The sequence below is a fragment of the Nelusetta ayraudi genome, unplaced genomic scaffold (genome assembly GCF_046127955.1).
Source record: "Nelusetta ayraudi isolate G7.1 ecotype Tasmania unplaced genomic scaffold, CSIRO-AGI_Nayr_v1 ptg000135l, whole genome shotgun sequence".
Taxonomy (NCBI): Eukaryota; Metazoa; Chordata; class Actinopteri; order Tetraodontiformes; family Monacanthidae; genus Nelusetta; species Nelusetta ayraudi.
The window spans coordinates 16,003,835-16,074,565 of NW_027466185.1; the positions used below are offsets into that span (position 1 = coordinate 16,003,835).

Below are 70,731 nucleotides of genomic sequence, written 5' to 3' on the forward strand. Positions count from 1 at the left end.
GAATGTGTTGATTTTGAATGAGTTTAATTCAATCACAGTTCCTGAAGGCAGCTCTGTCCTCGGCACCTCTATCTGAATTCTTTAATAGACTCTCTGAACATATGGCATGGCTGTGTGGGCTGAATTTTTATGCTAACAGTTTGGGATGGAAAATTACGTTTAGGGTTGGTATTGCTCGTGAAATTCTACAAATGTTTCTGAGAGGATCCAAAACGAAACCAGGTCACAGCAAACATTCCCATCAATCCAGGCCATTGCCATCTGCCTGCTCACAAGTCACCCTCTCTTCCCCTCTATGTATATGTATATGACCCTCACAATCACAGAGTGCAGAATTATCGTTGCTGCAGCGAAAGTATAGAATTTCCTTTAGAAGCTGGTGTTGCTTCTTGACCTTATGCAACGACAAGCAACAATGAGTAATAACTGGATAAATTCCTTCAACGTGTGCACATACATCTCATTAATACAGTCATGCAAACCACATACTTGTGTAGTCGGTAAGATGTGGAACACCAATAAGACCAGGAGCATTGTATTCTCTCTCTCTCTCTCTGAGGTTCACTGAGAGAAGCACTGCTTATGTATCAGCGTCACCTGACATTTAAGTTGCTCTCCTCAACTCCAGATGATACGGTGAGCTGAATTTTGCTGAGCTGAGCAGCTGCTGATTGAATGCACTGCTGGAAAGATGATGGAACAACCAAGTGTGTGGTTTACACTGGGAGCGTAGGTTGGTGCACAGCATTAACAGCAGAAATATTAATCCATCGAACTCAAACCCCACTTATTGCGGATTCATGCAAGCAACTTTATCCCCTTTCTTCTCCTTCTTGTGCTGCTTTACAGGACGGCTTTGAGCAGCTACAACAGGACATGCCAGGTGTACTATGAACTTTGCTGTCAAGGTCATGAACTCTTTCTCTGCCATAAGACAGAAAAGTTTGTCGCGGCTGTCAAGTGACCTTGAACGCAACGACAGCTGACACCACGAGGTAATGAACAAAGATAGACCTCATACACTACAGAACTGCGCCGTCATGCTAAACTCATGCATACAAAGGTTAATAGTTTGCTTCATTTATGTGTACTAGTTTATATATGTTCATATAAATATATGTATATGTATGTATGTATGTATATATATATATATACATATATATATATATGTATATATATACATATATATATATATATATATATATATATATGTATAAATATATATATATATATATATATATATATATACATATATATATATATATATATATATATATATATATATATATATATATATAAATATATATATACATATATATATATATATATATGTGTGTGTGTGTGTGTGTGTGTGTGTGTGCTTGGCCACACCCTATGAATTGAATGTCTGTTCTTTCATTCTCATGACTATTGACATTGCAGTTTCTCACTGTAGTCATCAAAACTCCATACGAGCACACTTGGAATTATATAGTAAACAATGAAAGTGTCAAATGACTCAAACACATTTAATATTGTAATTCTTCAAAATAGCCACCTTTCATAAAAGGCACATTTTGAGTTCTTGAACGTGCTTTTCTTTGCTGCTTAATTACATATAGAAGAATGACTGCATTCATCCATGTTTGTCAGAGCTCAACATTTGTGCTCCGCTAACTCGGTTTGAAAGCCACAACTGACTGACTTCTGTTCCAGTCACAAACATAAACCCTGAATCTGGACTGAATTATAATAATAATTACTTATATTTATATAGCGCCTTTCAAGAAACCCAAGGTTCCATACTTGGTTGCGCACTTTAAGTTCAGTGTCATGTTTCAAAGATATTTCTGTAGACTTTCTACATGTGAAAAACAAATCACCTAAATCTTGAGTAGCACCCCCAGAATATAATTATATATAGTAGTTGAATTATAAATCCATTTTTCAAATGCTTTAATTTTTTTCTTTGTGGTGCCTTGGCATCAACTCTGTTGTCTTAAGGAGCCAAATCCCCTCAGCTGTTCTACTCTTTTAAAACATTCATAAAAGGTTGATGAGCAAAGCATGAGTCATTGTCCCAGAGTGCAAGGGGCCTAAACCCGCTTCTGTGTCTCAGAGGCTCCGTCACATCATTCCCACTTCCACTGAGAAGCACAAAACAATGACTAATGTCATAGAACTCATACAACTAACCAATCATAAGCTTGTTTCCTGTCTTGGCTAAGTGGTCCGTCTTCCTGTAGCCTGCTGATTAGTATCTGCTGTATATTGAGCCAGATAATAGAAGCCCATAATAAATGCTTAGGAGGCTTTCATCTGCTCAATAAAGGCTTCATTACAGAGCCTTCACCTAATGGGAAGGGTAAACACTGTTGTCCAAATGTCATGACGTTACTCATGCGTTTTGCTTTTCCGATGAAAGACCTGCAGTCTCACACAGGAACACGTAAATAATTGAATATTTTATCCCACTTTTCAGACGGCGTGTTAGCTACGTCTTCATTATCCCCGAATCGTTATTACATTGAATTTACCCCCCTTCCCTCACCTCCCCCTCCCTCCTCTTCTGAACATCTATATGGACATCAAATAGTTTTTATCGATCCGTCAGGCTCTCCACAAAGGTCAGCAGCTGCGATACAACAGGTTACTGCAGTCTGAGTGGTCAATTATTTGCCCTGCGGCGCTGACGTGCGCAACAGATGGGGGAATTATTCCCTCCGCAGCCAATCTGGAAAGATGTGGTTGTTTTGTCCATACAGCTTTTACAGAAAGATGGAGATCAGCAACTTTCACTGGCTGCAATGAATGAATGAATAGTTTATATTAGTTCATATCCCAACGTACAGTACTGATATCGCGTGCAATCAACTGACAATAAAAGAAAAGAAAAAACCTTACGAACAAATTTGCACTATATATTCTCTCACAACAACAAGAAAATAATCCAACTCTGTAAATGGAAAAAGCAGTAGGCTGAAGCCGACTGGATGACAACTGCACAAAAGCAGGAGAAATGAAATGTTAAAAGTAGGGATGCACTGATACCAGTACCAGTATCGGGTATCGTCAGGTATTGCACCAATAAAGATACCAGTATCTGGGATCATCAGGTATTGCACCAATACAGATATCATTATTGGGTATCGTTAGGTATTGCACCAATACAGATACCAGTATCGGGTACTGTAAGGTATCGCACCAATACAGATCCCAGTATCGGGTATCACACCAATCCCAGTATTAGGTATCGTCAGGTATCGCACCGATAGCAGTATCACGGGTATCGCACCCAATACCAGTAGTGGGTATCGGTACCCATAAAAAACATGGCGATACCACGACACGGATACCTGTTGTACCTACATATATATATATGACAATTTTGTTAAATTTAAATTTGTGTTTGTGCAGCAGTGAAACTTGTGAAAGCCACCCCATGTTCTAGACCAGGCATGGGCAAACTACAGCCCTGGGGCCATATGCAGCCCATTAAGCTTTTGTAATCCGCACAACTAGAAGACTTTTGCCTGTCCTGCACCATCCATGTGGTTCCCCAGAATGTCAGTAATACAAAGAACTGCATAAAAGCACAACAAAACACAACAAAACAAAATATGCTTTAAGTGATTCTTCTGCAAAGACAGTTAGACCGATAACTGTTCACTCCATCGCTACTGTATGAGCAGAGCGCTTGCTATTGACAAGGCATGATGGAGTCTGAGCCATGTGGAGCTAATAGTGAAATATCATTAACTTAACGATGCCTAAAAAAAAGAGAGAGCGAGTCTTTGTCTCACACAGCAATTAAATATGGAGAAGACATGATCAGCCAACCATCTCCTCTCAACCTCCCCCAACGGTGGGATTCTCACACTCCTCCTTCGGCTCCCTCTCTCTCTCTCTCTCAGCTCAGAGGGAGAGGAAGGAACACCTTTGTCATTTACAGTTCATTAACACTTCACTGCACTGAAATACAGCCTAATCCACGGGCCACAACTCCATCTGAGAGGATAGATGGGGAGGGAGGAACGAGGGAGGGTTGCTCGGTTTATTTTTAGAAAAGCCCCCAACACTCATCGTTGAGGTCTCAGGGCTAATTGACAATAACTGCAATGAACTAGAAGACAAGGTTCAACTTTTTTTTAATGCATCCTTTAATTGCAAAGTTTAATGTTTTCTGATTAAATAATTACAAAAATAATTATGTTTATGCCAGTTTGATATTCACACGGTAACAAATTGTGTTGAGGAACAGAAGTTCTTCTAAAATGTACTACCATTTATTCTTTTGTGACTTAAAACCCAAAACCACTGTTCCATTACAAGTGTTGAAGAATGTGATTGAAATGAGTATGTTCGTAGATGGATTTCAGTCGTTTCAATGTCACTGAGGGACTATCGAGGCTTCCAGGAGACATTCTATTGCCATCACTAGCTGCGTTTCCATCATCCCTAGAATTGCACAAAACCTAAATATGCACACGTGACCAGTTCACTGACCAGTAAAAATGGCGCGTTATGATTGGACGGAGGAGGAGGTACAGGTAATCAAAGAGAAAAATATGACAACCATTCTTGACAGCAAACAACATGGAAATGCAGATTTATACAAGGAGATTTGACCAGAATCACGGCTTATGTGCTTCACACCATTCAATGGAAACGCCTGCGAATTGCAACTGTACTTTGTCGAAATTTTAGAAATAACGCTTTTAATTTGTGAAAAACTGCAATGGAAACGCAGCTACTGTTGGCTGGTGTTGGGAGTGAGGGGTCAGCACAGAGGATCTACTCATCACCCATTTGTCATTTAAACTAGGGATCTTCTTTCAGGATGCTGAGAATGATTGGTGAACTTGGTCCCAAGTAAACGTTTGGCTGTAACAACTGAAAAGATTGCATGAACACTAGGCGTCTTGATTGGTGTTTGCTAAACTCCCTTGGCAAGAGCTCGATAGTTACAGATGGTAATTCCTATAAACATGATTCAGTGCTCTAGGTCTAGCATTACACAACGCAAACATACTTAATTGTACACTTAGCCTCAGTTCTTTCCGGAATATCTGCGCGGTCCAGTCACAAGGGGGTTGAACTCTCTCCAGCAGAGTCGTGGCTGACAGATTCACACAGAGCAGAGGAGAGCAGACTGTTTCCCCCTGATATTTGGTGTAATAACTTCCACACGGCCGGCCCTGACAGTTGCAGCTAAGGTCTTGGTTCTGCCTCCCCCAGTCCGACATTAATAACACCTGACGTGCTCGCAAAGCCTCGGCAAAAAACTGTCTCTGTCGAGGAGGGAGAAGCCGAGCCTTTAACGGTGTCAAAAGTCAAGTAATGCTGGAAAGCAACCTGACACAACCTGGGTTGTTGTTTCTTTTCTTTTTTGTGAGTGTGAGGATGATGTAAAATCTCTTGTTCCTCCCTAAAATGTTTTGATTTGTCGACCAGTAGGGGGCGCTGTCAGGGCCAGCGAGTCTTCTCTGCTGGCAAAAACATACTTAGAAAAGTACATTTTATTGTTAATTTTATAATAAAGTTATTGTCCATGGTCTGTTCTTTTCACGTCGTGTAAAATACACTTGGTGGCGTTGCTTCCACTGTTGTACATTATGATAGAGTTTTTGTCCAATCATATTTCAGCTAGCTTGTGTTGTCAGGTTCTGTGAAATCTGCCTGAGGTTTTCAGAACCGACATAGTGGACTGCTTTTGGCTGTCAGTGAATGGACCACTGTCAGTTGTGATAGCCAATCAAATCTGGAGTCTGTGATGCCAAGTCCAGCTAGCTGCTTTACACTGAACTATACACATACGCTGTCCTGTTATTGCATAAGAAGCCCTGAGAAGCTCTAAGACTGAACTCAGCCTGGAGATCCAGTTGCCACCACCACGACTGAAGGAGAAGATGAAGAGTTAGTAGCTGAAGCATCTGCAATTTAAAATGTCAATACTGTGCCTCATTGGAGCAGCAGCTGCAGCAACATGTTCAATTGTTTAATGAGTTAATAGTTCAATAGTTTGTTTCGTTATCGTCTCGTTGGTCTCAAATGAATCGGCGATGATGTGCAGTTTATTGGACCAGTCTGGGCCAGAGTTGAAGCTCACAGAGTTCAGTGTTTGTGAACTCATTAAAACTTTGTTGAAGAATCTCTTTAAATCAAATTTCATTTTTAAGTTTTTGACAGTATCAGTGGCCTTAGTTACTTAAGTCTCAATTGTGATTTAAAGGCTCTGATTCTCTTTGGATTCCAAACCGTAGTGTCATTCTGAAGGTATTATGAGGTGTATTCAGTTAGGGTGCACTAAATATGACGTCACTGATGGCCTAGGCCTGATATGCACGGCCCGCCACTGCTGTCTACAATAATGTATGTCCTGAAAGAGTCAGTGAACACTGTGTTTTCTCTGTCACGTTCATATGACTAAATAGACTAAATTGTGAAAAAATGTTACGCTGAGTGAACCTTGAAAAGCGAACAAACACATCAGCTAAGACACAAAGAAAAGAAACTTAGCAAACCTTGACGAACCTGGTTGAAAACACTGTTCTAATAGTTCAGCTGGGACACTTTGAGAGATGCAAGCCAGCATCACGTCCTCAGTATGACTCACAATTCCAAATCAAACACATTTAACAGGGCCGATGTTGCTTTCAAGGTGATCGTAACGTTCGGTAATCAGAGATGTTATAATGCATTTCACAGTGATGGCTGTCTAGGCTCGCAGCAAATACACTGTGTTGTTTTACAACAACAACAGTGGAAGACAATTAATCAGCAAAACAACATCAACCTTCAGATCATCATCAGAATATCTCATGATTAGCAAATTTTGTAGTTCCACATGGTCGCCGGGGAAATGTGGAAGGACGCGCACACACACACACTCACACAATATGAAAAACATCCGTTTCCATTTCATTCTTTTGTGCACTCGTACTGATTACTCACTGGACACAAATTGGATTTCCAGCTCACGATTGCACCAGTCAACTTTCATTATCACACACTCTGTAGAGAACTGTACAAACTCTGTCTCAGTCTTTGTTAGTATGCAACTGAGCTTGATAAAAAGCAATGTGGATATACTGCAGAGACTTCAAGTCATCAACCTTGTGCATCCGTGTTCAAATCCCAGCGTCACGACTCTAGCTGCGTTTCCATGACCCCTAGAATTGTGCAAACCTTAAATATGGCAATAAAAAACTGGTGATGGAAACGGCTAAACTTGGAAAACCTCTCAAATATGGCTAAAAGGTTTTGACGCTCTCATGAGGTGGTTTTTCACACGTAACCATATCGCAAGTGTCATGGAAACACTTTTTTCAGATGCATCCATATAGAGGTATATCACAAGGGTATCATGGAAATACTTTTTTCACATTGAGACGTCAGTGGACGTGACGTGCGGGGTCACATGACCAGTTCACTGACCAGTGAAAAGGCAAAATGTTTTGTACCTACATCCTCCCCAAAGAGGGGTCTGGTGGGACAAGATTTGATGAGAATTAGGGCTTCTGTGCTTCACAGCATTCAATGGAAACACCTGCAAGTCACAATTGGACTTTGTCAAAATTTTAGAAATATTGCTTTTATTTTAAGTACTTTAACTGCAATGGAAACGCAGCTACTGTTGGGAGTGTTGGGAAGTGTGGCAGACAGTCGTTTTTCAGGCTTCAAAACTCAACAATCCTTTCGTGGGCGACACGGTGGTGCAATGGTTAGTAGGAAGGTTGTGGGTTTCCATGAGGAGTTTGCATGTTCTCTCTGTGTGTGTCTGCTGGGTTCTCTGCGGGTTTTCCGGCTTCCTCCCACACTCCGAAAACATGCATGTGAGACAAATTGGGAACTCTAAATTGTCCGAAGGTGTGTGTGTGAGTGTGAATGGATGGTTGTGTCTACCCTGTGATGAACTGGCCACTGGTCCAGGTTGTCAGCTTGCCTTCGCCCTATGGCAGCTTGGAGAGGCTCCAGCAGACCTGAGTGCAGGAGGAAGCTGGTATAGAAGATGAAAGATTCATTTTCATACAATTGCAAATCATCAATAAATAATAGCAGTCCTTGTTGTTATTGCCAATATTGGGCCGTAAAGGTCCAGTGTGTAAGCTTTGGCTTGATTTATGATTTTCATATTGGTAACAGCTTAGCATAGTGCCTATAAATGCATTAATAGAAGCACTTGCGGTACAATTAAAAGTGATTTGTTTTTCCTACCCGGAAACGGTTCTCATATATGCAATGTACATCGAGCAATCCAAGCAGCACTGTCAGGTGGACTTCCTTAAATACCACTTCATAATTTTACACTCTGTACCTTTGGGGACAAAGCATTGAAATCCCACAATGTGTCAACATTTTATTTACAGTAAATATTTTGAGTTGGGTATAATTTGCCCCTTATTGTTGCTCCTGTTTCTGCTCTTTTGAATTTAGACAAAGATATATAGCGCCAACCATCTTCACATCATGTCCTAGAATTCACTATAATCGCAGCAAATAACAGCACAGGCCTATGATGACAATCGGTTGTCGTCTTTGCAAATCATTTGTATTGATATTTCAACCACAGATCAAGCAGTCGCTCTGCTTCCAATCTGGGCAAAATGTCAATATCAGAAAAGTATTGACAGTGAAATGTAAATGTAAGGTAATGAGAAACATTTGTCTAGCTGTGCAGTTTGTAAGGTGCAGTGGTGTCTACTTTATGGTACAATACATCTAGCCAACATAAGTAACGGCACATCTTGAGAGAGGAAATGTAAGAAGTGGACAAGCCCATAAAATGACTGATTAACATCTTTCCAATGACTGAGTTTGTTCACTTGTTTCACATGTAGCGTTAAAGTCTGAAGTACCAACACCCAACTGCCATTGTAGGTGCTGTAGTTGTTGTATTGTTGCTGCTTTTACATTCTCAGTTTTCAAATGTAGCCTCTCTTTCACCTTTGAACCGTCTACGTTCTGGTTTATTGTGAAAAGAAGAACACAACGGAGAGCAAAATAAATTCTACTCTTGAAGAAAAACAATATCATTCAATATCTAAAACACTCTCATCAGATATATGTAATATACACTGCTGTGATCATTACATCGAAAAAATAAAATAGAGTACAGAATTTTGATAGAAATTATGTTTTTTTTCTACGAAACATTTCCAAGTCAGTATTTCCATAATAGCTGCATCAGCTTTGTCTTTAAACAAACTTCATTTCCTATCATCAAGTTGCAGTGAGCTTCAAATGGGCCCCTCCTGTTGCTGTTAAACATGGAAAACCACCATTATTTGTGTTTTCAAGTTCAGCATCAACTAAATTGTGGATTGTAGAAAACCTAATTAATGTTTTCTGCCAGCTGGGGGACAATGAGTCAAGAATATTTGTTTTTTCTCATCTCATGTGGCACCATTAATATCTATATCCCTATTCAGGGGCTGTGGCTTTTGAGGGATCTGACTAATGCTGGGCCAGGGCAGGTTGAGCCCAGCACGATAAAATATGACCATCTAGCCGAGGGAAGAGGTGGAAAGATGTAAATAACTGGCCCGGCCTCAACCTGCATCTCCAGGGTAGCAGCCTGTCACATCCACTGTCCATCCATCCTCTCTTCCAGCGGGGAAAAGAAGAGTGAGAGCAGGACACGGGATTCCATTTCAGGATATGCTGGAGCCAGAACGATCCATCTGATCTGGTGAGGCCAGTTCAATGAATTTATTGATAAAGACGTCTTTTAACCGGAACAGCCTTTGGACCAGGAGTGGGCAAAACTTTCTGACTGGTGAGGCCACAGTGAGTTCTAAAATATGACAGAGGAGCCGGAGCAGCTGCAGATGGATGGAGTGTTTTGGTGAGCCACCTCATAGGAGGATTAACCTCTTAAAAGATGTGGAAAAAAGGTGCATTTTTTGAAAAAATATATCTGTATTTTAAAAAAAGAATCATACAACATGCAATATTACATTTAGGTATTTATGCGAGAAAACTTCATTCATTATTTTACTTTTGTGTCCTACAGGTACTACCCAGAAAATTAGAATATCCTTAAAAGGTTGTTGTATTTCTGCAATTCAAGGTGAATTTGATAGGGGTTTGTGGTTTTAATAAGCTGAAAATCTTAATCAGCAAAGTTACAACAAGGAACTGCTTGAGATGTCAATTTGCGTGTAATGGCTCAATACAATTTGTTGGTTTTATCTTTTATGTTAAATTATGTTAAACTTTTACTTGATATTCTATCGTAATCTCTTCTTTGTTAAAAACAGCCACATTGCGTCTCTGTGTGTTGACTGTTTGGGCGCTCCCTGTGTCACTCTGCTGTGCATTCACGTTCACTACTCACTACTGTCACGGTGCAGTTCACACCTCCTGTCATCACCGTTTCAAATCGGCTTGGATGTGAAACCAGACTCACGGTGGGTCAACAACGCTGCGAAGAGGCCACGTAGGAGGTTCCGCTCAAGCGAAAAAGCTTTGACTTAAGACAAACTTTATTGATCCACAAGGGAAATTGCATGGTCACAGTCGCTCAGTTGCACCACAGAACATGCTGGAAAAATCACTGGTGGGGAGGAACAAGAAAAAAACCAAAAACGAAAACAGTAATGAAATGATAAAATAACAGGAATCAGAAAGTAAGAAAAGAACAAAATACAATAATAGTAACAACATGTGCAGTACAAAATATGTGCATGTGTAATAAAACAGACAGAATAGACAATGTCTTGCAAAGTGACGGCGTCATCTGCAGCAGGAAGCGGAGCTGATGTACAGCTGGACAGAGGAAGGGAAGAGTGAGGTCCTGTGATGTTCACTGTGAGGTGGCGGCTGGACCGGTCTGATGGAATGAGCTCCACCGCTGCTCCAAAGTTCCGGTGAAGTCGGTGGGAAGGATTGCCCATGGAGAGCAGTTAGAGTCCTCCTGCCCCCCGCTGACATAAAAATACCTGCAACTCACTGTTGTCCAGCTGTTATGGCTGCAGACTGCACCTACTCCATCTTATTCTGCCTAAGATGTTATGTTAGGTTCACTAGGTTCAGGTAGTATTAAAATAGCCTTAAAACATTAAGCTAAGGGAATCATCATTTCGGCCAGTTTTACTAGTATGTTTTCTTGAATGATTCTGTTGATCAATCAATGTTTGAATTTCATCAGTTACTTTTCAGTAAATATTTATTTCTACTTTTGTCTGTTTCAACTTATTTCAGTGTTCGTTTTGTGTTTCTCGTTCTTCTACAAACAATTTTGTCCATGTCTGTCAATGTCTTTGGATCTTCCTCACTTCTCTTCTCTCTTCCAAAAGTTGGCTTGTGACAGAACCTTTAGGATCAGTTTGCCGATCGTACTGTCCATGTAGCTGGTGCTGCTCCCCAAACTGACCAGTGCAGAGTGCAGGCTGCACTGGCAACCACAGACTGCTGGAGCATCTCCAGCAACCTGCTGCTGCTGCACACATCGAAGAACCCAGGCCTCCTCATGATTCAAAGTCTACTCGTTATCTGCTAGTACACAACATTGCAGTTGCCCTTCCAGTCTGGTCTGCTGTTGACGAGGACTCCCAAGCAGCAGTGGCAACACTGGACATTCAATGGACTTCATAGAAAAAGTCTGAGAGATGGATGAGACAAACGACAAAGATCCACTGAGGGAATAAAAAGTTTACAAAAGCAGGGCTTGACTTGGTGAGTCTGCACAGGAATGGACCCTGGTTCTCTGGTTGCCCTTCACATGAGGAAATCACCAGTTTCCCCCATGAATACACTTTTTTCCCCACGACTTTGACCCAGTGTGTTCAGACGTTCTTGGCCGTCAACTTGTACAGCTGCTGGCGCTCAAACAGCAACTTGTAGACGTCGAACATGGCCTGCGGCCTGTGCTCCTCCGGGACCCTGCGCAGCATGTCGGCCACAGTCTGCCCAAACCTGGTCGACTCCTCGTCGCTGGTGAAGAGGTTTTGCTCCAGCAGGACCTTCCTCTTCTCCAGTTGGCTGATCTGGTTCTGGACACCGTCGTCTGAGCCCCATCGCTTCCTCTTGGCCGCTTTCCTCAGGCTGGAGGTTTGCTGAGACGGCTGTGGGGACGTGTGTGGGAGCATCGAGGGACTCTCGTATCCTGCCGAGAACAGCTGCTGCGACTCCTGGTTCTCCAGAAGGCCTCTGGTGGGTGCGCCCTCTGCTGCTGAACTGGACACTATACTCTCCTGGAAGAACACCATACACACCAAACAGTTAAAAGGTGCATTTTTAAAAGTAATATACAAAAAAAATCTCTCATTTTATGTCTTGTGTTATAATACATTGCCATACTAGATCATTGGTTCCCAACTGGTGGAGTCTCCAGACCCACATTTTGTTCCTTATCATGAAGTTGCAACAAATTTATTCCACGGAAATAAAAATGCAAGCTCACTTTCTACCATTTTTTGTAAATAAATTATTAAAATTAGTTAATTGAGTTGCAAAGCCAGCAAAGTAAATGGCCAACATTTACTCTCTCTAAATATAGGTATATATGTATGTATGTATTATGCATAGATAGATTTTGCAGACAATCAAAACAGCTTTGGGTCGCGACCCACCGGTTGAGAAACACTGCACGAAAGGACTGGGGAAACAAAATGTGCAACACAAATTGTACAACACTTACATTGAGACACACATTAAGTTTGCATTTAATCTTTTCGCGAAAACGTCACTCATCACGAACGATTGCTTTGCTTCGCAAGCGCGCAGCTGCATTTCACAATAAATGGCTCATCTCGTTTTAAAAATCCAAATAAACGTGTGCACCTTGTCAGCGGAGTTGGCTGTGATCTCTCGGTGCTTGACGTGAGGTGCCAGCCACGACAGGAAGAGGTAAAACGCCGGTACTATTTTAGCGCCCGCTTTGCCGCTCCTGGCCTCCATCTTCTTGTGAAAGCGGACGTACTTGTCGCGCAACATTTTCCACCGCCTGGCGCACTCGACCACGTCCATGCCGACCGCCGTGGAGATTTCCCTCCACGAGTCACTGGCCATCTGGGTGTCTTTGTAGTGCGGCGACAAGGCGTCGTACAGGTGGACATGTTTGCGAACTTCCTCGGTCAGACGCTCCCCGATTTTTTCCATGTTGCTATCCGTGGAAGGATCCGGAAATAGCGTCATGATAGAGCGGACCAATCACAGCCGTGTTCATGTCTGCGCCGCGCCGATCATGTAGTTATTTTTTTTTGCGGGGGAGTCGGTTCTTTTTTTTTTTTCTTTCTTGATTGTTGTAGGGAATGGAAGTGTTCCAGGGAAGGTGTTGTTCAACAGTAATATAATGCGTGAAACATGCACGCTTAAAGTGGGGGATCTTTACATTGAAGATAGTGACACACTGCGACTGTCATTTTCTAGAATATAATAGTTATTACCAGTGTGCGAAATACAGCAGGAGAAAGACAGATAGATAGATAGATAGATAGATAGATAGATAGATGTACTTTATTGATCCCAAATTGGGAAACTATACTCTTGCAGCACTAATAAGCTGTATGAAAATTAAACTACACACTAGTTACGAAAAAACTCAAATCAAATCAATCTATGTTCAACAAACAACCAAAGCAGATGTGCAAAAGAGTCAAATTGTGCAGATGCAGGGATGAGCAAGTTTACACGTTGCAGAAGAATGAATAAAAGGTCACGTTACCAGCTCTGATGCAAAGAAGCTACGAAGTTGCATTCATGAAATATTGTCATGTTATTAAAGGCCTCTAATTGATGGCTATTTCACACACTGGTTATTCCCCTTGCCTTCAGCCCATTGACAGCTGGGAGAGGAGACCCTCGCAACCCTGAGTGCTGCGGGAAGAGGGCATAGAAAATTGATGGATAATGGTTAGATCATCAACATTAAACCCACCAACATCATCCCAATTAATGGGAACACACACACACACACACACACACACACACACACCTGCACTGTGATACAGTACTGTATTATCTTGTAATCTGGTATTTCTCTGACTGCACTCCACTTTGAAGCATCTGCTGAATCTATTAAAAAAAGCTCAGTAAAGTGACTATAACGGTGCTACACACTAGTTATTTCCTCTGGCATTTGTGGTTTAAGCTTGTTCAGACTTTTGAAAAGGAAGGAGAAGAAGAAAGTTTGAAATGACTGTGACACAGACGGCCGCAGCAGCCAGATGGTTGGCACCGTTCAAGTCGGCTTCGTCGCACAAAACCTTGTTATTCCAAAAAGGAAGACGAGCAGATGGTTGAAGCCTCTAATCTTTCCATCCACTCATCGCAATTAATGATGCACGGAAAAAGATGAGAATGTTTGTCGTGCGGTATCAAAAAATGAAGTGGGCCATGGAAAGCAACTGGCTCTTTTAGTTTCTGGGACGGATTAATTAGACAGTGTTTACAATGCTGTAATGCTGGTGAGGGAGTGATCATCTCCTGCCGTTTGGCCTTTTATTAGTGCTCTAAAATGACTAGACAAATATACCCCCTGTTTAGAAGGCTGAATATAATAGGCACAGTCATCAGTGATAGGCTCGTCCATATCTGCTTTCAGTGTATAATATTTACCCTGAGAGTGGCTAAGCATTATTATCATTGTTATCAACATTATTTGTCAAAGCCCTTGTTTTAACCAAGGGAGTTTGCGAGAAGGGTCAAGTTATCTAGATGACAACAGCTGCATCCATTCTCTCATCTGGAAGCTGCCTGGAACCACCGCAAACTTGACTGCAGCTGCTGACTGACTCTGTAAACGTTAAAATATAAATATCCTACAATGGTTGTAGTGTTCTGGCTTTGTCCTCCTTAAAGCCAGAAATACTGGAAACCCCATGACTTCCTCAGTTACAGATGCTTGTGAAACACATTATACAAATTTTCTCTCGCTCATGGACATAAAGTAATCAGATTAGAATAGACAGATTTCAGATTGGAATCTTTTTCATAACTTTCAAAGTGAAAATTTTGTGTACTCAGGAAAATTAATTAGATGTGTCTCTGTAAATAAAGAAGATTATAATTGAGAGCTTCAGCCGTGTGGCCTTGAATACAGCAAATCACTCAGAGTCACAAAGTGTAAATTCTGTCTTTTGAGTTTTAGGCCCTGAGTGTTCACAAATTTCTAAAGTCAACTTTTCTTTTTAGCGCAACTATAGAAATGATGTATTGTGCATACACACGTTGCATATACAGCTACTCTTAGCTAAACTGATCAATTCTGTTGGACAACTTTCCAAAGGATCAAAAACTACAGTCACAGAGAGGCTACGTAAGCGAAAACTTTTACCTGCCATATGCGCTGGTTGTTGATGAGTCGTGGCTCCAAAAAGAAAGTGCTTTTGTGGATTTATTGCAGCACAAACACAAACAATGGGACGATTTCATCATCTTGAATATTTCCATGCATCTTGTTTGAGTATCAAAGGTAGTTAAAGCAAAATGAAGCCAAGCAAGGCAAAAGCAGTCAGCAAAGTGGGACGTTCCCCCCCGACCCTCTGAGGTCATTCAAAAACGCCGGGTGAAGAACAGCTGATATAGTGCTGACGTACCACCTTGACCGTGTGACGCATATCCCCATATGATAAATTCATAATAAAAAAAATCCAAAGAAACACCACAAACAATACAAATAACATCAGCTGGCACATAAAAATTCTATTGTCAAATATTATCAAAATATGGCTGAAGATAGAGTGACAGTTTCAAAAGGGTTCAAGCACGAGTTGATGCTTTTGATGGTATTTTGGTGTTGTTTGTCTGTAGTTGTGTCATTTAAGACCTTCCTAAATGTTTTAGGGTTATCTTACCAGACTGAGTTCTGGTAGAAACCAGTCAAAGTTTGAATTGAATCAATTACCAGTAACTATTGCACTAGTCCAGAGGTGTCTACAGTGGGTTCCTTTTATTGGGTGTTGTCCTAAAATGAATTCAGAAGTTGAAAAAAAAGAAATAACTAATAAAATGAACAGATTGAAAGAGTTTGTGTAAAAACTTTGAATCCTGCACTTGAGGTATAGATACTGGTATATATTAAGGACTCATATGCCAATTAGGGCCAGAAATATGAATGTGAATATGGCACTCTGGCACAGATTGGCAGCGGCTGTGGCCTCAGTCTGGCCCGGAGCAGCTGTGGCCACAGATGTAGTTTATCACCATCAGTATCAATATGGTGTGGATGCAAAATGGTTTCTGTGTGAGCACCTTGAAAACTCAGAAATCCCCACCATAACCATTAACGCTTAGAAAACTGGCATTTATGTTTTCATTTTCATTTTAAAGCTTAAAAGCTGCAGACGGCAGTCACTGCGTTAAACTTCTAAAAAGTTGGGAATTATTTCTAAGCTTTATCAAAATATCATAAAACTGTGTGTTTAAAAAGAGGATAGAGACGTTGAAGAGCCTGAAGCGTAAAGGCTATAATGCTTGTATGATGACATCATCAGAGCTGCCCAATGGTTGAACACCGCTGATGTAAAGAGGCCATCTGTCTGGGACTTGATGCAGCATCTGTGGCAGCATGTGTGGTACATGGTCTCCATCCTTGACCCTTCCTCTCTGCACCGACCCTTTGTTGTCTGTTATTGTACTGGATGCTAAAGGACCAACCCTGGCATTGAATTATTACATCATCTGCTCTGCAGTGTGCCACATGGAGACATGACATCACTGTTTGCTGACTACAGGATGTGAGTCAACAGGCAGACAGATCCAATGTCATTACTTTTAATTGAAAGTAGAATCCATTAGACACCACTAAATATTACACAGTATGTGATCCTGTACATTTTTGTATTTCAAACTCCAGGGTGGAAAACATGTTTTATGCATTCAGCATCCAGTAATGATAGTTGCATTTGTATATTTATAATAACCATTTTATCAGAAAATTTGCATGACCATATCAGAATGCCATTAAGTAAAGTTGAGGTCTAATTTTAGATCCTGGTGATGATAAGCAGTGCTCCATGTGGGACAGGATGATATCAAAGGGAATACATGCTCACTCTGTTGCCATGGTGATAATAATTCAGCCTGCAAATCAGCTTGGAAATCTCCCATTTAAGTGGTAGGGCTTGTCAAAATAGGAAATGGAGAAGGGATAGCATGGAATAAAACATTATTATCATAACTGAAACAATGAAAATCAGCAATTTTTGCAACAAAGAGGCTGCTGGTGCGGCGAGGGGGGTTTTGTCTGAGAACAGAGAGCAAGAATCATAATGAAGTATTGCAACAGCTCAAAGCCATATCGGGAAACTCAGTATGCCTATTGATGCCTAACAGTGTCAATATAATTTATATCCTCATATACAGGGCTGTGCTGTAATGACTTAAAAAAACCCAAAAAAACAAAAAGCACGATCAGGGTGGCCCCTCCACTCCTTAATGTATAATCTCTAATGCCAAAGTATGCTGGGCTTTCCTGTCTGACCTTAACTCATTTATCTGTGTCATATGATTTCAAATTAAAAAAATGGATGAATAATTAATCTATTCATTAGCCAGATGTGACATCCAGAAGACTTAACAAAATGTAATCTCTAAAAATGGGTCTCAAAAGACATTCCCTTGTACAGTCATTCATCACCAATGTCCAGCTTTACATTATGCTATTAAATTAAAATCTGTGTGGTATAATTATTCACCAAGGGGAAGAAATCCAACATCTCCACTGAGAACGTAAAACAAGACTTGGCATGGAAACAGAAAATAAATCAAAATATGCTTGGAATAATGTATATACTTCATAATATGACACATATATGTATATATATGTCATATATATGTGTCATATTATGAAGATGTACATATATCTTAAGTGACAACAAAAGGCACCACCATGAAATCATACTTCCATTCCATCCCTTCCACCGAATCAATTATTTCCTGGGTTTGGATTAAATGGTTCCTGATTAAATGCAAGATTATTAACAGCCTGTATAAAAAGGCTGACAGACAACAAATAGGGATCATTGCCTTTTTAAAAGTTGTTAATCTGCAATTATTTCAGTTCCACGATTTCACTCACTCATCTTTGATCAAACTGAGTCTTCCATCACGTGTCTGCCGGCAGTTTCTCCACTAAAAACAGATGTAATAAATGTACAAATCCACTGGTTGGAAAAAGAAATAAGTGTGATCTCGAGATCACAAAAACGATCCCTGTCAATTACTTCATTTATCACTGGGACTGAATGAGAAAACAATACATGATTTGTTTGGAACTACAGCCATCTGCTGGATGTAGGGAGAATCGTTTACAATCATGTTGCGTGTTTATTTTTGATAAGCCCTGAAGTGCGTGTTCATCAGATGTAGATATCTTGTTTTCTTTCCTTTTGTACCCTAAAATATTTGATTTTTATTGTCTTATTTCTTTTAAATAATATAATTTTCCATTCCTTTTGCACTAGACAGTTATAAAGACAAGATTACCCAGGACACAGAGGCTTTTCCTGCTTCTTTAGCGATCAACTCTGTTTATTGGTACACTTTTCTTATTCATGAAGATGTTGAATATGATGTGCATACACGATAAATATATATTCCAAATGTGTAATTAAGAAATGTTGCAATTTCGAGGTGTGTATACACGCACACACACACACACACACACACACACACACACACACACACACACACACACACACAGACACACACACACACACTTTCTGTATGAGAAATATGAAAGAAATATATCAACAGGTTTTAGTTTCTTTGTCAGTTTATATCCTATAATCACATTTTCTGTCTTTGTAACAACATTACCACTGATTCAGCCTACAGTGCCAAATCAAAAGTTAAAAGAAAAAAAAATGTTCATCAGACGCTGCCGAGGCAGAGCGAGGCGTTGGTGCCACCAAATCCAAAGGAATTTGTGAGAGCAACTCGTCGCCTGTGTGTCCTCCACATCTGCGCTACACAGGGAACGTAGTTGAGGTTGAACTCTGGCTCAGTGCGGTCCAGGTTGAGGGTCGGTGGCAGCACTGCGTGGTAGCAGGCCAAAGCCGTAAACGCTGCTTCTAGGGCTCCTGCCGCACCCAGTAGATGTCCCGTGGCTCCCTTGGTGGAGGACACTGCCAGGTTCTCATGGCTGGGCTGGAAGAGCCTCTTTATGGCGGCATTTTCTGCGGCATCCCCCAAAGGTGTGGATGTGGCGTGAGCGTTCACATACGTCACATCCGCTGGCGAGATGCCGGCGTCTCGGACAGCTGCGGCCATGCACCTGTGAAGACAATTTAGGGATTAATGCCACTTTAATTCAGTTTTAATTGGAAACTGTGCCACTGAGCAAACAGTTGCATTGTTCCTGCAAGTCAGACATGAAGAGCTCATCCAATATACAATATGACAGAAGGGGGTAACCTGTGAGTAAAAGGTGAAATTGCCAAATAAAAAGACGGAATGGGAGAATACTTTCCAATGAGTGCTTTGGAATTGATTTCCAATTACACGCAGAAGGGCAGACAAGTGACAGCAAGCTTGTGAGTGACAATTACTTTTCACCATGTCAACTAGGTTGTCAGTAGAGAACCACAATCTCTGTGTTTTCCGTGAGGCAATGAGTGATGCCATGACTTTGGTCTTGCTTAAAACATCAATATCTAAAAACGATTTTACAAACTTTAACCATCTTGGAACCTATATGGCTATGTTGGAACACTGACCAGATGAGGGGTTTGGAACACTACAATAATTGCTACTCAGGGAACCTGACTCCCATGTTTGCCTTTATATATACGATACCTAAATGCTCCATCTCCATCTGCTGTGGGTGCAGTGATGTGGCTGGCATCCCCTGAGAGTCCATAGCCCAGGACTTCAGCATAAATCCTGGCTCCTCGCTTCACCGCATGCTCCAGCTCTTCCAGGAGAAGCACTGCGGCCCCTTCGCCCATCACGAAGCCCTCTCGCTCCGGGTGAAAAGGCCTCGACGCCTGGGTGGGGTTGTCATTCCACCTGGTGGCAAGTGCACGTGCCCTGGCAAAGCCGGCTACGGACAGAGGCCCCACGCACGACTCTGTCCCCCCTGCGAGCATCGCAACCGCGTCCCCGTGGGCGATGAACCTGCTGGCGTCGCCGATGGCGTGCGCGCCCGTGGTGCACGCAGTGGACACGGCGTGGTTGGGACCCTTCAACCCATGTTTGATGCTTATGTGTCCTGCAGCCATGTTGACCAGGATGCGAGGGACGAAGAAGGGGCTGACTCTGTTGTAGCCCCTCTCACGGAAGGCAGCAGAGGTGCGGGCAATTTCATCCAGGGACACCATGCCCATCCCTACAGCCACCCCAGTGCTGAGCTGCTCTTCCAGGCTTTGGGGGCGCCACCCCGAGTCCTCCAGAGCCAGCTGGGCAGCTCCAATGGCCAGCACGGTAGCTGGTGACATGCTGTTTATTTCCCCACGAGAAGCAAACGTTTCCTCTTTGAACTGGCCCTGTTCATTGCCCCTGGGAACCAGTGCTGCCACCTTACAGGGAACTGTCTTGTAGTCGTCCGAGTCAAGGGCAACGATCCCACTCTGGCCTTTGACTAGGCGCTCCCACGTCAGTGCGGTGCCCGCGCCCAGAGGACTCACTAACCCTATGCCAGTGATGACAACCCTCCTTGTGTGTTTGTCAGTGCTGTAATGCCTGCGGTATACGGCCATGCTCTTTCGAAGGAGAGCCTTTACGTTGAGTGGTTTCAGCTGAAGTTGGGTCCAACAGAGGAGCGGAAGGGGAGTCATGCTGAAGTATGGCCAGCTGCCCTCGTAAACCCTGGTCAAATGACAGGGAAGAATAAGGAAATAAATAATGGGGAGGGTTTCTTCAAATATAACTAACTTCAATTTTATGACATATCCTGATGATTGCGACGTCTGACCTGGCGATCTATTCCGTGAAAAGAAAAACGAGAACAACAAACTAACTAACCGGTGGAGAGAATGTCTTGTGTTTACAGACTGAGGTCCTTAGGGCTGAGCTTACCGTTAATAATTGCCAGAAGTTTAACTTACAGTAATAAAATACTAATCTTATTTTGAAACTAACTAATGGGTATATGAACGAAACCGTACTATGAGGAGCAAAATTATTATTTTCCCCGGTGACAAAAACTATATTTTGTTTTTCTTTTGGCTTTACTTCATTGACAATGCTATTCAGGCGCTGACAAGTCGCCTATAACCAGGACCCGATGTGTCTGTTAGCCAGAACTGCGATATTAGCACTAACTATCCAGCTTAAAATTTGCAAGGACAGTCAGCGATCATATATATGAAAGTATGGCTGTGTCACCAGCGGTTACAACACTGTGTGAGAATTCAAACGAAGTCTTCCTAGACGTATCAAAGTTGTTGCTTACCTACGCGGACAACATTTTAAGGTAAGGTAGGGTTAAGGACCCGATAAGGCAACTGCACACATACCTGAAAGAAACAAACTGCTTCGTTTCTCCCTCAACATGCTTCCGTATGGCCTTCTGTAACGGTTGAGCCTTACAAACTACAGCATTAAACTAAAAATAATCTGATTTTTACGTCTGTATCACTCGAGTACAGCAGTCAGCTATTTTATCGTTTGACTTCCTTAAATGAGGCGCCTCTTAACTCGTTGATTAGAATGTATTGTGTTACTCAACTTTACATCAAACTAGGTAACATATGATGTCATGAAGTGAGTAAATGTCTCAAGATATACTTATCTTAAAGTCTATGTGCAACAACCATTATCCCAGATCCCCCGCACTCAAGTCATGTTACCTCCTTACAGGAATCCAAATGAGGAAAAATACAGATCGATCCGCATAGGCAATCCAACGTTTTCTACCAAGCTTTTGCCTATCAAAGGCGCAGTGGAATGCCTCTTTGAGATGGGGTTTGAAGAGGTAATCAGTACATCTTGATGACCAAAATTTATAATTTTTATGATTATCTTTTTATGTTTTTTTAATTGTATGTGTATCATTTTTTTCAAATCTGTTTTGAGCATTATATCACTCTGCAATGCTTTTCAGGCTGATACTCACCTGGTGTTTCCGAAGTCTGCGTCTGTGGAGCAGCTGAAGCTCATCAGGGAATCCATAGCAACAGAAAGGGATCAGAGACTGAGTCGGGGGCAAATGGTGCCACCAACCTCTCAGACTGCTGTCGCTTCAGTCTCATCACAAGGAAGTTCTGCTGCCGCTGCTGCTGCTGCTGCTGTCAACACCTCGAGACCGGGTGTTACGCCAGCTCCATCACAGCCACCATCCTTGGTAAGAAAAAATTCTTCAAGTAATAATTTATATGAGTATCCTTGCTCTGGTTTTTGTGTGTTGTTTGTGCTAAATTAAAATAAAAAGTACATTATTATTATTATTATTACTATTATTGTTATTGTTATTATTATTATTATTATTATTATTATTATTATTATTATTATTGCTTATGTAAACCTTGTTTGGTTAATGCTTCATTTAAACATACAAGACAGGACACCCTATGGCAAGATTTGTGTGCCTTTTAGTCTCTCATTTCACTCCCTCTCTCCACACCCAGTTAGGGTGTGTCCTTATTCAAGCATATTTTCACAGCTGAATGTGCTGTGATTGTATGTGAGAATTAATAAGGCCTCTTCAAAATCCATCTTTGGAAGTCTAAACACGAAATGTGATTTTCCGATTAAGTGAAAAAAAAAAAAAATGCAAATGATATAAAAATAAGAATGTCAGGGATTGCATGTTTTTCATTGCAATCTCGTTTAACATTTGATCTCAAACCTGTCAATATGAGTTTTCACTCTTTCATTTGTCGTCTTCTATGTGTTATTTTTTTTAATGTCTTTTCTTAGGAGGACAGTATGAGCTTCTTTGTAACTCTGCAATCAAACTTTCAACATGTGATGCTGTATGAAAGCCATGAGCTACAGCAGAAAGCCAGGGATGTCATTCCTCACGAGCGACTGTCCTCTGCTGCCAAAAACAAACTGAAAGAAGCAAAAGAAGCTGATCCAGGTGAGGTGGTTATACGGTTTGATGTTTTCTCTAAGCAGTAGATACGGTTTCACATATAAATGACAAATAATCAGTATTGATTGTAAATAATGCTGTGCTCCGATAAATAGAGGGACCAATGTATTTCTTTTACTCTTGATAGAATGTAAACTTGGAATTGAAGACTTTATGGTGCTGGAGTTGCTGAGGTGGTTCAAACAGGACTTCTTCTCCTGGGTGGACTGTTTGCAGTGCAGCCACTGCGCCGGTCCAACCCAGAATACCGGCTCCCACAGTCCCTCCGCAGATGACCTTCGCTGGGGGGCGCAGCGAGTTGAAAATCACCTCTGTCAAAGCTGCAAACTCTCCACCCGTTTCCCAAGGTTCATTCATTCATTCATTCATTCAAAAAAAAAAGTCTCAAAGTTTGTAGCCCAAAGGTTAAAGAACATAACCACAAAAACACAAGGGTGATATATTGCTTCCCTAACGTGCACACCTGCTTCTTCTCCTTATTGTGACAACTAGGTACAACAATCCTGAGAAGCTTCTGGAGAGCAGGAGGGGGCGCTGTGGGGAGTGGGCCAACTGTTTCACATTGTGCTGCAGGGCAGTGGGCCTCGAGGCCAGATACATCTGGGACAGCACAGGTATTTGCATATCTGAAACTGTTGCTCCTCCATGCATTATTGATCAAGCAGATGCTGTTTTTGAAGGAAATTTCGGTGGTGACCTCTGAACAGAAGTCATGGTTTTCATTTTTAAACATCACATTTCATAGACTTTCATAGAAATTGATGAGGCTTCGTGATTTGCTTAAATTAGAATGTAAAAAAATTAATAAAATACACATATTAATAAGAAATGTTTAATTGCTGTCTTTTGCATGCTTAGTATACCATCAAATGGCATTTGCAAATGTACGGCTGATCAAGTGGAAAATGTGTTTTACTATTGTTACAGACCACGTATGGACAGAGGTTTACTCTGTCTCTCAGCGTCGCTGGCTGCACTGTGACTCGTGTGAGAACGTGTGCGATAAGCCTTTGCTCTATGAAGTGGGCTGGGGAAAGAAACTCTCCTATGTCCTGGCATTCTCCAGTGAACAGGTCAGACGCCGCATGTTATTTCCTTTTAAATGAATGGTTTGAAATGTTGTTTCTTGTCTGGTGCTTTTTGCATCTATTGTATCTATCAGTGTTGGCATTTTAATCCCACACGAGCTAAAAAAAAAAAAAAGAAGCTTATTCTAAATCCTTTGCCTGTACACTAATGTATTTTTAATTGTGAGGCAACTGGTGTGGGTTTTGATTTATTTTTTCCATTTTGTTATGCCCACTTCTTGCCTAAAGATGATATATTGATCATTTATGTATTTATGCAATGGAGGATCTCTTCTTGATGTATAATTCCCTTGGATGTGTTTGTATGCTGCAGGTGGTGGATGTGACGTGGAGGTATTCGTGCAAACATCCAGAGGTTTTGACAAGGAGAACCAGAGTGCAGGAGGCCTGGCTGCGGCACACCATAAACGGACTTAATGCCTCAGTAAGTCTCAACAACTCTGTGAGTGGTGTACATTATAGTCAATTTAATCATAGCTTTAATGTGACCCACCTTCCAACCTGACTTGCGCCATAGAGACAACAGACCTTGAGTCCAGAGAGGAAGAAGGACCACACAGAGAGGTTGCTTGTCGAGCTGGTGGAATTTATTTCCCCCAAGAAACCCAAACCAGGAGAGCTGGGAGGACGCAACTCTGGTTCTCTGGCCTGGAGGATAGCACGTGGGGAAACCGGAGCCACTGCTGAACCTTCTGCTAAACAGGTATAGTGTGTAATGTCTTGAATGAGTGATGATCCATTTGCATTCATTGCTTTTTATTCCATTGTATCTCGTGTTTTTGTGACTTCAAACAAAAAAAAAGAGTCACCTTTTAATGTTGAATTTAACCAGCTTCCTCAAACATTGGGGCCAGGTTGGGTTTGAAGTAAGTGTATTTGGAATGTGCAAGAAAGATGACTGCAAGAATTTTCATCCAATTACCATCACAATCATTTTTTTTGTGAAGACCCGTCGGATTCAGAGCAGGTGTTTTTGCTGCTTTTACCAGCGGAACAACCACAAAACCTTTTTATCACAGCTTTATAAATGAAAATTAACAAAACAGTATGGAGGAAAAGACAACAAACAGTGCTGCAGTTTTTGGTCAGAAGGTGCTCTGTGGAAAGTTTGTTTAAAAGGGTTTTTTGTACATTATTTACTGTGTCATTTAGCCAGATGACTGCTGAGATGATGACATAGACACACTTGTTTTCTTTTTTTGCCAGTTGTCTTCTTTTGCGTCATTACAAAATGTTCTGTTTAAAGTAACAATTATCATCAGAATGCTTTCTGTAATTCTCCAATCCTTGAGCAGAGGGTTGGTCAGTTTTAGACACAGTCATACAGAGTAGCCTCTTTTATGGGTGTGTGACTGTTCTGTCCCTGTGACCCCCCTGCGAACCTCAGTGCAGGAAAGTGGTAGTAGAAAATGAATGCATTTTTTTTGTGTATATGTTGTGTTATTATTACTATTATTGTTAGAAAATGTAACTTTTTTTGTCTCTACCAGACTTCAGGTTTTGTGTTCACTCCCACTGACAAAGAGAAGAGCAGTAAAGTGTTGCATTTGCGCTACAACTCCACCAAGGACCAGTACTGTCGAGTGTCCAACAACTCGGAGGTGATTAAAGGTTGGGATCAGTGTGTGTGGACCAAGGAGTCGGTCTTCAGAAAGGTGGAGAGCGACTGGGAGATGGTATGTTTAATTTTGCCCTGTTATGTTCTGCCAGTGAAGTTTTATGCAGTTATCCGTATGAACTATGACTCTCAAGACATTTGAATTAAGATAATGCAGTTCAGGGTAATTGACCTGCTGGACCATTTAATTGCTGGTCTTTACTGTGAATCACAGTGCTTCACTTCATTGATTTTTTACAGATGTAATCCGTTATTCAAAAGGAAATGCGTTGCTTGGGCTCAGATATCATGGTTTATGCAAAGAATTAAAAAAAATGCTTCTCTAAGTTCTCATCTCTGAACTCAATGTAGAATGGTGAAATGGTAATATTTGCCAATTCAAACCAATGCAGTGAAACCAAAAGTGAAACTAGCTGTACAGAGATTTATAAATGAACAGTTTAGCGCACAAAAGTGTAGCTTCATAAAAGTTTAATCTTTATTCATAAGGTTTTTTCACAAACTATATTGACAGAACTTTATTTGTCATTTATTCCATGGTTCAGATGTTTCAATTGAAAGATGTGGTGAAGCTATGAGAACACTTTTAAAACAAAGATGAGCAATCTGTTGAAATATTTTTGGACCTAAGATTTTTTCCCCCTCTAAATAATATTCTATGAACCTCTATGAAGCTTGAGGATAAATATATGTGATCATTAAGGTGTCTCTCCCCACTTCAGGTGTATTTAGCTCGAACTGAAGGCTCATCAATGGGGAGGATCAGCTGGAAGTTGGACTTTGCTCCAGCTGGACTGAAGATAAAGTCTGTCTCAATCATGGCCAGTAGCCAGACCTTCCAGTCTGGGACAGTCTGCTGGCACTCTCAAGCAGACCAGGTTATGGCAGAGTTCACTGGAGGTATCATCATGAAATGCATCACCAGACTGAACATCTCAACTGTAACGTGTCTCTCTATCTGTTCCTTTACATTTTGTCACTCTGTTTGAACCCACAGATGGGAAGATGCAGTCTATTCCCAGTCTGTCTGGCTCCTCGGAACTGATTGTAGCAGCGACACTTGAAGGTGGAGACGGGGAATCATCGTGGCAGCACTCGCAGCTCTTCAGACAAAGCTTGAAACAGAGCGACGAGTCTTCATTTGAAATGCTCATCCACTTGGAGGACGCTTAGCAGTTGCTTTACAAGCAGATCTCAGACTAATTCCTGACCTTAATACTTTGTCAACTTCAGAATTTCTTACTTGGACTTTATTGGCAAATCAGTGCAATAATAATGTTTTTCCTCCATGTTCTGTCATATAATTAATTATGCATGACCGAATGACCAGTTGGTCAATAATGAATCCTGTAAATACACCTGTGACCTGATGTCAGTCGGATTTTAGGGCCGAATACATTTTCCAATCTTCCGCCTAACACTGAAAATCGCCATGGTAATTGAAACGTCCGTCTTCAGTGCAATTGTAAATCGTGAAAAATGGGACTCTACAGTGTAAAAAGCAGAAAGATGCAGCCGCGACATCGGGTTGCTTCAGATTCTCTTAGATGAAATAAAATGTCACTTTTGGTGAGCGTCATTCGATGATGTAATTCGCTTTTTACTGACTGAATCCGAGACGATAGTTGCCGGTGGTCTGGGAAAACGAACCGTGTGTGGTGGCTTTGCCGCCATCTTGCGTTGAAAAAAAAGAACACGCTACGCTTCTTTGTCATCACCTCTGATTGGCTGTCGTGCCGGTCGCTTTGAAACGCGGCCTCTTGATTGGCCGCTTCAACCTGCGAGACGATTCGCCGTCTGTGTTGCAGATGGAGGAGCCGGAGAGCGGTTGCTGCTAGCGCTAGCAAATATTCCTTTTTAATTTGTAAATGAAAAAGTATTTTGCTAAATCGTTCCCGTGGCGTTTCTTTTACGTATTTGTGATGCTCCGTTGATTATTATTTTTTTTGCCTTGCACAAAATTGTACCTCCGTTCAATGCAGCCTTTTTGTACAGTATTTATTGTGTAGCCCCGTTTAGCATCTTTGTTGGAAGTTTCGGCCTACTGTGCCACCGCTCGTCCATTTGAACAATAGCTGCGGTGCACTCCCCTCATCCGTTCCTGATGCCCCTTTAAAAAAAAAAAAAAAAAAAAAAACTTGTTTTTTTTTTATTAAGCCAATGGATGAGCAACATGAAAAATAAACAGGTTTGCTTCCCGTGCAGCAACTGAAGCGTTTTTGTTATGCGGACGAACTCTTCATTGTGACAACAATCGGACATAGTATTGTAACACATTGGGATAACACACAAAAATCGGAGGGGACCACAAAGAAAGATGTCTAACGGCGCAGCAGGAAGCGGGGGGCTCGCCTGGATGGTAAGATATGTTTTTTAACACAACTCAATTTTGTGATGCGCTGTGTTTTGTGTGAGTCCCAAGTGTTGTGTTGTGTTGCCCAAGTTGCTAGAAGCTGGAGCTAGCATTTAAATCTCCCTGCAAGTCTTCCGTGTCTGCACTTCCCCTCTGTGTGTGTTAAAGAGCAGCTAGTGGTTACTACGGCATTGGTCTAGTTTGTGATGAGGTCGCTAAAGTGTTATAAATGCCAATTGCAACGGGATATTCCACATTGTGTCGGGTTTAAAATTGCTTTTTGAGGTTTTTCAAGTTGCACTTTCAAATATTGGGTCGGGCTTTGGGCGGACCGAGATCTCCCGATGAACGCACAGACGAAATTTGGAGTCCAAGTAAACATCGTTTTTGGTTGAGATGTGTTTTCAATATAAATGTCGAGATTTCTTAATATTTTCAGCACCATACTAACTCGCAGCGCTAGAACTTTACGGGCTCGCTCAGAACAGTAAGTAGTTTAGTTGCGTTTATTTATTCATCAATTACTACATCAATACAAACAAGTTATGTCGTTATGCCTCCGAATAATCAAACGGTATTGATTTACTCCGATCAAAAATGGATTTGAAGTCAACAATGCTTATTAACTGAAACTTCAAATTAATGTTGTCAATTGTATGACGGTGGCAGACGCTGTTTCTAGTTTCTCATATGACAAACCAAACAAAAGTGTGGCCAAGTCTTAAGTAGGTAGTTTAGTTGTGCTTATTTATCAATCAATTACTACATCCATACAAACAAGTTACTTCGTTATGCCTCTGAATAATCAAACCGTGGTGATTCCATCTGATCATTGTCCAACAAGTGAGGGGGATCTCGCGCTCTAAACCAACACTTCAAAACGAGGTGGTTTCTTCACTGTGAGTGAATCAGTTTAAAAGAGAAGCATCTACTCGCTGGAGTTATTTGTCTTCTATAAGTCTTCAAGGGGGGATGTTGTATCTTCTACTGAAGCCATCCACAGTCTGCAAACACATCAGTTGGTCTCGAGCCACCAAGGTGACCCAGATGCTGTCTGCTGTGTGTGTGCAGCGGGTGAATCTGCTCCACGTTAAAAGCACAAATTCTGTGGAATTTTCAGCTCAGCTGAAGCCTAAACGGCAAAACGCACAGATGAGACGATGCGCAACGAGCAAAAACACGAGGCGCTTAAAGCAGCTGGGGAGGGGGGAAGGGGATGGGGGCAAACTGTTTGACTGCTGGGGCCACAGTGGCTTCTAAAATGTGTCAGAGGGAGGTGACAGAGCAGCAGCAGATGGACGGAGGGGGAACAAATATATCATAGGTAGGAAATATACGTACGTAGAAAATATGTGCCTTAATGTCAGTTGGAAATGAACACAAGCGTTGCAGCAGAATGTGTTTGTGGAGCCTCACGGTATTTAGCTCTTTATTGAAGTGACTCTTAAAATACTGAAACATGGAGGAAACACAGCTATTTTGTGGCTTACTTATGATTAAGATAATCCCTTCAAGTTCAGAGGGCTGGATTAGAAAATTTAACGGGCTGCATATGGCCCCTGGACCATAGTTTGATCGCGCCTGGCTTAAAGTGTCCATATGAAAGGATTTGGCATTTGTTTATAAAGTGGGTTCACCCATTTAACATATGGTTTATTAAACACGTTATTATACAATCTATATGAGCTCTTACAGAGAGAGATAAGCAGTCTGATTACATTAAAAGTGACTATACAGTATATATGATATTTTCATTTTGTTATATTTAATGAGTTTCTTGTCCTTCCACTACCTTGCATTGTTGTTATGTCACCAAACTGATGGGGCCACCAACAGGACCAGGGCCCAGTTCTGCTTTGTGCGACACAGCCGATCATTTGTCATCACCTGTCAACACAGCTTTTTGTTGATTTATCTATTTTTTGGTAACAACAAAAACCATTTTTCTGCCCGCAGGAGGCTGCAAACGGCAGGGGTGACGCTGGCAAGATGGAAGTGGCCAAGAAGGGGGGCAGCAAGTTGTCCGTGGAGCGGGTTTACCAAAAGAAAACCCAACTTGAGCACATTCTCCTCCGTCCGGACACCTACATCGGCTCCGTGGAGCCCATCACCCAGGTGAGTGAGTGCCACAGTGAGCCGCTGCTAGTGATGGGGGGAAGTGAGCGCCATCATTCCTGATTATTGCTGGTGCTGTATCATATACACTCCTGATCAAAATCTTAAGACCAGTTTAGAAATTGCAAGAATTTGCATTTTGCACGTCTGGGTGTAAAGAAAGTTCTCAGTTGAGCTTCAAAATTGCAAAAAGAAGAAATGGAAGCAAGAGACCAAAAATCTTGAGCAGCCAATTTGTTGAAAACAACAATTGAACTGAAGTAGGCTGTTCATCAGATGATCAAAAGTTAATGACCACAGCCTTTAAAAGCCAAAATCTGTGCAAAAATTTGAATTCCATGTTATTTTCTGTCAAGTCGGCTGTCTGCCAGTAAGACTAACATTTAGTGCAGACTGCAGATGTAGTTGTTTGCTTTAGTCGGTGTACTTGTACTACTACTACTACTGCTACTACTACGACTTCTACCGCTACTACTACTACTGCTACTACTACTAATGCTACTACTACTACTGCTACTACTACTACTGCTACTACTAGTTCTAATAATCTTTATTATGATGGTATAGAGCTGCAGAAAGTGAATCCTCCTGTCTGCCTAGTGTGATGCTGTTGCTGCCCCTGTTTTCAGAACTGTGCCATTACAGATGATGTTTTTTTTGTGTGTGATGGGTACATGCCATCTTGAAAGTTCATGCCAGAGTCCATAGTGTAGAAGCCCTGTATGAGTGATGATGGACTGTTTTCTAGTTTCTCTTATGACAAACCAAATAAAAGTGTGTCCAAGTCTTACAGTTGAATTCAGCCTCATCACTGTGACTTCTCCCACCGTGACCTCTGACACACTCCAGCCCCTACTGCACACGACTGCGTTAATCAGTCTTTGTATTTCTATTGTTGTTTTGTCCACTTCTACTCTCCTTTCACTTTAGCAAATGTGGGTGTTTGACGAAGAGGTGGGGATGAACCAGAGAGAAGTCACCTATGTTCCAGGACTGTACAAAATCTTTGATGAAATTCTAGGTGAGTAACTCCACCAGTTGGCACCACCCGTGTTAACGGCAGCTTAATAAGCCCTTGACTGGGTTCATTAATGGACTGTGCGGAGGTTAGTTTCCCTCTGGGTGAGTCTCAGTCCCTGCAGCCTGGATGGAGTCATTGAAAAGCAGAGAAGTCATTCATTTCATGGTTGTGTCGTGTCGGCCGTCTCCATGTTTCTTTGGCTCGTTCACACTGCAGGTCCTACAATGGTAGGGAGGTACTTTATTGATCCCCAGAGGGGAAATTTCAGTGTCGCAGCAGCCATGATACAACAGTGAGCAAGACGGTTAAAAATACACAAACACAATGCAACACTAATGGTGGGGAAAACTCTCCTGACTAAAAACAGTCACAGTTCCGTACAGTAAAATGGCCCGTTCATACTGCAGGTTCTAAAGTAGTAGGACTCAATTCACTTCTTCTTCTTTTTTCAACCATTGTCTCTTTCTATTAAGTTTTTCTCGGAAATAGCGCAGACAAGGGAGACCAAACATCCTTTTGATCCCAGGACAGATCCTGGATCTGGGCATCCTGGTGGTTTTTTTTGATGATATAATGAGTAATATATTTTCTATACATTACAGAGGAGGCATACTATAGAAATATTGAAATCTTTAAGTGACCTTTGAGTGACCTTTGAGTATCATTTGAGGCGGGTCAAGCATCCTGGTTCTCTGTAATTTGAATAGGGTCACACTAGTGCAGACAATATTGCAAATGAATAATACACAACTGCATGCATTGTTGAAAAGAAAAACAAGCACAAGCGTTAAAGAATCACCCCAAAAAAATGACAATAAACACCTTCAACGGAATTCCATTTATCCCCACAGGGTCACTGTCACAAGCCCATCAGAGTCGTTCACCTGTCGTGACGTAGCTGCGCTTATTGTAGAATAGCTGCGTGGTTCATATTACTGTAAAGATTCTGCAGTGTATCTGGGACAAGGCCCCAGATATTATAACAGACATTGTAGCTATACGCTGAAGGGAGTTTCTGATTTTCTCCAGTTTCAAAGCACACATGAGGAGTTGCAGTGAGGAGTCTGTGCGTGCGAGTGTCAGGGGCAAAGTCTCTCCATTGGAGCAATTCACATTTATTTTGCTGAAAAATTCATGTGTGGTTGTTCACATTAAATTTTAAATGTGACTGCCATTAGACTTGCGTGTGTCTGTGTGTTTGTCCGTGCATCAATGACAACATGGCAAAAAAGTGAGGATAAATGTATCATTATTATTATTATTATTATTATAAGAACATTTTCACTCATTTTAAAGTGAATGACTCTGAAAACACTGGAAACATGGAGGAAACGCAGCTGTTTTTATGACTTTACTTACCGTTAATATCATTTCTTCAAGTTTTGTCGGGCCGGATTAAAAAGTTTAGTGGCCCACACATGGCCCCCGGGCTGTAGTTTGCCAACACCTGGGGCTAAAGTCACTTTACAAAACAAGTGGCAGGTGTCCGAAGTAAAATCCCACAAGTCTGATTAGTAAAAAAAAAAAAAAAATCACATTTGTCAATTCAAGCCTGTGAAAGACAAAACGAATCCTCCTGCCGTTGGCCGTACCGCTGGCTTTCATAAGCACACACACTGGTGTGTGTTTATGAAGGTGTTTGATTAATGACTCTGTTTCCCTGCGCGGATGAATATTAATGACCCCGCACAGAGCAGCGGTGGATGCCGCGAGGCAGAATCCCCATCAGCAAAATAGAAAGCACCCTCTCTTTGTGCCTGTTTGGACCCCAGAGGTGAGCGGAGACTTCTGGGCCACGCAGTCGTTTGGCTTAGTCGGTATTCACGCACTGTCAACTAGCAGGTCCACAGCAAGCATTAAGTAAAGACAATGAAGTGAACGCACGTCTTTCCAGGGATGATGTTTAAGATTTTGTTCATTTAGATTTGTCTGAAGACCTCCATGTGCAGCAGCCGGTGGCGGGAATGTTTGATTTTTGCAGAAAATGAGACGTGTGATTCTCCTTTACTGGTATTTGATTACTCACCCAGTTTTTTACTGCATTGATATTTCCTCCCCTGCAGTTAACGCCGCAGACAACAAACAGCGAGACAAGAACATGAATACCATAAAGATCACCCTGGACGCGTGAGTACACACACTGTTCCTTGTGATTGAATACCAGTCAATCCTGGAGTCTCAGCACCCACGTGGTTTTCCTTATCATGAAGTCGCAGCCCAAATTCATTCCACAGCACTCAGACTTGTTTCAATAGTCTAACAATACAGAATGCCTTCTTACAGTCATAATCATCACATGAACAAAATGTGATATGTAATATTAAAGTATATAAATGTAGATATATTGAAATCTCTTTTTTTTTAGAAATGAAAATGGGCCACAAAGTCATGACCCACTGGTGGGTCGCGACCCACCAGTTGAGAAACGCTGTTTTATTGTTTTAAACCTAACCCTAGCAGTGTTCAGGAAGCTATTAGCGTTTTTTTTTTCTTCTTACGTTTCAGGCTTGGTTTGTTCACTGATTCGGGTATCAGTGCACAAACATTATCTTTCAATGTCACTGGATTCATGCCAAATTTCTGTACTCCTCCAGTCAGAAGTGGCTCAAACATCTGGCCAGACTTGTAGTGTCATGTGTTGAAAGGCACAGAGCTGTTTTGTGTGCAGCTCACCTCCAGTCGGCATTAGACAGCAGCAGCAGCAGCAGCAGCAGCAGTGTGTCCTTCAGCGCTGCTGCTGCTGCTGCTGCTCTCACTAATGTCAGCCAAATGATGCCATTATCCTTGCACCACTCAGGTCTATGCGTCGGCTCTCATGGACTAAATGTGAACGCTCAATTCCCTGAGCCTGCCTGCAGGGGGCGGGTGCTCATTAAGCAGTTATTTTGAGTCAACGCAAAATGCATTGTGTGATCAGATCTAGAGGGGAAAAAGATGAACAGCTACTGTGAATATTATGATGATTTTCTCCTCCTTTTCCAACTGCAATGTCATCGCACATCCCTGTGTCTGGGTGTCTGTGTGATTGCTGTAAACATTGTCCAATGACTTTGATTTTATTGCTTTGATTAGATTTTCCCACAGATGTTCTGTTATTTGAACAAAATTCCTCAGCATGTTTTTCTAGAACAGGGCGACTGTCACAAGTTTCACTGCAGTACAAACACAAATTTACCAAACTGTCATATACACACACATACAACTGGAATCGGTGCATCCCTAATTTTAGAAATCATTCATCATTTAATTTTTTTACGGTACTGTATTTTATAAAAACCACTCTGAACCAAATTCTGACACGTGCGGGGTCACATGACCAGTTCACTGACCAGTGAAAATGGCGCCTTTTGATTGGACGGAGGAGGAGACGGAATGGTTTTTACAAGTCATTAAGGAGAAAAATGTAACAACCATTCTTGACAGCCAATAAACGTTAACAAAAACTGCCGTGGAAATGCAGCTACTGTGTCAGAACAGTCTCCTCACACTCTGCCCCCCCCCCCCCCCCCCCCATCAGAGAATCCAACACCATCTCCGTGTGGAACAACGGCAAGGGGATCCCGGTTGTGGAGCACAAGGACGAGAAGATGTACGTCCCAGCTCTCATCTTCGGCCACCTGCTCACCTCCAGCAACTACGACGACGAGGAGAAAAAAGTCACAGGTGAGCGCCGCTCCGTGAAGGAAGCTCGTCGGGTTGTCGGCTCCGCTTGTCGTTGCAGCGCTGACTGTTGTCTGTCTGTCTGCCCGGACTCAGGCGGAAGGAATGGATACGGCGCCAAACTCTGCAACATCTTCAGCACCAAGTTCACCGTGGAGACGGCCTGTAAAGAGTACAGACACAGCTTCAAGCAGGTGGGGAGAAGTTCCATCTGAACACCGCCTCCCTCGCTGGGGTTCGGTTTGGCTTCATGTTGCGCTACACAGCTCGGAGGATGAGGAAAAACTCGATTTAGATGTTGCAAGACGACACATTTATCACCAAAGAGTTACAATTTGTGTAAATGTGTAAGCGAGGTGAGGCGCAGTGGTGATTCATATCTGTCAGTGGAGCTCAGGTATTGATTCAAATGACTTCATGAAACAGATTTTTCTTACATGCGATAAAACAAAATATCTTTGCGTCAAAGCTCTGTTGCGTTAGGTTATTCACTGGACATTAATGCAGTTTACATTCCTTAAATTGATGCTTTTGTTTCCTGACACTGGCACTGACTGATTTAATCCCTTAATGCAAAGTTCAGTTATTATATAATAAGTCATTTCTATTATATAGAGTTTTAATGTATGGTATGGTCAATGTATGGTCGTGAGCAATGTTGCTCTTATTAATACCCTGAAGGGTTGTTTCACATTACTGGGTGTTGCCACCTTTTCTTCAAGTTCATCACTTCTGTTCAGGTCTATTGAATTTACAGGGTTGTAGATCCCAACCATCCAATTTCTAAACCTGCTTCTTCTGCACTGTGTCTTTGGTTAAACCTTGGACAAGCCCTTCACACTCACACTAACACACAGGAACAATTTAAAGTTCCCACTTGGCCTTACGTGCATGTTTTTGAACTGTGGGGATGAAGCTGCAGTTCCCAGTGGACTCACACAGACACAGGGAGAACACAGAAACTCCAACACGGTGACACCACCGTGTCGCCCATTAGAAATATTTCTCTATGAAATAAAACATGAATGGACATGTTTTTACATCATCTTGTGTTTTGCATTGTCAGACGTGGCAGAACAACATGGGGAAGACGTCGGAGCCCAGGGTCAAGTTCTTCGACGGCGACGACTTCACCTGCGTGACCTTCCAGCCAGACCTGGCAAAGTTCAAGATGGAGAAGCTGGACAAGGACATCATGGCGCTGCTCACCCGCAGAGCGTACGACGTGGCCGGTTCCTGCAAGGGGGTGAAGGTCCTGCTCAATGGCAAGAAGTTGCCCGTAAGTCCTGCCTGACAGCGTTGATGAACTGCACTCACAAAATGTCCTTCTAATGTTGAAACTTCAATGTAGTTTATTCAAATTTGTATATGTATATGAATATATATGTGTGTGTGTGTGTATATCTATCTATCTATCTATGTATATATATGTATATATGTGTATATATATGTGTATATATATATGTATAAATAAATGTACATATATATATGACTATTTGTTTATATGTTAAAACTGGCTAACACATGCAAGTGTTAGCCAGTGCAACAAACCTTCTTTTTTCCAATATACTGCCTTTGTTATATGTATTTTTTTTAAACAAAACTCTGCAACATTAATCTAGAATTAATGGCAGGTTTGATTGATTTTTGCAAATTCATTAAAAATACAAATTGGAGAAAACACACGAAGGAAAATATTTTCAGCCTCTGCTGTGTTTTAGTGACCAACATTACCCGTTAAATGAACCTGCGCCTTCTCCTTCTCCACCCACAAGGTCACCAGCTTCCGCAGCTACGTGGATCTGTACGTGAAGGACAAGCTGGACGAGACCGGGGTGGCGCTCAAGGTGGTGAATGAGACGGTGAACGATCGCTGGGAGGTTTGTCTCACCATGAGCGAGAAGGGATTCCAGCAGATCAGCTTCGTCAACAGCATCGCCACCACCAAGGTCTGCAGCCGTGTCACCACGAGGCCTCCGACGCTCTGCGTCTGCGTCTCACACTGCTGGTTGACGCTGAGCATGCGTGTGTTTCAGGGGGGCAGACACATCGACTACGTGGTGGACCAGATCGTGGCCAAACTCATCGAGGTGGTGAAGAAGAAGAACAAGGCAGGAGTTTCAGTCAAACCCTTCCAGGTGAGCCGAAGTTAAAAAACAAAAAACAAACAAGATGCTTCCACTGCAGCCATTTGTTGAACTCATGGAAATTCTAACCTTTATTAAAAAAAGTGAAAAAAGTATTTATCTACTTTCCATGAAAGAGGATTTGGGCCACAAGAAGCGAAAAAAAAAATATTGCAGGAAAGAGATTATTTAAGTTTTCATTTCGAGGTTTTAAATTGAAATTTCCTGAATAGAGTCAACATAAAAAAAGGTTTTTATTTTGTAGTGCAGGGCTCACCAACCTTTTTTGAACCAGGGAGCTACTTCATGGGTACCAAGTCATACGAAGGGCAACCAGTTTGCTACACTCTTCTGAAATAACACGTCTCAGTTAACCTATAGTTGTATATCATTATTATTAATGATACTCTGAGACACTGATCACGTTAATGAGTTCTCAATAATTATCAACAATAAATTACCAAGGTTGGATTCAGATAATATCAATATTCAACACCTTATTTCTATTAAACTGAGTTCACAGAGTTCACTTAAACCTCTCTAGAGTTAATAAATTCATAAAAATTGCAGCATATTAAAATGATCTAAAATTAAATTTATCTAATTATATTAATCTAGACCGAGTTGCAATTTTTGGAACAGGTCTGCGGGCAACTCGTGTGGTTCTTCAGGGAAACCTGGAAGGGATGAAGAAAGTACTTATCTATCTATCTATCTATCTATCTATCTATCTATCTATCTATCTATCTATCTCCAGGTGAAGAACCACATCTGGGTGTTTGTGAACGCGTTGATTGAGAACCCGTCCTTCGACTCCCAGACCAAGGAGAACATGACCCTCCAGACCAAAAGCTTCGGGTCCAAGTGTCCTTTGTCGGAGAAGTTCATCCGGGCTGTAAGGACACATCTTCCCCTCTCGTTTCCCTTGTTCTCTTCGTTTTCTTGGCTTGCGTCTTTTCTTTACTCTTTGCATTTCGCCGTCAGGCCACCAACTGTGGAATCGTGGAGAGCATCCTCAACTGGGTGAAGTTCAAAGCTCAGACACAGCTGAACAAAAAGTGCTCGTCTGTGAAGCACAGCAAGATCAAAGGCATCCCCAAGCTGGACGACGCCAACGACGCTGGTGTGTGAACCCCCACATCCTTCACATCCTTCACATCCTCCACATCCTTCAGTCACTCACATGGAGACGAGTGTCCATCGCTGATTAGATGGCTTCTCTGTCTGCAAACACACTTTGTTATCTGGAAATGAGGGCTTCTTCAAAGATAGCATCAAGGCTTTTAGACGTAAATTCGTAAATCAGAATCATTCTGATGAAAGGTACTGTGTATTTTATTATTTTTTTTCTTATTATTTCTACTTTTGATTCATCGGTTTTGACTCTTAATTGAGTTCTAAACTGTGGAAGGGGAAACATGTCAGAGGTTTTGTTCTAATTTTTCAGTTTGGCTCTAAACGTCTTACAATAAGGTCAGAACTTGGCAACTGGGCCTCAGAGGTTCAGAACACACAGAAACAGCCAGTCCAAACCTGCAAGCTCACACGGTTCTGGTTCTCTTGGTCCTGAGACCATCACGCACTGGTCCTGATGGGCAGAGTGTCTCATGTGCCGAGGCTCCAGCAAAGAAACCAAACAGAGTGGATCAGTGCTGACCCACAGATTCATACAGTCCAAGTCAAAGTGATCCCATAAGTTCAGGTTCTTCAGGTTTTCATATGTTGTGCGTCTATAAAATGTGTCTCTCAGGCGGCAGGCACTCGTCAGAATGCACACTGATCCTCACTGAGGGCGACTCCGCCAAGTCTCTGGCCGTCTCTGGACTCGGCGTGATCGGACGCGACCGCTACGGCGTCTTCCCGCTCAGGGGAAAGATCCTGAACGTGCGAGAGGCCACGCATAAACAGGTAAGACACAGATTGATGACCAGGTCCGGCTGACTGTTCTGATGTTGCAAGTCATGGTTGCGTACTGTGTTTTTAGTGGCATCTTAGTGGCGTCAGTGAAGTGAACGCTTCCAAATCTGACCCAGTCGAGCTTTAATTAGTCAACAAACACACCACACTACACTGTGAGCTCAAACTCTTGTCCAAACTGGTCCAATTCTGAAGGCCTCAGGCAGATTTCATAGAACCTGACAACACAAGCGAGCTGGAATATGATTGGATAAAAACTCTACCGTAATATACAGTAATGGAAACAGTGAGACGAAGTGGGTATTATATAATGTGAAAAGAACATATAGACAAGAGGAGCATAACTTTATTATCATATTTATGGGAAGGTTTATTTTTCAATGTATATTAAGGCTAACAGAGAAAGCCTAGCTGGCCATGAGTGCACACATCTGCACAGAATTAGTTGTTAATATGTTTGATCAGCTTTTTATTCACTCTCACATCGTATATATATATTTTTTTTACAGATCATGGAAAACGCTGAGATCAACAACATCATCAAAATTGTCGGCCTTCAGTACAAAAAGAGCTACGACGACCCCGAGTCGCTGAGGTCCCTCCGTTACGGCAGGATCATGATCATGACTGATCAGGTGACCTCACTCACTCACTCACTCACTCACTCACTCACTCACTCACTCACTCACTCGCGGCCTTCTGGGTGAATGAATGCCCATCCAGCTAACAGCTCCAACGTCTCTGTGTCGTCCCAGGATCAAGACGGCTCCCACATCAAAGGACTTCTCATCAACTTCTTCCACCACAACTGGCCGTCCCTGCTGAAACACACATTCCTGGAGGAGTTCATCACACCGATTGTCAAAGTAATGGACGCTTTTCTGCAACGGCCTTCATGTTGCACTTTAGCAACAGGAAGATGACAACTATGAAATCATCCCTTGCCTTTTACATTCAGTGGAGGACATTCGTTCAAATTATATTTTATTATTTTTTGACCCTTTTAAAAACTTCCAAACTTGCAAATGTTATAAGACCAGTGGCCTCAGCACTCACATTTTTTTCCTTACAATAAAGACCCAAATTTATTTCACAAAAATAAAAACGCTGCCCCACTTTCTATCATGTCTTGTGAATAAATTATAGAAAAATTAATGAATTGAATTGTGTGGCCTGCAAAATAAATGGCCAACATTTTCTGTATAAGTATATATATTTTAAAATCCTTTTTCAATAAAAGGGAACCTGCCCACAAGGTCGCGACCCAATCAAAACAGCTCTGCCACCCACTTTTGGATCGCGAGCCAGTGAAGAAACTGAGATATAGTGATCATAGAATCTTCATGCACTTCATACTAAACATCTTTCTTTGTAAATGTACATCTAATCGAACCTAATCAGTCAAATCGTATATGAAATTGTTGCTTGCAGGCGACCAAGAACAAGCAGGAGTTGTCCTTCTACAGCATTCCAGAGTTTGACGAGTGGAAGAAGCAAACGGAAAACTACAAAACGTGGCACATAAAGTACTACAAAGGTTTGCGCCTCATTTTTTAAAGATCCGTCCAGTTTGCATCTCTCAATTTGTGGCGACCAGCAAAAAAAAAAAATCTCCCATCGCTTTTCCTGAATTTTTTTATTTTTTTATTCATTCCTCAGGTTTGGGTACAAGTACAAGCAAAGAGGCGAAAGAATACTTTGCCGAAATGGAGAGGCATCGAATTACGTTCAAATACGGCGGAGCGGAGGACGATGCAGCCATCACTTTGGTGAGTGTCAGTCAGGAACTGCAGGGCTGCTTGCTGTCTGTAGTCATGTTAGGAGCTGATCACTAAATGATCTAAGATACAGATATCCAGTAGGTTGCTGCACAGGGTCAAAAAAGCATCATAAACCCTGAATTTTTTTTAACAACTTGAGAAGTTGATTGGACAAAACTCTCGTGTGCCACATTTGAAGGTCCAGTGTGTAAAATTTGGTTTGATTAATGACTTTTATATTGGTGAAAGCTTAACATTCTGCCCTTAAATACGTTAATAAAAGTGCACTCGATGTGTGCAACTGTCCTCTGTCCAGATGTGATCAAATAAAATGCCAGCGTTGCAACAATTCATACAGCAGCTAACATCGTTTACGAGCTGGAGGATCGCTTCCAATTTGTCTCGTTGAAGCCCTGGCAGTAGCCGTCACTGCTGAGTATCAGTCACGCACTTAAAAAATGATACATGTTGGACCTTTGGAAGAGAGATGGACAGCAGTTCAGGCTTGTCTCGCAGCGACCGAACCGCCCAGCGCGGTAAACAGTCTCTTAAATCACAGCCAATGAAAAAGCACACACGACATCTGAACGTTAACGTTCTCTCAACCCTCGCGTTGGTACGAAACGTTAATTACGCCGCGATGCGTGATTGTTTTTCCCCTTTAGGCCTTCAGTAAGAAGAAGACGGACGACAGGAAGGAATGGCTCACCAACTTCATGGAGGACAGGCGCCAGAGGAGAATGCACGGCCTGCCCGAGGTTTGGAAGCTCGCCTGGTTTTCAAAGATATTTCAATGACAAATCAGCCACCAGATGCAGCTGATTTGCTCAATGAGTCTCAATAATTCCTCTTTGTGAGACTTTCAAGTCATCTTGACGAAACATCACACACATGATGAGAGGCTTGTGCGTATAATATGATGTTCAAATCTCTTTTTTTCTTTTTCTTTTATAGCAATATCTGTATGGAAGCCAAACTAAATACCTCTCCTACAACGACTTCATCAACAAAGAGCTGATTCTCTTCTCCAATTCTGACAACGAGAGGTCGATCCCATCCTTGGTCGATGGTTCGTCTTCTCCTTCTTCATTTCAACTGGTATTCTGAGTTTGTTAAAGGTCCAGTGTGTAATATTTTGAGTTTTTTTTAAGAAGAAACAGTGACATCAAGTTTTACAATTTAGATTGCAGCGCTCTTTCACTCTCCCTTCCTCTCCTGACCTTGCCAGTGAGCTACGCTGGGCTGCACACCCAAACCTGGATACCTTGCCCACGTTCTTCTTCGTTGGTTTATTTTTGAGGATATGAGCGTTCGCCCTAAATATGAAACACACAGTCAGGTGACCTGGATTGTCCACACCAGGCTTCCTTAGAAATGTTGTGGTGCACATGGCAGCAAACTGGGAGCAAGACCCTTATGTATTGGCAGCATATTAAGCTTTTACCAATATAAAAATCGTAAATCAAGCCAGATATTACACACTGGACATTTAACTGTGTTTCTTAGTTTGTTAGCTACTCACACAGTCATTAAACCCTCTTAAACTAATTTGCACCGCAACCTTTAACATGTTGACTCTGAATAGGAATTGTGCAGCAATAGCGTTTTAGGGGAACTGATGGATTCTTTTTGCCAAACTTGCCGAATCATCCCGGCTCCACAGCCGTTGGCCTAGAAGGGAGAGTGTAGTAGTGATGCCTTCATGTGTGCGTTGTTGCCCAGGTTTGAAACCGGGCCAGAGGAAGGTGCTGTACACCTGCTTGAAGAGAAACGACAAGAGGGAAGTGAAGGTGGCGCAACTGGCCGGCTCGGTGGCAGAGATGTCTGCGTACCATCACGGAGAGGTACGGAGCACCTGATGGCAAAAGTATTCACATTCTGTACTTAAGTAAAAGTACAGATACTTGTGTAAAAAATGTTCTAGTTGAAGTACTGATTTAACTCTTTCACTCAAATCAAAGTTTGCAAGTTCTGAAATGCTGTTTTTTGCCATTAACTATTAACTGTTTTGTCAAAAAAAAAAGAAAAGTTGTGAGTGACAATCTGGACTGAACATACCTGAGGTCTTGATGAACATCTGGATCACTTTAGCAACTTCACTGCTTTCAGTACTATAGTTCACTAATGTTTATTTTCTTTTACAAAGACAGCACAACCAAAATGCAATCAGCAATACTTATTACCAGTGAGCCATTATTGGATGTTTCAATAACTTTACAATACAATAACAATGGCTAATGTTATTTTCTACATGTTTTCTTTTGTCCTGAAAACTACTGAACAGAGCCTCCGAACCCGAGATACTCTAAAATAATCTTCCTCTAAAAAATGATCCACTTTGTGCTAAACTGCACAGCAGGATAGTTCAAATAGCCCCAATTCACTTACTTTTAACAGAATTTGTCTGTTTATTATTTATTAGTATTATTTATTATTCCTAGTTCATTTATTTTTTTAATCTTATGAAGCAAAGTTTTGTTTTTTTAAAAATGGTTCAAAATAGTTGGGAATGATTCAAAGACACCTTGCTGGAAAGAGATTTTGCTGTTCCATTTAGAAGCAAACTGGAATTTAAAAAAAAGATACTGCTAATTTTTTTCTGTTTTGTTGTTATTTTTCTTCGATATATAAAGTCTTGGTCTGGTCTTGATCTCGATGCTCTCTAGTCTGGATAATGTCCTGATCTCAAAGCGACTCACGACTCACTAGTTGTTTTGTGTGTTGGCCCGCAGCAAGCGCTCATGATGACCATCGTGAACTTGGCTCAGAACTTTGTGGGCAGCAACAACGCGAACATCCTGCAGCCGTTGGGTCAGTTCGGCACTCGCATCAACGGGGGCAAAGATGCCGCCAGCCCTCGTTACATCTTCACCATGCTCAGGTGAGGCCGCCGGGGACGCAGCGGATCGTCCCGACGCTCTTCTTCACTCCTGTGCGCCACCAAAATGTGTGTTTTGAGCAGCGAGTTCTGACGCGGCGCCTCTCATTCCCAACTCAGTCCTCTTGCCAAGACCTTGTTCCCGGCCGTCGACTCCAACCTGCTCAAGTTCCTGTTTGACGACAACCAGAAGGTGGAGCCCGAGTGGTACATTCCCATCATCCCCATGGTGTTGGTGAACGGCGCCGAGGGCATCGGGACCGGCTGGGCCTGCAAGATCCCCAATTACAACCCGCGGGAGATCGTCAACAACATCAACCGCATGCTGAAGCATCAGGACCCACTGCCGCTGGTAAGCAACATGTTCACAGCAACAGCACCAGCCCTGCATTCACTGGCTGTTAGTCAAGCAGGATGCAGTGAAGACAAGTCACCTCTCAACAATCAACATTAAAGGCAAAGCAGGGGTTTGTTTGACAGTGATTGCACAACAGCGCCGTTCCGTCAAATCCTTTTGTTTCTTTGTGGATACGCACAACTATTTTGTTCATCTTTCCCTTTAAGTCCAGTGTGTAGATGTAACGATCCTCTCTTAACATGATACACAGATTCACAGTGTAACTATCCTGTGAACTATTAGAACTTTATATTATGAAGGTTGTCCAAAAAAGGTACACAGTGAAACCTGTGTGTTTCTAGTTGTTGAAGAGCCATTTACATCAACCTGAAAACCACATAAAATGAGTTTTTGGTCCTGTCATCAATTGTGATGCACTGTAACGATCTTAAGTCTCAAAGTGCAGCTTATATTAGTGCCGTCACCAACACGTGTACTCAGAACACACAGAGTACAAGAATTACAAGAATTCAGTTTCCTTATTTTGTCTTTTTAACAATAAACCTCAAAATAATTCCCATTTGTTAGTGTGCCTCGGTTGCAGCCTTTGAAACGCACAAAAAATATCTGGCAAATATTTAAACATAATTATTATAATAATAATTGGGATGGAATAAGATGTGTCCAAAAACTTTTTTCCACTTCTGTATTCCATTGCAAACTCCCTGATATGAGGCGTGTGCTGTAGACTTGCATACTCAAACACTTATTAAGTACACGAGCAATGACTGGAGTAAAGTTTGGGCAGGTTGACCTCAGTGTGGATGCAGAGTTGCAGCCTCAGAGCTTCTCGTCCACCTGATCAGATGAAAAGTCAGTCTCCGCTCTCTCCCCATCGTCCCCAAACAGCTTCCCAGCTACAAAAACTTCAGAGGAGTGATCCACGAACTGGGCCAGAACCAGTACCTGGTCAGCGGGGAGATCTCGGTCATCGACAGGAACACCATCGAGATCACCGAGCTTCCCGTTCGAACCTGGACGCAGGTGAGCTTCAGTCCTCCGTGGTGCCGGGCGTCTCGGTGTGGATGTTTGCCACCTCCACTAAACCCCCGACTGTTTGTTCCCTCGGCTCCTGTGTGCAGGCCTACAAGGAGTCCGTGCTGGAGCCCATGCTGCAGGGCACTGACAAGACCCCCGCCCTCATCAACGACTACAAGGAGTACCACACCGACTCCACCGTCAAATTTGTGGTTCGCATGTCTGAGGAGAAGCTCACCCAGGCCGAGTCGGTCGGCCTGCACAAAGTCTTCAAGCTGCAGTCCAGCCTCACCTGCAACTCCATGGTACAGTCACAGTCCAGTTCACTGCTCAAGGCACCTTGCTGACGTTAAACGTCATATACATGCATATACAACTGGTGTCAGTGTCGTGGTATTGGCACATGTTTAATAGTGACCTTTGACCTGACCATTCAATGGCGCGTTTGGCCTCAGGTGCTGTTTGACCACATGGGCTGCCTGAAGAGGTATGACTCGGTGCTGGACATCCTCAAGGAGTTCTTCGAGCTCCGCCTGCACTACTACAAGCTGAGGAAGGACTGGCTGGTGGGCAGCCTGGGCGCCTCCGCTGCAAAGCTCTCCAATCAGGCTCGCTTCGTGCTGGAGAAGATCGACGGCAAGATCTCCATCGGTAAGAAGAAGGCTCAACGCGGGCACGGACGCTCGGGCAAAATGGATCGGCTGGGTGGAATTTTCCTCCCTCACGCAGTTTCGTTTTTTTACTCCGTCAACAGAGAACAAGTCCAAGCGCGACCTGATCCGCATGCTGGTGCAGAAAGGATACGAGTCGGACCCAGTGGCTGCCTGGAACAGCGCGCAGGAGAAGGTTTGGAATCACACTTCATCTCAAACTGCAGCAGATTGATTGATAGATTGATTGATTGGCTGATTCATTGATTGATTGATCAGTTTATTCAAGTGTCAAACACCATGGTGCCCAGCCCTCGTGGGCTTACTAGAAACTGATCAATACATCTGTCCAGTAATATTCCTGCCTCCTCGATAAAATGCTTTGCCATGTGGGATGCTTTCACTAACAGGCGCTGTGATCGGGTAACATTTTATTTCCTGTTTCTTACCGGTGGGTCGTGACCCAAAAGAGGGTCACGGAGCTGTTTTGGTCGGGTCACGGGATTTTCAAATACACATAAGAAAAAATGTTGGGACATTTGTTTAGCAGGACACACACATTCAATAATTTCAATAATTTATTTACTAGACATGAAAGTGGGCCAGCATTTTTATTTTTGTTAAATTAAATTTGAGTGCTGCGGACTGTGGAATGAAACGTGGGCCCTGAGGCTCCAGCAGTTGAGAACCACTGCTGTATATACATCCTGTATATAATGGATTTTATTTTCCAACTGTAGCAAGCCGCTGAGGAAGATGACGGGAACGTGAGCGACAGCTCGATGGACTCCGGCTCCACGTCAGGACCAAACTTCAACTACATCCTCAACATGCCCCTGTGGTGCCTGACCAAAGAGAAGGTGGAGGAGCTGCTCAAGCAGAGGGACCAGAAGGTTGTTATTATTATTATTATTATTATTATTATTATTATTATTATTATTGTTATTATCATTAATAATCAAAGATTAATCTTTTCTGCCAATGTCCAGGTGGCAGAGCTGAACGATCTGCAGAAGAAATCACCTGATGACCTGTGGAAGGAGGACCTGGCCGTGTTCATCGAGGAGCTGGATGTGAGTTTGCAAAAGCTGCCCAGATGCCTCAACTGTTATTCCCTCGGAACAGTAGAGTCACACTCACCCCAGCAAGTGTATATGCAGAATAATGTCTTGATATTAATCTGGCTAAGGTCATATTTTAATCACATTTTGCCTTGGAAACAGCAGTTCAGCCGCACCGTATACAGAATTAACTTCATGTTCACAGTGAGTGTTAGCTCTGTGAGGACAGTGTAATTTAGACACGCAAACAACTCAGTTAGGACAACAATTTTCATCATTTTCATCCAGGCAGCTAAAGAGAGACGTAATTAATAAAAATATATAAATATATGAAAAAAATAACAATTAATATGAAATAACATTTTGACATCATGATGATGTTTCTACCATATGGTTTATTACATATACACTACAAGTCAATAGTTTGGACTCACCCTATGAATTGAATGTCTGTCCTTTTTCTATATTAAATAATACACCAATGACTTCCACTTTTTCTCTTAGCAAGCAGCTTCTGGCCTTGTTAGAACACAACGAACTGCAACTACCAACGTAGGGTTGAATGACAGGATTTGTCGCTCCATTGTAAAACTACATCATGCGTCTGACTGCTTTGTCTTGAAGAAAGTGGAGGCCCAGGAGAAAGAGGACATGAGCCTGGGCAAGGCCATCAAGCTGGTGAAGGGCAAGGTGGGCAAGCCCAAGGCCAAGAAGATGAACCTGGAGGAGACGCTGCCGTCGCCGTTCGGCCGCAGGGTGGAGCCTCCCATACAACAATTCAAAGCCGACGCCGCCAAGAAACTCATCAAGAAGAAGAAGGTAGTGCACGTGGACCGCACCACGCACCACGGCGGGCCTCTGATGACTGTGAGAATACTGTGAGCTCTGGGCTTCACGTGGTTCACTTCTGTCTTTACATCAGAGCGAAGCAGATCCAGCCGCAAAGCTGGACTTTGATGATGACGGAGAGGGAGGAGCAGCAGGAGGAGCAGCAGGAGGAGCAGCAGGAGCAACAGCAGCAGGAGGAGCAGCAGGAGGAGCAGCAGGAGGAGAGAACGCAGCAGCCAAACCAAAGGCCCCACGAGCCAAGAGAGAAAAGAAAGAGCCTGGTCAGTTCCACACTACTAGTACTGCTACTGCTACTATTGCTAGTACTGCTACTGCTACTATTGCTAGTACTGCTACTGCTAGTACTGATACTGCTGCTACTACTACTGCTAGTACTGCTACTGCTGGTACTGATACTGCTACTACTACTATTGCTGCTACTGCGACTACTACGAATACTACCACTACTATTACTACTAGCACTACTACTACTACTACGACTACTTCTACTACTACTGCTACTCACTGTTTGTCAGACTCTAGAAATGGCTCATCAGTCATTGTCCAGAGTCGACCTCTCTCAGTGAACAATATTGAAATAGTGTTGATGGTGGTGATGGTGTTCAGGGTGTTGATGGTGTTGATGGTGTTGTTGCAGGAGCGCCGAGGGTGAGGAAGACTCCAGCACCGAAGGGCACTCCCTCTAAGAAGGTGAAGAAGAGGAACCCGTGGTCTGATATTGAGTCCAAGTCTGACAGTGAGCTGGAGGACAGCCAGCCAGTCATCCCCAGAGAGAACAAGTCCCAGAGGGCCTCAGGTCAGTCCAACAGCGCCTCCAGCAGGCTAAACTCCATGTCGTCGCTCAGTCGTTCAAGTCCACATTCTAAATGCACTGCATCAACCTTCCCCACGTCATGTTGGACACTAACAGTGGTCCCAAATTTCAAACTTGGACAAAGTCTTGGTCCAACATTGATATTTATTGAAAGAAATTGAAAGAAATCTTCCCCCAAATAGAACAGCGAACCTTTTATATGGAGCCAAACAGGTTGTGCTTCAATATGAACATGGAAGAAGCAAAGCTTAGTACTATACAATAAATAACTTCATACTGCACACATGCAAAATCAAATTTCAAATTAAAAAACTAGAAATAAGTCAAATGTAAATGAAAATCATATGGCTCTTTTTTATTTGCAGTCTTCTCATTGAAATTTCAACAGTAACATTTTTACACGGGCTGATAATACATTGAATAAAAAATTAACAATAAAGCAATGAAGTAATAATAATATCCTTCAATGAACGTCCGGTCCTGATTTGAGCAGAGCATTCTGGGATTTGTAGTATTAGCGCTAGACGTGCCGTATAATAGCAGCAGGCCAGCAGCTCTACAGTGATTGTGTATTGGCCTTGGGAGCCAAATATAATGCCTGCGGGCCACACTTAGGCCAGAGTTTGATACCTATGACATAAACTCACTTACTGGGCTTAAAGACATTAAATACTCAGACACTTTAACGCCCATGCCGTTAAATTGTATTAGGTAACAAAAACAAAGACACGTTAGTTAACAAATCTGGGCGAATCTCCCTGAACAAAACTCCTTCAGTTCCTCCACTGGCCGCTGCTGCTCCTGTTTCTGTGAGCAGCCTGAGGTCTGAAATCAGTCAGAGTGTGACGTGACGCCGTCTGCAGTCTGATGCAACACGGCCGCAACACCACAGTATCCGCGGAGCCACGATTTCTTCCAACATCAACTCCCTCCGCTTCCATCTCTCAGCCTCCAAGCCAAAGTACACGTTCGATTTCTCCGAGGAGGAGGGTGAGGAGGAGGAGGAGGGTGAGGAGGAGGAGAACGGCGAGGACGACGCCATGGCCTCGTCTCCGGTCGGGTCCTCACTCAAAGGCGACTCGGCCTCGGCGGCGGCCAAGAGCCGCTACAACGACCACCAGGACGAGGACGAGGACGAGCAAGACTCCTACTCAGCCCTCAAACACAAACCCAGGTGAGAGTCCAAACCAGTCTGAACAACCAGCAGCAGCAGCAGCGCTGGCAGTGGAGGGACGGCCACTTCACACCCAGGACATCAGTGACGTCATACTGAGTCTACCAGTAATTAATACACCTCATGAGATCCTCCATATGGTTCCAGAATCCAGTGAGAACCACACTGACACATTACATCACCTTCATATAGAGACCTAGTCCAGCGATATAGATAGATAAATGGATGGATAGATATAGATAGATAGATAGATAGATAGATGGATAGACTGAAAAATTGATTCATTGCTTGATTGATTTCCAGATTTAAAATCACAGTTACGACACAGTTACGACACAGTTACGACAACTGTATTGTCATACCAGTTCACATTTGCACGTTAGTGGTACGAAATTAGGACTCAGTTCCTGGTATGTACATTATAGGTATGAACAGTGTCTATAGTATGAAGCCACTGACACTGTCAAAACTTAGATAAAAATAAAAACTTAGATTTAAAGAAAAGGTGATTTTAAGAGATTCCTCCACAAAGTTTTAATAAGTCCACCAAAACTTCACTCTGTGAGCTTCAACTCTGGTCCAAATTTGTCGCAATTCTCACATAGTGAACCATGTAAAACTGTCTGACCCCTCTTCTGCTTTTGCTTTTCTTCAAGCTCCACACCTGCAGCTACAAAGAAGGAGACGAGCAGCATCTTCTTGTCCAAGTCAGCCTTGTCTGACAAGAGCAATGACAGTGGTGAGTTCCAGCTCAGTCTCAACCTTCTCAAGGGCTGATGGCAAAGAATCAAACTGCTTTGCAGCAGAGGCCAGTGCCGCTCCTGTGAAGGGATGCCATCGTGTATGATGGACTTAAGCTCATCTACAGTTAGTTTAGGATCAAAGTAGACAGACACCGGACCTTGCTCAGTGCCGCAGTCTCTTTCCGCCACTAGATGGCACTCTAAGGCCCACAAACAGGCCTCAACCCAAACGATTTTAATGTGTAATTCATGGTAGTTCGTTTGTACTTTTAAAACTTGAAATAGGAAACATTCAATGGCAGTTTTTTTTTGCAGGAATTGTTTCATGATTAAATACATATTAACAGCAACTTAAAAACAAAGAATTTTTGTATTTGTTTTTTTCTTTGATCTTTGATGAGTGTCTTTCCAAGTGCTCGTGTTTATCATTAATATCTTTATTTATTCATGAAAGCCAGTTCTTTGTGCTTCGTGCAAAGACAAAAGACAATTCTTGACAATAATGATCCAACTGCAGACCTCCCCTGTAGATGATGTTTGATCAGGAGGAGTTCGGTAATGCGACTCACTCAGCAGTGCATCGGTTGATGAGTGAGCAGAGTCAGCAGCAGCTTATTTTCCCTCCTTGCAGATGGATCCAAGTCAGACAGCGACAACGACCGCGGCATCTTCTCCACGTACTCCAGCAGCTCATTGTTTGACCGAGTGTCTTCAGCGTCGAAAGGTAAGTGCTTGCTCTGTCCACCAGAGGGAGCTGTAACACAGCCTGGTGCATAACTGTGCCAACCCCACGATGTTAACGCAAACTGTTAATCTTCAGAGTTCCAAAAAGTCTAATCCAGTTTTTAAATCTGACAAATAGGTCACAGCATCCTGTCTTTCATGGACCAGTTTCCAAATTGCATTTGACTAATCAAAACTTTTGTTTGAAATTTTTGTATGAATTTATTTGATTCTTATCAAGCCGTTAGTCCAGCTATTTGTTCTAACATCAAGCCAGAAAAAGGGTCCATTAATTCCCCTGTTCAATATGAGAATTCAGTATTGGTCAGCACTCTAGAACCGATTGTCTTGGCCGTGTTTAGCCCGAGTGGAATCAAACTCTCAACTCTTTCCTCTTTGTGATGTCCAGCTGCCAAGAAGCCCTCTGATGCAGCTCCAACTGCAGCCAAAAAGCCACCAGCGCCTAAAGCAAAGAAACCTGATAAGTCCATCTGGGACTCTGACTCAGACACAGCGTCCAAGAACCCAGCACCAGCTCTCAAAGGTACCCAGCAGAGCCGCTGCCTCTCACATTTGTGCCCTCGATGGACTGGGATTATATCTGCGAGGAGGGAGCACTTCAGTCAGCTGCTCTCTGTTTTACGCAGGTAAAGGACGGGGGAGGAAGAGGAAGGCCTCTGGCTCGGAAGAAGACTACAGTCCAGCCAAGAAAATGGCAAAATCTCATGGAAAAGTGAGTGTCCTTCGAGGTTCACTAGTTGACCTTGAAGATTAAAGGTCCAGTGTGTAACATTTGGCCTGATTTATAATTTTTATGTTGGTGACAGCTTAACGTACTGCTCATAAATACATTAATGAATGTGTATAATCGCAGAACAATAAAAATAATTTGGTTTTCCTCATTATAAAATGATTCTCATATATAAAATAATCTCCATAGATCAATAAGGGTCCCAGTGCTCCCAGTTAGCTGCCATCTCCAACGACCATATTTCTAAGGAAGCCTGGTGTGGACAATCCAGCTGCCTGACAGCACGTTTTGTTATTAGGGTGAACGCTTGCATCTGCAAGTAAACCAACAAAGAAGAAGGTGAATGAGGTATCCAGGTTTGGATGCGCAGGCCACCGTAGTTAACTGGCAGCTCAGGAGGGGGAGTGAAAGATGCTGCAGTCTAAAATGTAACCACTTGATGTCGCTGTTTCTTCTTCAAATATTACACAGCTGAAGGTTAAGTGTGTAATATTTAGAGATTTTGAAGAAGAAACAGCGACATCAAGTGGTTCGATTTTGCATTTTGCCATATCTTCCACTCTCCCTCCCTCTCCTGAGCTCGCCAGTGAACTACAGTGGCCAGTGCACCCACACCTGGATACTTCATCCATCTTCTTCTTCGCTGGTTTATTTCACATCGTTCACACTCATGATGAAACACACTGTCAGGCAGCTGGATTGTCCACACCAGGCTTCCTTAGAATATTGTGGTGCAAAATGACAGCAATATCCTCGATCTATGGATATTCATATAGATATGAGGACCATTCTTAGGGTAGGAAAACTAAATTGCTTTTTTTCTATTGCAATTATACACTTTTATTAATGTATTTATGAGCAGTATATTAAGGTTTTACCTATTTATAAAGATAAATCAAGCCAAATGTGACACACTGGACCTTTAACATTTGTTAAACAGCAACCTTAAAAATGAAAGCACACCCTAATTTGGTTTTAGTCACCATACTCTACTTTTTACTTTTTCGCAACAGCTGTAGTTTCTCATGAGCTGGAAGGAGTTTTTCTTGTCATATATATGCATGATTAAACTTGAACTGATTTTCAGAAACCTCAGAAGCCTGCGTCAGATGAAGAGGACGAGGACAGCAGCAGCCTGAGCACAGCCAAAGCTCGGTCCCGAGATCGACCGGGCCGGGCCAAGAAGGAAGTCAAGTACTTTGCGGAGTCGGACGACAACGACAACGACGACGACGACGACGACATGTTTGATTAACGAAGGCGTCCGAAGGCATCCAGCAGCACTCCAGCCCTGACCCAAGTTCTTCCCCTCCAACCGTCTCCCCTCAGACTTTTGTACATTTGCCCTTTTGATTTTCATTAATGGTGGTGTTCAATGACTCTTTTTTTTTTTTAATGTGTAGGTGTTTTACACTTTTTATTATACATATACAGGTTTCTTTTTTTAAATGCTCATTCAAGATGTTCTGTATTTGTCCGAAGCAGCTTTTAGAAGTTTAGAATGCTGTGCTTTAGCACATTTTAATTGTTAAAAAACAACAACAAATGAACTATGTAACTTTTTGAACATGAAGTTGAAAGTAAACAATGAAATGACCACACTTTACCAGCATGAGTTTTGTCTTGACTGAGTGACAGCACACAAGATCACCTGGCTCTGCAACGTAAACACACGGTATTGACCCACAACACACCACTGCTTGTTGCAGTGAAATAAAAGCAAGTTAAAAAGAAGATATATGATATGATATATGCTTTTATGATTTCAAATATGGCTAAATAAAAAGCACCCCGGGCATGGTACCGGCAACATTGTTGCTGTGTGTTGACAGTGCGGACCACTACACCACTGCATCGCCCTTTACAATAGTGTCACATTTAGTCTTATACAATTCATTTTTGTTACTTTATTGTCCTCAGTTATTCCTGATGCTGTGATTTAATCATAAAACACATACTGTTTCTGTGTTATCAGGTTAATTTGCATGAGATAACAGAGCCACTTGCCAATCAGATTTTAAAATAATACGTCTTGGGGCTAAATGATAAAATAAGTTGAAACGATTAAAAATTTCAAAAACAGATGAGGAAATATTTTCCCTCCTGGCCAAACCGCTGTAATTTGTTTAGAAACCAACCAAACTTTGGCCGCTGCTTTACTGGGATAATAACTTTCAGGTCCTTCATTAAAAATCACATTTCTGGTCTTATTTTTCATTGCCGACTATAGTGGAGCAGCAATTGACATATTCAGATCTCCTGCAAAATGTGATTTTTATCATCCTGCTCAAACTGATGCTTGACATGTTTGGAATGGGGGGAAATGAGCGTCCAATCGGGGGAGATCGAGCTAAGCTGGGATAGGTAGCGACACCTTTGTGATGTCACAAAGGGTACATTTTCAGAACTGCGTGCTTTAGCACATGTTTCATGAAAAGCAAAGCGAGTCAAGGGAGTGAAAGGTGAACTCAGGGTGGAGGTGGGATGCAGTAAAGTCACTTCAGCGCCATTCAGGGCCTTTAGCAATAGCAATTACTACTTTTCGATCAACGTTGCACTACCGCCCACATTAGGCTGCGTCACAAGCGTGGACGTGTCGTGTGAAAGGATGGCACAGGACTAAGTTAAAATAAATATATTTTTATTACTTTGCCAGGACAGTTCATGGTAAAGTTAAACAGTATATGGACATAAAAAGCAATATGTTAATGTACAAACAGAGACGATATTTCAAACAAGAGCTGGAACAGACTGAAGGCCAAACCTGGAAGCAGCTGCTGAGGTGGAGCATCGTCTCGCCCACTGCCACTGCTGTTTACATGACTGTACAACACTGCATGTGACTAATGTCAGAGAGAGAGAGGGTGTCTGACGGTGATGGGAAGGAAGAGAAAGTGAGAGTGACATCTCCCAAGAACACTGTCGTCCAGGACGGACAAACAGAGCTGCTGCTGCTGTTGGTGGTGGATGATACTGAGGTTCGCAGATTCTGTTTCCATCTACCATTAGACTGATGCGTAGAGAGAATACTCATCATCATCATCATCATCATCATCATCATCATTTCTTTCCTCAGACATTTTCCACAACTGAATTTGCAATTCAATATATTCTGACAACAGATAACACAAAGTTTGGATTAAACCTGATTCAGTTTGAAGGGTTTTAGGTGTAAATATATCAAAGGAAACTCTCACTGGGCTTACTGTTGCACAAGCAAGTCATTCAATTCAATCGAATGACTTTTTTGACGTTTGAACTTCGTGATGCGAAAGAGGAACCTTTTCTTTGACGCACAGATTCAAGTTCAAAAATTCGATTTCTCCCCCACCCCCATTTTGATGATTGTGTATTGTCATTGTGCTGTATTGTAATATGACTGTCTTATTACTGTTGCTCTTTACTGCGGTTGTTGGCCCCTTTTAAAGATACTGTGTTTATAACAACTGGCAGGGGGAGCACCAATGTAAACCAGCCCCTGGCTGAAATTGGCTACAATCACATACCTGCAAAATGGGCTGCTGTGCACTGTACACTGTCCTCTTGAAAAATAAATACATTGAAAAACTGAAATTGATTGAAAAAGATTTTCTAGAAGATCAGTCAGACCATTCATGATGACAAAGCTCAACTCTTGTTTGTCTGAGCCGTTTGCTGTGACAATATAGAGAAGAATTACTGAGCGTCGTCCTTTGACATATTTCCACATTCTACATTTATGAAGGCTGAGGGGGAGTGTGTGTTTGTGTGTTTGCTGATGCATGGCATCTCAACTGCACAATGTCTTCATGACTGATGCTGTTATTGGTCATGGACACACATGCATCAAGACAAGTCCGTGTCTGTCTGCTGCTACTGGCTACAAGATGCACTCAAAGCAGCTTAAACCCTCAACTCTGACAGCGAGACAACTTTGACATTGAAGGTCAATCCTTCTTAGAAGATAAGATTTCAAGGGGGAATTGTGTGTCGTTATGAGGTACGGAAGCGCATTGTTGCCACACTAGAAAAAAACAGGGCTCAGTATCATGTTATAATGTGAAAATTGTCACGTTTTTGACGTGATCATTTTCACGATAGAACGTACAAATTATAACGAAATCACGGGATTGTTTCACGTTATAACGTGAAAATTATCCCGTTAAAACGTGAAACTGTCGCGTTATTTCGTGATAATGTTACGTCAAAACTTGAAACTTTGACGTTTTTCTGGATAATTTTCACCTTATAACGTGATATGGAGCGGTGTTAGTTTTCTAGTGTGGCAGCAACGCGCTTCCGTTATGAGGCTTTCTGGGAGACAGACAGACCAACAGACAGTCAAGTCAGACAGACAGACAAGGTTAGAAGATGATGATCCCTCCTCAAGCTCATAACAAACTGTTTCACCAAAATGAATTTTTCCAAAAAATTGTTGATAGGTTTTTCTAAAAATCCAGCATGGGTCCAGTCCAAGTCCATTGGTTGTTGTCTTGCCAAATAGCTGTCAATTGATTGGGTTTGATTGATTGGTGACAGCATATATTGGCTTCCTGGCTGAGGCAGAGGGGGCGCTGCAGCTCTGTCGTCTTGACACGGAACAGGGAACAGAAGATATTGACGACAGATCAGGTCCTGAGGTGACTCGCTTCATCCGTCTATTATCGTTTTTCACCGCAAATCGCAAATCAGATCCGCTAGCGACAAGGTTCCTTCCCTCCTTCGACTCTGAATGCAGGTTGAATGAAGTTCCCAAGGACGAAAAAAACAAACACAAAAAAAGAAACAAAGCGTCTTTTTTTCCCCGCACAGAGCTGCCCATTGGAATGCAAAGCACACAGCATTTATATAACATCTCCGCAGTGAGCTAGATAGTAGAGTATTACAGTTACGTCGGTACAACATTCAACGGAAAAGGAACTCAAGTTAATTCAGTATTGTGAAGGTGTTGTCCTGGGAGGAACATAAAGAGCGGTCCCTGCTGCTGCTGCTGTGCTGTCAGGGAGTTGGATTGTGGACATTCTTCAGCTGTGAAGCTTTTCCAGCTTGAAAAAGAGAAAAAAAAATCCAACAAACAAACAAACAAACAAACAAACAAAAACTTCACCACGATGCCTCCCGTTGTCTCTCACCAGGAGAGCAAGACAAGAGAGAGAACTGAGGGACAACACCATTTTCTTCTGTCTATGTTACACTGAGATAGAAATAAGAATTATTTGAACACTGCATATCATTCAGACAAATCGCATGAATCACATTCAAGACACGTTTAAAAAAAAAACAAAAAACAAAACTGCTCCGGCTTCCCTCATGATATGTTGTTGTATTGAATTGTGAGTGGGGGATGGGATGCCGCTGGGTTTCCCACGTTATGCTGCTCAGACCAAGAATCCTTTGCTGCTTGACTTTTTCTTTCTGACTCTTTCTGTCTTTTTACAAGGCCCCCAGAATCCTTTCATTCCATTGATTGCAATGCAGTTGCTCAAAGGTTTTTGACTTCCACATTAAGGGGCCCATAGAGCATGCGCAGTAGTGTCACTTCCCATCATCATCATCATCACATGATCTATTTAGCCAATCCGAGTGATTCACTTGCTGACACGTCAGGACGCAGCCAATCAGAACGAGCTGAGACAGCAGCATGTACGACCTGATGGCGTCACGCTGGCAATAAACTATTTTTTGTTGATTTTCTGGCCTTTATCATTTTTTTAAACGACTAAAAGACCATAACTGGAAAATGTACAATAGAAAGACATTTCAAAGGCCTTCATTTTTGTATTGCGGTCTATGGGAAAAAAATGCTTTTTGGGCCAATGGAATCTTTCTTGCTGCAGTACCTCAAGTGGCCACTGTAAAAAATCAGGGCGCCGCCATATTGCCAGTCCAGTATCCAGTTCTTATAATACATCCATGCGTTTTACTCAAACAAATGAAGTGGAGCGGTGGTGCGTTCCTTCGCTGATGGAACAGGTGACCAGCAGACAGGCTTCACGGCAACATATCTGCCCCCGCCCCCCCACTCAAAACATAAGAGGTGGAAAAGTTGTGAAGTTGCTTTTCAACTTTTTCGGATTTATGTACAAGTCAGGAAGAAAGTTTTCAAACTGAAGCTGTTGCCAAAGACAGTCTGCTTTTTTCTGATACGAACTGCCCTGAAAGAGCTCGCAATCGTTTGAGTTGAAAGCCGACCTCGTCCACAATCTCTACACGTCCTGGAAATCACAGGCATTGGTTGAGGTTTTTATTTTTCAGCTGCTTTGGACTTTTTAACGTCTGCTCCCACTTTCAACTCAGCTCCTCCAAGTCTGCGCTGGGTTTGGTTTCAGTAAATGCTATGAAGATAGAGAGCGGCAGCCCGACTCCAGCTCGACTTTGAGGGAATCCAAACCAACTTTTCTTTGTTTTGTTTGTGTGTGTGTGTGTGTGTGTGTGTGTGTGTGTGTGTGTGTGTGTGTGAAACTGAAGCAAGGCCGACCACAGTTTCAAGCTGAGGCACTGAGTTTGTGTCCTGCAGTCGCTTTCAGATTCTCCGCCCTGGTTGTGTGGCGTTCGATGTGGCTCGTAATAACCGTCGCGAGGCGCATTGTGTTAACAAAAATCCAACGTGATCGGGAGTGAAGTCTCATTTAGACCAAATCTAGATTTTGAAATATTTGCTTCTACGGAACTTTGAGGCATATGGACGCGCTCCAACAGCAGGCCCACGCTTGCAAATATACTTCCCGACTCTCTCTGTGATCCTCGCTTATCCATTAGATTGAATAAAACTGATAAAAAAAAAAAAAAAAAACTGGGCCGTATTGCTGGAAATTTTTGAGGGAACCGTGCATTAATGAAAACATGATTTTGGCGAATCAACAATTAATTAACAATGTGGGACAAAGGAAAATAACAGCAGGTTTGGATTATCTCATCATTCCCATCATTTTGATTAGGGATGCACCGATACCGATACCAGTATCGGGTATCGGTACCAATACCGATACCGGGATAGAGTAGTCCATCCATGTGCTTTAATATGGCAATTTTGTTAAATTTGTGTTTGGAAAGGAGTAAAACTTATCAAAGTAATTCTATAATGCAATAGCGTTATCAAGTACTCAGTATTGGTATCGGTGCATCTCTAGTCTTGATTCGCATGTCAGAATTTGGCCAGTTTGCAATGTGAATGTCTCCTGTTGAAAATGGGGCTGAACTCAGTTCAGGGTCCTTCATAAAGAAGTCTTGCAATTAAGTTTCTACCGAGTTCTTAACTTGATAGAAAAAAGCTTAAATGACAAATTGACATCGGATTGTGCGTTTTCCAGCTGCTCTGTCGGCTCCGCTGTGACCAACAAAATCGCCCTAAAAAAATCTCCTCTGAAAAGTGAACCTGCCAGCGACGGAACATCCTGCAACTTGTCCTCAGACTGAACGTTCGTGCCAATTGTTCAACCTCGTGGCTTCTTCTTCAGTTGCCAGTTTGCCTCTTTCACTGAACTTGAACTGAACTGGAGCAGCGGGAGGTTGTGAAGGGATCTGGGCCCCATACAAGGAAACCGTGCAGTGTAAAACTCTTCTTGAAGTAACAAAGTAGGAGTTTTTTCTGCACTAATTTCAGCAGTAGCCACTGATCCAACCTAAGACTCACCGCTCAAACCAGATTAAAGAGCGCAGATGGACATTGGGTCCAAAAAGTGGTGGAACCCGACTTCCAGGGGGTTCAAATAGTGTTGTAGTACTGGAGGTTGGTCTCGGTCTCCGGACTTTTTAAGGGTCTGGGTCTCGTCTTGGACTCAGAGGCATTTTTACTGGGTCTGATCTTGGTCTGGGACTGGATGGACTGAGGGTTTTTGATCCAGACCAGTGGAGACTTTGGACTTTTTGGAAATTTATGAAGCAAAGTTGTTTTTATGAAAATGGTTCAAAATGTTGAAGAAAATTATTAAAAGATGCCTTACCGAAAAGAGATGTTGCTGTTCCATTTAGAAGCAAACAGGAATTTTAAAAAGATACTGCTCTTTTTTTCTGTTTTGTTGTCATTTTTCTTTGATATATAAAGTCTTGGTCTGGTCTCTTTCTCGATGCTCTCTAGTCTTGATAGTGTCTTGGTCTCGGTTGGTGCCATCTGGACTACAACACTAGATTCAAAGGTCAATATGAATCTATGAATCATGCTCCGCCTCCTGCCCGCTTCGGCTGTGTGCTTTCAGTGAACGTGTTACAATCGTCGAGTGAGTGAACAAGTGAGTGTGTATGTGTGTGTGTTTTTGAGGATTGCGCTGCTCCTGTGTGTTCCACTGGATTCAAACAAGACACTTCTGAAGAGTCGGAGGAGGGGTGGGGGGTGCAGGGTCGGGGGGGGGGAGCTCTGTTCATAAGGCCATAACAGAAGCCCCCCGCCCAGTGTGCGTCTGTAGAGCCCGCTCACTAGATAACGTTACACGATTGTTGGAGATACACACACTCATCAGGCCGACGGTGACACACACGTACACACACGCACACACAACAGGCTGCTGTGATCAAACAGGAGGCGGAACACAAGAACCCGGCACTGCTCGGAAAACACAGGAAGGCACATGGGACTGCAACATGTGACCAGATGCGACAATTTTTTTTTTTTTAGCAATATGTATATGTGTATGTTTATTCTTTCGTATTCTTATTTTTGTTAGGTATGATTTTTATGGTCACTAAAGTAATATCTGAGGTTAACGCATGAGTGACATTGACAACAGTAACAAAGCTGATGATGAGACGTCATGTAAACAGCACCACCAACAATCAATAGAACTGTAAACTGCAAACACATTGTTTTTTTTAAATTGTATTGGTAGGATTGTCTCCTACTGACTGCAGAATATTATAAGTTTGAACCCTTCAATAATGGGTTCAATCAAAATATTCAAAAACACATCAAATACATTATGTACATTAGCGTTTTATTACCAAATACGTCCTGATCAGATCAGCCTCCTTAGAAATTGTTAGTGGTGGTCTGGTGTCGTACGTATATATACGACTTTCTTTGAAATGTATATATATATACTGTATATATGTAAATGTATGAATTCATATTCACACATATATAATCATTAATTTTCTGTCAAAAAGTTGAGTGGAGGCTATAAAAAGGAATAACTATTCTATAATAATAATAATAATAATAATAATAATAATAATAATGATAATAATAATAATTGTGTGGAACTCCACAGTGTGCTGGATGTAAATGAAGAGCTTGAAATGGGACCTTTAAGTCACTGGATGAAATGCAGCGACGGCACTTGGGCCATTTTGACTTGATTTCTATGACATAAAAAGTCCATGTACGATTATATCGATAGTTGTCACGTTAAACACGGTAGGTCCATCATAACTCCAGCAACAATATCCGTCTATAACTGTTGAAAAATTAAAGTTTCATATAGGAAGTTGTACTGATACTGATACTAAAATTATCCTATAAATAAATATTTTTTCAAAGTTTTGCTGATACACCATGTATATTCCAGCTTATGTTGGATGAATTGACTGACAAATTGTATACAAGTTTGCAAAACTAGGTAAGATTGACTTTACCCTCACTTGCCTGCCAATTTGAACTGTATTTTTTAGTGAAAGCTGCACGCTTGTTAACAATAAAGTTGCACTTGTTTTCTAGCCTGCTGACGAAGAAAACCAGGATGTGTAAATATTTCATATCTACTAAAACTTATCTCTCTGGAAGCTGCCAGTCAAATTTTTGTCTTTCTTTGTAATAGTAACTTTACAAAGAAAGCGGGTGGTTGATATTTGCTTCAAAAAAACAGCAGACTGACTAACGTGCAGTCCAGACATCTTGCTCATACAATCAGTGGCCTCTCCATTTGAGATCTGGAAAATAAGCGCAGCGCCTCGGGTGGTGGGAGGGGGAACAACACCCACTTTCAAATGAAAAACTTATGAACGATAATAAAGTGCGACACAGTTAAAACTTGGTCCAGCTTGAGTAAAGGGTCAACGAGAGAGAAATGGTTAAGAAAAGTGTCCTGTTTGATCACAGCCTGTCGCTCTGGTTTCCATCAGCCGCCTCCTCGGGTCAATCACTTTGGACCGTGAGGGAAACTGATTTTAGCCATTGAGATACAACTACACCCAACACAGCCACCCAATGGGTTGATTTCATAGAGCGGCATGGTCTACATCCAATCTCTGAATCAGGTCCGAGAACCGAGAACAAGACGCGAACAGACACGGTCGGTCTGATGATTGTGTATCAAAGGCTGTTGTGCGTCCCTGCTTTCCAGGGAACCGACTTGAACAGACTCAGCTGTCTTGAGGAGCTTGGATGTACACTCATTCATGTAGCGACATGTTATAAAAGACCAAAAAGAAAAAGAAAAAAAACAAACAAACAGCTTTTAAATATCGCGACAAATATAAAATATTAGACTTACGTAAGGTCTATAACATTCTAGAATAACTTTTTGAAGGACTTACAACGCGTCCCCCCGCTTTTAAAACCTTGTAATATCGCCTCAAAGATAATATTTGAAGACCACCAAAGAAAAAGCACCACAAAAGTCATCATAGAAACAGAGATCTAACCATACAGTGGTATGTACAATGCGCGTAGGGCCAACGATACGGGGTGAAGACGCAAAGGAAGAGGAGCAAGAGGAGGAAGAGGAAGAAAACCACTTATCAAACTCCTGTCATGCAGAGAAGAATTTACACAGGAGACCTGAGGAGATTGGTCCCTGGTGGTCCTGGTGGTCTGTCTGTCTGTCTGTCTGTCGCCGTCCCAGAGACATCATCGCGCCAAAGTAAAGAGCTCAATATGGGGATTATACACAAAGCGCTGATTCCTTTGAGGTCTCCGTGATGACCTCTATTTTTTTCTTTTGAAGAGGGGAGTCAGCGGAGGGGTTGGGGGGACGTCGGAGGAAAAATAGGGGGATATAAAGATAACATAATAATACCGAGCAAAGGAGTCGGGGTTGGGAGGTTTATAGGGGGGTGGTGGTGCCCCGTCTGGCTCTTCCTCTTTGTTTCTTGTTGTGTTTTCTACAAAGGGAGGCCAGACAGAGTTCACCTCAGGTTCACTTCAAGTTCCCTCTCAGGGCGTCTCCTCCGCCGGGGAGGCCGACTCCCCCTCTGGGTCTGGGGACCCGGGCGAGTCGGCAGCAGCAGTGGCGGCGGCCTTGTCGTTGGGGCTGCCCTTGCTGCTGGGACTGGCTGCCACCTCAGCTGAAGTGCTGCTGCTACTACCGCTGCTGCTGCTGCTACCGCTGCTACCATCGCTGCTGCTACCATCGCTACTGCCGCTTCCACCACCGCCGTCACTGCTACTGCCGCTGCTCTGACCGTCTTGGCCCTCCGAGTTCTCCAGCATCTCCTGGATGAGCGGTGGCATGGAACCAGGAATCTCCATCTTCAGAGAGATGACCCGCTCGGCTCCTGTGGGATCAATGTGGTCGGTAGATGTGGAGCACAAAACGGGAAACAAACATCAGCTCGTACTTTGGACCAGAGGTGGTTGTTGGAATGTAACAACCATCCCAAAAGAATTGAACATAAACAGTAAAGGTTCAGTATGTAATATTTGGAGATTTTGAAGAAGAAACAGCGACATCAAGTGGTTACATTTTAGATTTCAGCGTCTTTCACTCTGCCTCCCCCCTCCTGAGCTTGCCAGTGAACTACGGTGGCCTGCACACCCAAACTTGGATACCTCGTTCACCCTCTTCTTTGTTTGGTTTATTTGAGGATGTGAGTGTTCACTCTAATTACAAAGCACACTGTCATGCAGCTGGATTGTCCACACCAGGCTTCCATAGAAATACAGTGGTGCAAGATGGCAGCTAACTGGCCCTTTGATTTACGGATATTCTGAGAACCGTTCCAAGGGTAGGAAAATCAAATTACTTTTATTATACTGTGATTATACACTTTAATTAATGTATTTATGGACAATATAGTAAACCTTTAAGCTTGTAACTACTGTATTTACTGTAAAGTTTATTTTTGTTTTAGTGCTGCAAAGGTGTAGTTCTCTATCTATCTATCTATCTATCTATCTATCTATCTACCTAAAGAGACTTGGGGAAAATGAAATTTGATAGCTATACACAAGAATATGGCAAGCAACATTCAAACAGACAGCCGTTGACCAAACTATTAACTAAAAACTCAATTATGATGTAACGCTCCCCCTACCTTTAGCACTGATGCTGCGCAGGTCTGTGATCTTCATCAGGGTTTTGGGAAACATGTGCGGCTTGCTGGGCCGTCGTTTCCTCACGTAGATCTTCAGGGCCTCCAGCAGGGGCTCCTGGAGCTGGTCCACCTTGGAGGGCTCCTCCAGGTCCTGACGGTCTGGAACACACAATCAAAGACACAAAGCAACAAGTCACACTTTGGGCTCCAGAGTGACGGATCCATTTCTCCCCTCAATCTGATAGGCACCAGCTTATGTGTGTAATCGCAGCACAAAGCCTGGCGTGATCAAAGCCATTCCCATTGTGTCAACTCCTCTTCCTCAGAGGAGATTCTGCTTTGACTGTCATTCTAAGTAGATAAGTTGGGCAGAAAATAAATTTGAATCTTGCGCTGCGTTGAGCTCTGATATCTGAGGTTTGAAATTTGCGAACTGTAATGACGACATAGCTTTAAGTGCCAAACAGTCCTCAAATTGTCAAATCTCTATTTCTACCACTATCTGACTTTGAATGGGATTTCGCTCTTCAACAGTAAGAATCAATTTGAGGCCATTGTTCCAAATTGCTGTAGTGATGATCGGTGGTCAGAATCTGCAGTGGCTCTGAACACCTCCTTCAATATCAGCTCATCAGACACAGCCTGCTTTGCATGGGACACATATCAACTGCTCTTCGTTGTTATTTAGATTTATTAATCAACCAAGCAACCAATTTTGAGCTCCAATTGGAGGTCTGGTTTATGAAAAAGGTGTTTAATGTCCTCGTAACCCTTAATGCAGGAGGTGGCAGGTATAGAAAATTGATGGGTGTATTCCCTGTATATCTGAAATGTTTTTTTTAATTTTTTTTTTAGAAAGTATCTTCTAGTATGGTTCAGTTAGTTAAAGTCACCAAAAATGAAAGACCAGCTTTAAGGTGCTACATTGTGCCACTTTGTATTCCACAACCAACCTTTCTGACTGTTTTTCACCTTTCCAAGCATTTAGTTGAAAATAACATCAAAATATATGTGTGTGTGTGTTTTTTTTTTTTTTACACATTGCACCATAGGGTGGCAGTGTGTCTACTGAAATGAGCAGCTGCTGGACCTGCTCTCAGGCTGTGTGATTACAGAGGCACTGGCAAGAATCTCACACTGTCCATGGATTACGCAAGTAGCCTGTAATATTTACCACAGCCCGGAGAGAATGACGCACTCTGCTGAACAAAGAGAAGAAAGTGACAGTTTGAAGGGAGAGATAGGAGGACAATTAGGGGAACAAGATGAAAAGCTCATAACTAGGCTGTGTTCTGTGTTGGTATTTGTAAATGAAGCATTCATTTATTTTTAAATTTGATTTGTATGGAAACGTGCAAAATGTTCAAATATACTTTACTCTTCGGTAGCTACATTTTATTTTTTTTAGCGTATAGAGTTTAGGCAGACACAATTAGTGGCTGTAATTGCGCATTCTTTCCTGACTGAAGCGGCCAAACATTCGGCGATGAGCAAAGAGGTTCGCTGCGCCAACGACCACATGAGAGTCATTATCAGCAGCATCAAAACGCTCGCCGTCGGACGCAGCCGTACTTTGAATACTGATGCTGCTGCAGGCCAGCCAAAGACGGAGACACACTCACACATGTTCAAACTTCCTCATTTAGTTTGGGCCTCTGACCAACACAAATATGAGCCCACAAGTCCAAGTAAAGTTCTGTGCCAAATGAAAAATCCCATCTGAGCTGTGCTGAGATATGTGAATATGTGGAGCGTGAAGGGGTCGCAGTCCTTTAGCGCTGTTATATAAACTGTGAGAAAAGGTACAAGATTGACTCTGTTTTTAGGGATGCATACAGGGATACCAGTTTCGTATATCGGTACTCATACTGGGGTTGAGTACTCTACTTGTACTTGTAAAATATGTGCCGATACAGCAACACAGATACCAGTTGTATAAATTGTCATGTACAGGACATGACAATTTTGTTAAATTTGTGTTTGAACTGCAGTGAAACCTGTGATAGTCGCCCTGTTCTAGACCAGGCGTAGGCAAACTATGGCCCGGGGGCCATATGCGGCCCGTTAATGCGTTAATCCGGCCTGCCGAACTTGAAGAAACAATATTAATAGTGAGTCAGTCAACAAACAGCTGTATTTCCTCCATGTTTACAGTGTTTTCAGAGTCATTTCAATAACGAGCTGAACACCGTGGGGCTTCAAAGACACTGACTTGATTGCAACTTTGCTTTGCTTCATTTTCCATTGACATTAAAGCAACGTTTCCTACATGTCCCATGATAGATTGTTTCCTCCTATGAGGTGGCTCACCAAAACACTCCATCCATCCACCGCTGCTGCTCCGTCACCCCCCTCTGGCACATTTTACAACCCAGTGTTGCCCCACCAGTCAAACAGTTTGCCCCCCCCCCAAGTCTAGAAAGAAATGCTGATGAATGTTGTTCAAATAAGTACCAGATATTGGTGAGTGTTGAGATGCAAGTGCTCTTTTGAACCTCCACCTGCTGCTGCCTCTGGTGGAGAACCAGCCAGAACAGGATTACCCCGGTCGCGACAATCCAACTCAGCAATGACGCCAGTGTAACGTACCTCCTGTTGCACCCCTCCCCCGCCCCCGTAGTGCTGGCTCACCGACAGCAGCAACCTGTGCCTGACCTGGTTCCAGACTCCCGTGGAGGCAGGCAGGCCTCCCTTTCATCCCCTACCACTCAATATTTCACCGGGCCGATCGATTTGGGCGGCCTGTGATGAATGGGAGCCGCTGTCAGGCGATGGATTGAATCACTAAAGCCGTCGGCTCCACTCGCGGGGCCCCGGACGACGCTCTCATCGCAACTTCACACTCTTTCATGATGTAATGATGCTTCCAAACTGCTATTTTTCCCCCTCGTGCGTCTCCTCGACTTTGGCGGGAGGATTTTTGCAGCGTCAGACGAGCAGAACAGACAGGAAGTGATGTTTTGCAAAAGCCGACGAACCGAAATTTAAAAAGTCAGATGAGTGGTTGATAGCAGTAATAGCACTGCTGCTATCAACCAGCAAAGCTGCTGTTAGTGTTTTCTCCATTATCATCAATTAATCGATCAATCATCAATCAATGAATTGATTAATAAATCAGCCGCTTAATTGATCATTGATCAATTGATTAATTTATCAATCAATCAATCAATCAATCAATCAATCAATCAATCAACTTTTGTTTACAACGTACTGAATCCCACCCCAAGGCGTCTCAAGGTGATTTGCACAATCAAAGAGAAACCAACTGATCCCTCCAGCACCACAATGAAGCAACAGCATCCAGAAAAAAACTCCTACATTATATAAAAGTCCACATCAAAATTTCATTCCAATAAAGAGCTAAACACCGTGGGGCTTTATAGACACTGATTTGGTTGCAACTTTGCTTCATTTTCAATTGACATTAAAGCAACACGTTTTCTATACATGCCATGATAGATTGTTTCCTCCTATGAGGTGGCTCACCGACACACTCCATCCATCTGCTGCTGCTCCGCTACCCCCCTCTGGCACACTGTACAACCCACCGTGGCCCCACCAGTCTAAAAGTTTGCCCACTGCTGCTCTAAACTCCTGTATCTTTTCCCAGTGAGTTTGCTGCCCTTCTTCACTTTTTCTACTCCCTCCCTTCACTCCTCCTCTTCCTGCCCCCTTCCTCCCTCAGCGCCCGGCGCTCGACCCCCGCCTCGCCCCCTGGCTCACCCACCTCCTGATATGAGACAGATGGCGCTGAGGAGGCCCGTCTCCGTGTCGTCCATCTCGATGGGCAGCAGCTGGTTGGCAAACGTGAACACCAGGTCGGTGAGCGGGCCGAAGCCAGCGTTGTGCATCTGCGTACGGTTGAGGGTCAGTCCGTCGGAGAAGGTCATGGTGTCCTGGTCGGGGGTGTACCTCGTGCAGATACGCAGGATCTGACCAGGAAACAGAGAGAGAGAACATTTTAAATTTGCACATTTTAGGTTTTTTTGAAATTATTATTTTGGCGAAGCTGTTCTCAGATGTGATGTTCTAGAAAAGCTTGACCTTTTTTTAGACTTTTCAGATGGGACTCACCCACCTCACCACCATTTAGAGGTAGCAAAAGTATTCACAATCTGTACTACGGATACTTGTGTAAAAAACCTACTCTGGTGAAAGTAAAAGTACTGATTTTTACTTTACTCAAGTAAAAATGATAAAGTACAGGTTCTGAAATGTACTGAAGTAAAAAAGTAAACATGATTTTTCCATTAATGAAACAGTACATTTGTTGATATTTTTTGCACAAATTAAAAAGGAGTCAGAAAAAGAAAAACGTAAGTAAAGTACAGATGCCTGAAAATTTTACTTAAGTAACAAAGTATTTGTACTTTGTCACTTCCCACCTCTGTGGTTACTCATCAAATCCTGTTTCATTTTGCAAGCCAAACACATTGTGTGAGAACATCAGTGACATTAAATTGTTCCTTTAATAAACTGATGGCGACGCACATTTACATGGCAACGTGACAAACAGATATAGCATATAGTAAGAAAAAATAAGTGCATAGACATTACAGAAAGAAATGATACCACATAGAAAACAACATCTTAATGGGCACATTGTGTTACGGAATGATGGTGTTGCTAACTGAGCTGACAGCCAGGTGGTGCCAGTCACCTTGACTTTTGCCGTCAAGGTCACCACACACTAGTGTTGTAGTGAAGGCCGCACCAACTGAGACCAAGACATTATGAAGACTATGGAGTATCAAGATGGAGACCAGGACAAGACTTTATACATCAAAGAAAAATAAGAACAAAACAGAAAAAATGAGCAGTATCTTTTTTTAAATTCCAGTTTGCTTCTAAATTGAACAGCAACATGTCTTTTCAGCAAGGTGTCTTTTAATCATTTCTTTATCATTTTCCTGCTTTGCCAACTATTTTGAACCTTTTTCAAAAAAGTAAAGTAAGTAAAATCAATGAACTAGGAATAAGGGGGCAGGGTGTCACTCTGGGTGTCACCAACAGAGCATAAAACAGCAGCAGCTGGATTCTTTTCTGTTATTATCGTGTCATTACAGTGTTGGCTGAGTCTCCACTGGTCTGGATCAAAAATCCCCAGTCCGCCCAGTCCCAGACCGAGACCAGACCCAGTAATAATGCCTCCGAGTCCGAGACCAGACCCAGACCCTTTAAAAGTCTGGAGACCAAGACCAACCTCCAGTACTGCAACACTACCACTGTCACTATTCAGACTATTTGTTTTAAGTAAAAACATAAAAAATAGTGTATTATCATACTGCTTCCCTTTGTTTCTTGCTCCCACTTCCTTTTCAGAACCACAACTTTCCTCTTAAGGAGCAGCAGACGGAACAAAACGCAGCCACAGCAGTGACCTTCCACCACTCCCAGCCAACAACCTTTTGGATCTCCCAGCCGTTTGTGTGTCTACGTGTGTGTGTGTGTGTGTGAGGCTCTTTGTGCGCGCGCATGTCCCCCAAATGCTTGAATGCAGCGACTGGATGGCGGATGCTGCTGCTGCCTTTGAAGCGCTTTGAGTGGGCCGCCTCTGACAGTGAGTGGCAGCCGTGTCTGCAACATGAAACAGAATAAAACATGGCGACTGGCGGCCACTCCAAACGGCCGGCCGGCCAGCCAGGCCTGCCCGCACACACACACACGCACACACACACGCACACACACGCACACACACGCGCACACACACACACACACACAGAGTTTGATCTTCCCTCTCCAGACCATTGTCGCGAGCGCCCTTCGCTGCAGAGACGTGCTGATGAGCGGAAGCTGACGGCTGAGTGAGAGCCAGAAAAGTCATCGCTGGTTGGCTTGGCTGGCTGGTCGGCCAGACAGTCAGTCGGCTGGTCGGCCGGCCTTCAACTCCTCACCTCTGCCGCCGTCCCTGGGAGTTCACTGCTTTGCTACTTTGTCACATCTAAACAGTGTCGACTGTCAACGCAAAACTCCACCGTCGCTTCCTGACACGAATGTGAACCCGTGAGGACCGCCCCCCTCCACAGACACACACACACACGCGCACACGCACACGCACACACACACAGGGGTAGAAACCACACAATGCAAATGACTTGAACTGTCATTTGTCAAACCGCATCGCTGTGTCATCCGTCTCCTTCTAGCTGCATCTGGAAGAATCAAAATCCTCTTCAAAGTCTTCTTGTATTGTTGCACTTTTTTGTCACTTTATACTTCCTGAGCAGACATCCTTGACTGAAGCTGAACTTAACACAAGCCAAAGTATTTTGTCTGAAACACGTTAAAAACCAGAGGTGACAAAACTATTAGCAAAGTAAAAGTACGGATGCCTGTGTAGAAAATACTCTGATAAAATTGAAAGTACTGATTTACTTCCTTTACTCAACTACTTTACTCTGACATGCATTTCAGTAATGTAAAAAATAAAGCAAAGTAAGTAAAGTAAATTAAGTAGTATTTTTTTTTCCATTAATGAAACAATACATCTGTTGATAATTTTTCTAAAATGAAAAAGTTGTGACAGAATAATCTGGACTGAAATGACCAGAGTTTAGAGGTCAGAGGTCAGAGGTCTTGCTTGAGCCTATGGATAATTTTGAACAGCTTTGCTACTCTCAACACGATTTATTTTTCAACTGCAGTACAACCAAACTGTAATCGGTCATAGCTATGACCAGTGAGCCATTGTTGGATGTTGACACTTTTAATAATGATAACCAATGTTATGTTCTACATCTACTTAAGTACAGTAATGGGGTATTTGTACTTTGCGACTTTCCAACTCTTTCTGAAACAAACCAGCGCTGAGTGAAAATCAAAATCAAAAGCACACAATAGCAGACAAAATGAACCAAAAACCAACTTTGTCACAACTTGAAAGGAATGTTGGAGAGAAACAAGTTTTTGGGTTTTCAAAAAGGACTT

General features: G+C 42.6%; 5 protein-coding genes across 7 annotated transcripts in view; 2 read left to right on the plus strand and 3 right to left on the minus strand.

Annotated features, from left to right (window-relative positions):
* Positions 1–10,457: 10,457 nt before the first annotated feature.
* On the minus strand, positions 10,458–13,099 carry LOC142877159 (uncharacterized). The gene is made up of 2 exons (XM_076011555.1): positions 12,766–13,099; positions 10,458–12,176 (listed from the first exon to the last, which is right to left on the minus strand). Exons 1-2 carry the CDS (start codon positions 13,081–13,083, stop codon positions 11,769–11,771), a joined length of 726 nt encoding a protein of 241 aa, XP_075867670.1. The 5' UTR covers positions 13,084–13,099; the 3' UTR covers positions 10,458–11,768.
* A 5,327-nt stretch (positions 13,100–18,426) lies between these two features.
* oxsm (3-oxoacyl-ACP synthase, mitochondrial) lies at positions 18,427–21,171 on the minus strand. 2 transcript variants are annotated; one of them, XM_076051475.1, is made up of 3 exons: positions 20,840–21,171; positions 19,723–20,733; positions 18,427–19,201 (listed from the first exon to the last, which is right to left on the minus strand). In XM_076051475.1, exons 2-3 carry the CDS (start codon positions 20,700–20,702, stop codon positions 18,799–18,801), a joined length of 1,383 nt encoding a protein of 460 aa, XP_075907590.1. In that variant the 5' UTR covers positions 20,703–20,733; positions 20,840–21,171; the 3' UTR covers positions 18,427–18,798. The 2 variants fall into 2 exon arrangements, with proteins under 2 accessions (XP_075907590.1, XP_075907589.1); XM_076051474.1 differs by having other exon boundaries at positions 19,723–21,171.
* Positions 21,172–21,206: 35 nt separating this feature from the next.
* ngly1 (N-glycanase 1) lies at positions 21,207–27,253 on the plus strand. The gene is made up of 12 exons (XM_076051463.1): positions 21,207–21,340; positions 21,727–21,841; positions 21,971–22,210; positions 22,786–22,948; positions 23,091–23,310; positions 23,456–23,577; positions 23,891–24,036; positions 24,365–24,475; positions 24,569–24,754; positions 25,542–25,727; positions 26,392–26,569; positions 26,667–27,253. Exons 1-12 carry the CDS (start codon positions 21,240–21,242, stop codon positions 26,840–26,842), a joined length of 1,944 nt encoding a protein of 647 aa, XP_075907578.1. The 5' UTR covers positions 21,207–21,239; the 3' UTR covers positions 26,843–27,253.
* A 242-nt stretch (positions 27,254–27,495) lies between these two features.
* top2b (DNA topoisomerase II beta) lies at positions 27,496–53,245 on the plus strand. Its single transcript, XM_076051455.1, has 36 exons — positions 27,496–28,028; positions 29,979–30,137; positions 31,068–31,158; positions 33,222–33,285; positions 34,676–34,821; positions 34,915–35,012; positions 35,885–36,097; positions 36,594–36,767; positions 36,855–36,956; positions 37,702–37,839; positions 37,929–38,067; positions 38,695–38,852; positions 39,371–39,496; positions 39,617–39,727; positions 40,293–40,398; positions 40,521–40,630; positions 41,287–41,379; positions 41,576–41,690; positions 42,344–42,465; positions 43,354–43,502; positions 43,620–43,851; positions 44,746–44,880; positions 44,979–45,179; positions 45,330–45,525; positions 45,629–45,720; positions 46,265–46,417; positions 46,514–46,597; positions 47,210–47,404; positions 47,508–47,694; positions 48,072–48,230; positions 49,197–49,422; positions 50,079–50,161; positions 50,797–50,889; positions 51,298–51,432; positions 51,536–51,621; positions 52,727–53,245. The coding sequence occupies exons 1-36, from the start codon at positions 27,987–27,989 to the stop codon at positions 52,892–52,894; spliced, it is 4,881 nt and encodes a 1,626-aa protein (XP_075907570.1). The 5' UTR covers positions 27,496–27,986; the 3' UTR covers positions 52,895–53,245.
* A 7,423-nt stretch (positions 53,246–60,668) lies between these two features.
* Positions 60,669–70,731, minus strand: part of LOC142905010 (retinoic acid receptor beta-like) — a 149,653-nt gene continuing 139,590 nt past the window's right edge. For both annotated transcript variants that reach the window (XM_076051466.1, XM_076051467.1), the window contains 3 exons: positions 67,532–67,736; positions 63,805–63,963; positions 60,669–63,045 (listed from right to left, as the gene is read on the minus strand). In XM_076051466.1, the coding sequence (XP_075907581.1) occupies positions 62,705–63,045; positions 63,805–63,963; positions 67,532–67,736 (705 nt within the window). In that variant the 3' untranslated portion in view covers positions 60,669–62,704. The remainder of the gene's footprint in view (positions 63,046–63,804; positions 63,964–67,531; positions 67,737–70,731) is intronic.

What these genes read in the sequence shown, in the direction of transcription:
- LOC142877159 (XM_076011555.1), bottom strand. Translation starts at nt 13,083, where the DNA reads ATGGAAAAAATCGGGGAGCGTCTGACCGAGGAAGTTCGCAAACATGTC. An exon ending in CAGCCAACTCCGCTGACAAG is followed by an intron (nt 12,177 to 12,765) that starts GTGCACACGTTT and finishes GTGTTCTTCCAG; the next exon opens with GAGAGTATAGTGTCCAGTTC.
- oxsm (XM_076051475.1), bottom strand. Translation starts at nt 20,702, where the DNA reads ATGACTCCCCTTCCGCTCCTCTGTTGGACCCAACTTCAGCTGAAACCA. An exon ending in GATGGAGATGGAGCATTTAG is followed by an intron (nt 19,202 to 19,722) that starts GTATCGTATATA and finishes TTGTCTTCACAG; the next exon opens with GTGCATGGCCGCAGCTGTCC.
- ngly1 (XM_076051463.1), top strand. Translation starts at nt 21,240, where the DNA reads ATGGCTGTGTCACCAGCGGTTACAACACTGTGTGAGAATTCAAACGAA. An exon ending in AGCAAAAGAAGCTGATCCAG is followed by an intron (nt 22,949 to 23,090) that starts GTGAGGTGGTTA and finishes TACTCTTGATAG; the next exon opens with AATGTAAACTTGGAATTGAA. An exon ending in CTGAACCTTCTGCTAAACAG is followed by an intron (nt 24,755 to 25,541) that starts GTATAGTGTGTA and finishes TGTCTCTACCAG; the next exon opens with ACTTCAGGTTTTGTGTTCAC.
- top2b (XM_076051455.1), top strand. Translation starts at nt 27,987, where the DNA reads ATGTCTAACGGCGCAGCAGGAAGCGGGGGGCTCGCCTGGATG. An exon ending in CCGTGGAGCCCATCACCCAG is followed by an intron (nt 30,138 to 31,067) that starts GTGAGTGAGTGC and finishes CTTTCACTTTAG; the next exon opens with CAAATGTGGGTGTTTGACGA. An exon ending in TTTCAGTCAAACCCTTCCAG is followed by an intron (nt 36,957 to 37,701) that starts GTGAGCCGAAGT and finishes ATCTATCTCCAG; the next exon opens with GTGAAGAACCACATCTGGGT.